General features: G+C 40.1%; 1 protein-coding gene across 2 annotated transcripts; it reads left to right on the forward strand.

Annotated features, from left to right (window-relative positions):
- Positions 1–12,207: 12,207 nt before the first annotated feature.
- On the forward strand, positions 12,208–45,410 carry QPCT (glutaminyl-peptide cyclotransferase; the record flags this gene model as incomplete). 2 transcript variants are annotated; one of them, XM_080711067.1, is made up of 7 exons in its annotated part: positions 12,208–12,427; positions 22,610–22,756; positions 27,018–27,296; positions 37,490–37,666; positions 39,990–40,089; positions 42,474–42,590; positions 45,265–45,410. In XM_080711067.1, the coding sequence occupies 7 exons, from the start codon at positions 12,311–12,313 to the stop codon at positions 45,408–45,410; spliced, it is 1,083 nt and encodes a 360-aa protein (XP_080567193.1). The 2 variants fall into 2 exon arrangements, with proteins under 2 accessions (XP_080567193.1, XP_080567192.1); XM_080711066.1 differs by lacking the exon at positions 22,610–22,756 and having other exon boundaries at positions 12,311–12,427.
- Between the last annotated feature and the right edge of the window lie 26,679 nt (positions 45,411–72,089).

The raw sequence follows: 72,089 nt of genomic DNA on the forward strand, positions 1-72,089 counted from the left end.
ACAGATTAATTGCCCTATGCCTTAATTTTCTTGTTATTAACAGTAAAGATAATAATATTAATATCAATAATATACTAATTTATAGAATTAGAGGATCTTTAAAAACATATTATTGACACATTTAATATCCATGATCATATTTTAAACTTACACATAAAAACTTAGCTAGTAACTCTATGAATGGAAAGTTCTTGATCTAGAAGCTTTGATGTCTTTTAGATGCTGTCATCACATATCACAGGAATTGATGCTTTATCATCTTATTTAAAGATGAAAAGAAATTTAGCATAGATGGAATTCTTTGACCAAAAAGTCAATGTGTATGCATCTATAAATTTACATATGCACACAATAGGTATGGCTACTTCCCATGACAGCCAGTCAATTGTAACTTCCCATTGTAGTCAATTTTGATATGTGTAGCTCAGAGCTGTCTATTCTTTCATCTGTAAAGAGTAAATTTCTCTGATTCTTCATCTTTTATTTTCTCTGCTCTCATCTCTTTGAAGAGCTTAGGAATTCCTTAACTAAAGATTCTTTTCTTTGGATCTTGAATTTTTTTTTTTTTTTTTTTTTTTTTTTTTTTTTTTTTTGCTTTCAGAACCCTCAGAGAAAAATTGATTTTAAAAATGACAAGCCAGGTGTGCTGGCGCATGCTTGCAATCCCAGCATTTGGGAGGCAGAGACTGGAGGATCGCAGTTCGTGGACAGCCGCAGCTACTTAGTGAGGCCCTCTGCAACTTAATGAGACCATGTTTCAAAGTAAAGAATAAAAAATAAGGCAGGGGATGTAGTTCAGAGGTTGAATGTCCCTGGGTTCCATCCCAGACCCATAAAAAAGTGACAAAATTAGTAAAGGGGTGAAATAAATTTTCCTAGAGACACAAGATTAGTGTTGATGAAAGGAGCTAGGGTTTCAAGGAACTGTTTCCCTTTCTTTGAGAGGAGAGTGAATGTGATTCTAAAGGGCTGAAAAGGGCCAGAAAACCAGAGGAGACAAGGCGGCTTTTTACAAAAGTTTTATTGTCACCTTCACTTGACCTCTGATCCTGTGAAAGGAGTTGGGAAGATTTATAGGAAATCTGGATTCCTGAGATAATTCTAAGGAACAGCAAAAGTATGACTCTGTACTGCAGAAGCAAATATTTAAAATTTCACTCAACATTGTTAGCAATCAGGGAGATGCAAATCAAAACTACACTGAAATTCCATCTAACCCCAATCAGAGTGGCAAGCATAAAGAAGTCAAATAACAACTAATGCTGGCAAGGATGTGGGGAAAGAGCAACTCTTCTACACTGTCGATGGGAGTGTAAACTAGTTTAGCTGCTATGAAGATCAGGGTGGAGATTTCTTAGAAAACTGGGACTGGATCCACCATATGATCCGGCTATACCACTCCTGGCCATCTTTCCAAAGGGGTTGAAATCAGAGAACTACAGTAACATATGCATACTCATGTTCATAGCAGCACAATTCGCAATAGCCAAACTATTAAACCAACCTAGGTGTCCATCAACAGATGAATAAATTACAAAATTATGGGAAATATACACAATACAATTCTACTCAGCAATAAAGTACAAAATTTTCTGTCATTTGTAAGAAGATGGAAAGACCGGGAGAATGTTGAGATTAGCCAAGCACAGAAAGAGAAGGGTCATATGCTTCCACTAATATATTCAAGCTAGAAAGTATTTAGGATACCAGAGGTTCTCCAGATAATGGAGGAGAAACCTCATTGAAGCTGAGGAGGAAGAAGGCTGAAGTTCATTCATGGAAATGCTACATGCAACTATGTGTATAGGTGTGACTATAACATTGTCAGCCTGGACACTCAGTACTGGAAGGGAGGGAAATGGGAAATGGGGAGAGGGGGTCAGCAAGTACTGTTTGAATTTATGCCACTGTCAACATGATCTACATTATGATGTGAGACTATAGTGCACCAATAAAAATATAAAAAATAAAATTTCACTCTATTATTAAAAGCTGTGGGGGACAGATTTGGGCATGGATATAATCCTTTAATTCTCTATGTCTCCTAAAGGAGCAAAGGGAAAGTAGGTGTTTCAGTTTAAGGCTTGTGCAGGGGCAAAATGCGGAGGAGCAAGAAGGGGCAACTAGGGAGTTTTTTATATAAGCTGCTACTTCTTTTTTTTTTTTTTTTTTGGTGGTACTGGGGTTCCTGGAAGCCCTTCTACCTTCGGGCTACACTCCCAGACCTATTTTTGCATTTCTATTTGGAAACAGGGTCTCCTAAGCCAGCGCGCGGGGCTAGCTTCGAACCTGAGCGATCCTCCTGTCTCTGCCTCCCAAGCGCGGGGATTACAAGCGTGCGCCACCACGCCCGGCTTAAGCTGCTACTTCTTAAGTTATCTAGTGCTGGCCCTTTCCCAATCTTTTTGCTTTTACTCTTAAGGCCTTGTAAAATAACTACTATGCAACATGTTACTAATGTTTTCATTAATCTGATTTATGATTTTTGCTAATGTGTTTCTTAAAATGGTGTGGCTAATGCAGTGATTCTCAATCCTGTCTGTACATTAGAATCACTTGGGGAGCTTTTAAACAATCCGATACTGAGACCACACAGCAGACATCGCCATTTAAAAAAAAAAAAAAAAAACCTCTCTAGATAATTCTAACATGTAGCTATCACTAGAACCATTGGCTTAATGCATACTTTCTCCTATGTAAAATAGCTTTAACAAAGTGGTTCTCTAGTGTTTAGTTTTAGGACTTCTTATATTAATAGCAGTTGTTGAGGACTATGAGTACTTTTTATTTATGTGGATGTCTGTCAATATCTTTTTAATTTAAAACAGGAATTTTATAAGTATTTTGTCAAGGATTTATTTTTGAACACTAAAAGCATTACATGCTAATTGACACATTTTTATGAAAAATTATATTTTTGTGGTACTGGGGATCGAACCCAGGTGTGTTCTACCTCTGAGTTATACCCCATCCCTCTTTTATTTTTTAATTTTGAAACAGGTTCTCACTAAGTTGCAGAAAGCCTAAGTTGATGAAGCTGTCTGCAAACCTGTGATCCTTCTGTCTCAGCCTTCTAAGTACTGGGATTACATGTTTGCACTATCATTCCTGGCTAAATTACATTATCTAAAACAAAAAGAATTCTTAAAAACATTGACATTGTTGAGTATTAAAAATCTAAAGTGTCGGCTGGGCGTGGGGGCGCACACTTGTAATCCCTGTGCTTGGGAAGCTGAGATAGGAGGATCACACAGGTTCAAAGCCAGCCTCAGCTACTTAGTGAGGCTTTCAGCAACTTAGTGAGACCCTGTTTCCAGATAAAATATAAAAAAGGTCTGGGAGTATAGCCCAGAGGTAGAAAGCCTCTGGGTTCCACCCCCAGTACCACACACACACACACACACACACACACACACACACAAAATCTAAAGTGTCTAACTTCTTAGAAAACAAATGGATTATCATATTTGATTATCCATTCAACCTTTTGTGGTATATTATTTTGGCTGAAATATATGAAGAAATTAGACCTCACTTGTAACACAAAAAGGGAGCCTTTTTTTTTTTTTTTTTTTTTTTTTTGATGGTACTAGGGGTGGAACCCAGGGGCTTTCTACCTCCAGGCTATACTCCCAGACCTGTTTTCCTGTTTTATACTTTATTTGGAAACAGGCGCTCGCTTTCTCTCTCTCTCTCTCTCTCTCTCTCTCTCTCTCTCTCTCTCTCTCTCTCTCTCTCTCTCTCTCTCTCTCTCTCTCTCTCTCTCTCTCTCGGTACTGGGGTTTCTTGAAGCCCTTCTACCTCTGGGCTACACTCCCAGACACACACACACACACACACACACACACACACACACACACACATATATATATATATATTTTTTTTTTTAAATTTGGAAACAGGGTCTCTTAAGCCAGCGCTGCTGGCTTTGAACCTGTACAATCCTCCTGTCTCCGCCTCCCAAGCACAGGGATTACAAGTGTGTGCCACCACGCCCTAGCAAACAGGGTCTCTTAAGCCAGCTGAGGCTGGCTTTGAACCTGTGAGATCCTTCTGTCTCAACCTCCCAAGTGCAGGGATTACAAATGTGCACCACCACACCCGGCAGTATCTTTGTTATTAAATCAAAACATAACAAATTGTAGTACCATAAAAGTTAGTTGCTATTTAGAATCTAAAGATATCTATCTATATATATATAGATATATATAGATAGATATAGATATAGATATATGTGTGTGTATCATATTATATATACATATAATTGTACAGAATCTTTTCTTTGTAATTTTTTAACATGGTGAATTTGGAATTTAGAAAATATTGATTCATTGAGTTATTACAGATATTCCAAATGTTGAATATTTCATTGTATATTATAATCATTTGTTAAAGTCACTGATTTCACACAAAAAATTGTGATGTATCAGGGAACTATTAAGCTTATGGTAGCAGATGCAAGTTTTCCAAATCCAATTTTCTCTTGGAAGATTCGATTTTTTTATTTATTGGCAACAAATACTGTCAGTATTTTCCTTGAGGGGATAGGCATAATTTATTCATTTCTGAACAAAGGTCTGTCAAATATTCATGTCTGAATAATCATAATTTATCAGTTATTGTTATTACAATTAGAAGTGAAATTCAGCTGGGAGTGATGATACACACTTGTAATCTCAGCATTCAGGAGGCAGAGACCAAAGGATCACAGTTTGCGGACAGCCTCAGCTACTCAGCAAGGCCCTTTGCAACTCAATGAGAACCTGTTTCAAAAAAATAAAAAAAACTAAAAAATAGGGCTGGGGGTGTAGCTCCGAGGTAGAATACCCCTGGGTTCTACCCCTAGTACTGCAAAATAAACACATAAATAAATAAATAAATAAATAAATAAATAAATAAATAAAAGTGAAATTCATGGAAAAAGAGAAGTTCACTATGCTTCTCAAACAATGGTACAAGTGTTTCTCCTTGAGAAGATAGTTGTCTTGCAGTATGAGACAGATGGACTTTATTCATACCCCCCTGCTTTGTTTTGCAGAATACAAAAAGAAACATGCTTTTAACTTATGCTTCCAGTTAAGATGGACTGGATATATCATCCCACTTTGAAAATATATGTGTGGAAAATGATGTTCCAATATTGGAAAACAGGAATCAACACAAAAGTGATGAAAAAAGGCAAAGAAATGGGATGAGCCTGATGCTTTCCTTGGCTTACAGCCATGAGAGAATTTCCAGGAGGCAGTGTAAGTGGGGGTGGTGGTGATGAGGGCCCATACAGAGCCAGGTGGTCTACATCAGATGAAAAGACAGAGTTGAGAATATGGAAGGGTCACGTGGTCAGATTTTGCCGAAGAACATCTGGAAGAAGAGAAACTTTCATGGGAAAAGAGCTTTAGAGATCACCAAAGATTTCTCCATAAGTCTTTACCTGAGTAGGAGGACACTACTCAAGTTGGAAGAAAGAACTGCCAAAAGGAAACAGGAATAACAAGCCCTCAAACACAGACAGGGTCAGGAATATTTTGCTTTTTCCCAAAGTGGAAAAACCTCACAATACAAGGGAGGAATAGTATAATACTCAGGAAAGTATTGTCTCAGAAGTGATCAAATTAGTCCTAGATTATAGACTGCTCTGCTATAGCCTACCAAAAATTAAAAGCCACTCTTCAAAGGATATAAGTGTTTCCAACTTAACTGTGTCCCGGAACAAAGATCAAGGATATTTAAATGAACACACACACACACACACACACACACACACACACACACACCACAAAATGCCCAGCAGCCCACCCAGCCCCCTCCACTTATAAAAAGTAAAATTTAAAGTGCCTGGTATCTGTCAAAAAAAACCTTCCAGGTATAAAAGAAAAAACAAACAAACCAGGAATGTGTGATCCATAAATGAAGGTTAAAATCAATCAGTAGAAAAAGACAGAAGTGATACAGATGATAAATGATCAGAGAAGACAATCCGCTGTTATAACTAGAGTCCCTATACTTAAGAAGGGAGAGGTAAAGATGGGCATGCAGAGAGAGACGTGATGGCATGAAAAAGCCTAAAGCAAACATGTAGCGATGGGGGAAAGCAATGCCAGAGATGAAAAGAACATCTATTGGGACTAACAGCAATTAAGTGCTGCAAAATAAAAGATTAGTGAACTTGGAGACAAATGAAAGAGATAAAAAATAATCAGAGATCTATGAGAAAACTTTAAATAATAGGTGTCTAACTGGAGTTCCTTGAGGAGTGTGTGTATGAGGTGGGTGGAGACTGGGGAGAGAATAATGGTATTTAAAGAAATAATGGCAGGTCTGGAGATGTGGCTCATTGATAAGGCATTTGCTTTGCATGTGTGAACCCATACTGTTAAAAAAGAAAGGAAATGAAAAATATTGGCTAATTTTTTCAAATTTGATGAAAATTTAAAACCCACTCATCCAAGAAACTCAGTAAAACTCAAACAAAACCTATCAACTGAGAATTCTATTCAGGGAAAACAACTTTCAAAAATGAAGGGGAAATAAAGATTATTATTTTTAGAATGCAGAGAGAAATAATTAATCACTGCTATACCCACACTTACAAAAATGTTAAATAATATATCTTTTAGGCCAAGTATTGTTTTGCACACCTATATTTTATGGAAAGAAAATACCAGATGGACGTATATGTATTCATGCAAAGGAAGAAAGAGTATCAGAAATAGCAACTCTGTAGGAAAAATGAAAAGACTTAAAGGGTTCATTTTAACAATCTATTTGAAAGATAATTGTTTAATGCAAAGAAAATAATATACTGTGGTGTATATAACCTATTTGGAAGTAAAATATAGGACTAAAACAGCACACAAGATCAGGAGAGGAGAAGCAGAAGTATCCAATTTAAGGTGTCAGTGTGGTGTGTGTATGTGTGTGTGTTTGTGTTGGTACTGGGGATTGAACACAGGTTTGTTTTTTTGTTTGTTTTTTGTTTTTTACCACTGAACTACATCTCCAGCTTTTATTTTTTTATTTTGAGACGGGTTCTTGCTAAGTTGCCCAGGCTGGCCTTGAACCTGCAATCCTCCTGCCTCAGCCTCCCAAGTAGCTGGGATTACAAGTTTGTGCCACTACACTGGCTGTAAGGTTCTTATGCTATACAGTAAGTGATCTTTCAAGATAGACAGCAATACAAGAAAATGTATAAGTCAAATCCTAAAGCAAACACTAAAAAAGAAAAAAAAAAGAATTAACAAACAAACAAACAAACAAACAAAAACTGAAGTATAGTCAAAAGCTAGCAAAGGAGATAAAGTGGAAAACTAAAAATAAATAAATAAATCAAGATAATCAGAAAAAGTAGTAAAAATCAAAGAACAGATGTAACATACAGAAGACAAATGGCAAAGTGGTATATTTAATTTTGATCATATCAACCACATTAAAAACATTTAAAAACTAGATGTTCAATTGGATTAAAAAAGCAAAATTTACCTGTATGTTGGCTCTAATATGCCTATTTTAAATGCAAATAAGAAGAGAGTTTAAAAGTAAGAGAATGGGAACATACTATTCAAAGGAAAAGTTGCAGTGATTATATTAACAGAAAAAGGCAGATTTTATAGCAGAGAATATTACCATAAATGCAAAGAAAGTTATTGGATGATAAATGAGTACATTTCACCAGGCGTGGTGGCGCACGCTTGTAATCCCCGCGCTTGGGAGGCTGAGACAGGAGGATCGCACAGGTTCAAAGCCAGCCTCAGCTACTTAGTGAGGCTCTCAGAAACTTAATGAGACCCTGTTTCCAAATAAGGGGTGTGTGTGTGTCTGTGTGTGTGTGTGTGTGTGTGTGTGTGTGTGTGTGTGTGTGTCTGGGAGTACATAGCCCAGAGGTAGAAAAGCCCCTGGGTTCCACCCCTAGTAACACACACACACACACACACACACACACACACACACACAATTTTTTATACACTTACTAGGAAAACTTAGAAATACATAAAGATTGATAGAAATGAAAGGAGAAATAAGCAAATTCCCAATTGCAGTGAGAGATCCCAACACAACTTTTTCAGTAAAGTGCTTATTTTTTATCAATAGAATAAGTAGATAGAAGATCAGTTATTATATGGAAGATTTGGGCAACATTTTTAATCACCTTGACCTAATTGAATTTATAGAACATCCTATCAATAACAATAGGAAACAGATTCTTTTCACATGCATGAGGAACATTTACCAAGATGGATTATGTCCTAAGATATAAAATAATTCTCAAAAATGTTAAAAAAAACAAACAAACAAAAAGCCCGGCGTGGTGGCACACGCTTGTAATCCCAGAATTTGGAGGGTGAGACTGGAGGATCGTGGTTTGCGGACAGCCTCAGCTACTTAGTGAGGCCCTCTGCATCTCAGTGAGACCCTGTTTCAAAATAAAGAATAATAATTTAAAAAATTAGGGCAGGGGGTGTAGCTCGGAGATTGAATGACCCTGAGTTCCATCTCCACACCCACAAAAACAGTTTAAAAATCATCTAGACAAAGCCTATTCTTTGACCATGATAAAATTAAATTTGTGATCAATACCAATCAGGGAAATCCTCAATTATTTGGAAACTAAATAATACAATTTAAATAATAGTGCATAAATAAAGAAATCAAAGGGAAACTAGAAAGTATTTCGAACTGAATAAAACAAAAAGTACACTATAGTTTGTGGAACATGGCTGAAGTAGCACTTATGGAGAATTGTAGTGACTAAAGGCTTCTTATTAGAAAAATGAAATGTTAGGGGGGCATAGTGGCACATCCTTGTAATCCCAGTACTTGTGAGGCTGAGATAGGAGGATCAAAAAGTTCATGGCCAGCCTCAGCAATTTATTGAGGCCGTCTGCAACGTAGTAAGACCTTGTTTCGAAATAAAAGAATAAAATAGGACTGGAGATGTATCTTGGAAGTAGAATGCCACTGGATTTCATCCGCAGCACAAACAAACAAAACAAAGGCAAACAAAACCCTGAAATATTGCAAATTGGTGTTTCACGTTTTGAAAATTAAATAGAATGTGTGTGTCAAAGTAAGCATAAGAAAGGAAATAATAAAGATCAGAACAGAAATTCATGGAATAGAAAATAGAGCAGAAATCAATAGAGAACACCAATAGAGAACTGAAGAATGAGTGGAGAAAAGTGGGAGAATATTTAGTGCATAGGACACAAGAAATGCAAATAAGGAAGGTAGGGGCACATTTAGTTGTGTTTGTAGATTTGTGAAAGATTGTCAGAAAAGCTTGCATGTGGAAAAATGATTTGTTAGAACCAGCTTCACTTATGTTTTAGGTTTGTGTGAAATCCATGGCACAGATGCATTTGTGGTGGATACAGAGATGTGTTTCTGGGATCTGCCTTCAGGAAAGGACTGCTCCAGCTGTTGGCGTATGGCTGGCTCCAGTTCTCTGGGCAGCAGAGTCACTTGCAGGAAATCCCTCCACCGGGGTGGGGAGCTAAACCGCAGCCATTTTGTCCCATCACAGGAAAGCTTTGACAGACTTTTCAGCTCCAGGGCTTTCTGGGATTGAGTGAGCCTGTGGAGCCTACTTTCTATGAACTTGTCTCTCTGCCTGGTCCTGTTCCTCCTTCCTCCCACAGGTGTTTATGCCAAGGGCACTCCCAGTACACATTCTGCTTGATAAACTGTCTCAGCATCTGCTTCCTGTACATTCCGAATGCAATAGCGTCTTACTTATGGATGAGATACAAATTAGTGAACTCTAGGGAACAGAAGTTCATTGTCAAGTTATGTGTTAACAGTTTAGTTCAAGTGTTCCTATATTTCTTATTTATTTATTTATTTATTTATTTATTTATTTATTTATTTTGGTGGTACTGGGGCTCCTGGAAGCCCTTCTACCTCCGGGCTACATTCCCAGACCTATTTTTTTATACTTTTTAAAAAAAATTTGGAAACAGGGTCTCTGAAGCCAGCGCGGCTGGCTTTGAACCTGCACGATCCTCCTGTCTCCGTCTCCCAAACTCGGGGATTACAAGTGCGCCACCACGCCCGGCCTATATTTCTTGTTTTGAATTGCTTATACTTGACATGATGTTAAGGTTTATATTTTGCTTCATATGTGTTTGACATGTCCACTTTTTCATTCTTAAAGGAATAATATTGTGAAAATGTAAAAAAGTTTAATCAGGTGATTCACGCCTGTAATCCCAATACTTGAGAGGCGGAGACAGGAGGATTGCAGGTTCAAGACCAGACTTAGCAAGTTAGTGAGACTCTCAGCAACCTAGTGAGACTGTGTCAAAACAAGAAAAATAAAAAGGGCTGGGGTAGTTCCTCAGAAGTGCAATGCCCCTGGGTTCAATCTCCAGTACAAAAAAAAAAAAAAGTAGGAATCTTTATATTACCCAGTACTCGGGAAATGCCCTCTTTCAAGGTTAGCTTAGACAAAAAGAGAGGAAATCCATTAGGATATGTAATTGTGGTTTTGTTCTGAATATTGAACCAATAGAAAGTGTTATGATGATTGGAACTGTTCCTGGATATAATAAACTACTTAATATTACTTAAGCCTAATTTTTTTTCTCTCTAACAAGAATAGTTTACAAATCTGAACATCAGAAACGGAGACGCTTCCATTCTGTTTTCCATTTTAGCTCCTGACAAGGGCAGCGGGGAGACAATGTCCTCTCAGGCCGCCTCCATCTCTCTTTAATAACTGACCCTGAAGCCAAGCCTAGTAGAGAGGGTGGGTTTTATGGCAGGCTTCATTACCTTCAACCTTGATTTGATCATTAGGAAATAGTTCTGTTTCAATGTCCTTGTTCTGATCTTTCTGGGAACTCTGTGATCATTTTTCTTTTTTTTTTCTTACTGTAGGAGAAAAATAAAAAGAAGATGGTGAAGTAAATGGCCTGACAATTTAGATCAGCAACTGATATACAAATTCAGTCTTTCCTTTCTTCCTTCCTTTCTTCCTCCCTGAAGATTAAACTCAGGGCCTTGCATGCACTACTAAGCACTTTACCCCTGAGCTATATTCGCAGTATCCTCATCCCTGTTTTTAATAGTATTATCTGAATAATAGTGATCTTTGATATTATAAAGTAGTCATCCCTCAGTAGGGGGAATTGGTTCCAGGACCACCCTCCCCATACCAACATCCATGGATGTTCTACTCCTTTATATAAAATGGCAGTCTTTACATATAATTTATGCACATTCTTCTGTATACTTTGCATCTGTAAATAACTTATAGTACCTAATATAGTTTTAAATGCTATGTAAACATTATAGTGTTTGACTATAATTGCAAGAAAAAAGTCCTTGTATGTTCACAATAGAGAATACAGATGCAATTTGTTTTCCAAATATTTTCAGTCTAGGGTCATACCACCTTGAATACATGATCTCATCTAAGCAGGGCTGCACCTGGTTGATACTGGGATGGGAATCCAAATATTTTCGATTTGTGGTTGGTGGAATCCAAGGATGCAGAAACCGTGGAAACAGAGGGCTAACTGTAAGTGACATTGGCTTTGGCTTTTCCTTTTGTAGGCATGAGTTAGAGAAGATTATCTTCAGAGCCACTGCCATAATCTAGATCTCATTTATTTCAGATAATTACTTGAATCATACATTTCAGTTTGGGGATATGATGTTCTTGTCTCCTAACGCAAGGTAGCCGTTTGTAAGAAAAGGTAAAGATGTTCTCTTATAGAGGAAATAACTTTCCTTGAAGGTTCCAGTGTAGACATTCTGGGGTGGGGGGAGAAGGTGTCTCAGTTTCCTCTTCTGTCAAATGGGATTTATAGATGAAATAAGGGATCATGGAAAAAAGTACCTGAACAGCGCCGGGCATGGAATATGCAGATTGACTCCCAAAGAGTTGTAGAAAACGCAGATGCCCCACAATCTGCTGAGCCTTCCTGCCCCTCAATGGCACTGGAGATCGTAAAAAGGCTCTTTCCTGTCCCTCCCTCCCTCCCTCCCTCCCTCCCTCCCTCCCTCCCTCCTTTCCTTCCTTCCTTCCTTCCTTCCTTCCTTCCTTCCTTCCTTCCTCTCCAAGACAAAGACGTGGCCTTCTTTGTTCCCTGGGATTCAGAGGGTTGTGTCCCCCAGGGCGGCCCAGCCCCGGGTTTGCCAAGGTCTGGGAGGAGGGCTGAGGCTGGGCCTGCGGCGCAGCTGGAAGCCACTGGAGGCTTTGGGAGGCGGGCGCCGTAGACCCAAGGGTGGAGAAGCCCCGGCGCGGACGCGCGCTCCGGGCCGTGACCGCCCGCAGCCGGGGAAGCGGCGCCCACACAGCCGCGCAGAGATGGCAGGCGGCGGGGACTGGCGCGTCGTGGGCACCCTCCACCTGCTGCTGGTGGCCGCCTTGCCCCTGACAGCCGGGGGGACGAGTGGGGGTGCCGCTGCCTGGACCGAGGAGAAGGTGAGGGGCTGCTTCTCGTGCTACCTGAGCGGCTCTCGGGGGTGCCGGGACTCGGGGGCGGCAGCCCCACCGAGGCAGAGCGGGAGGCGGGGCAGGGCTGCGGCCCCCAGCCCGGGGCAGGCGGGAGCGGGGCTCTGCGCCCTCCAGGGGGCTTCGGAGTCCCTGGGAGCCGGTGATGTCACCGGCTCCCCTGGGCGGTCTGGAGGGCGTGCTGGGAGGCACAGGGAGTGTGAGCCGCCCGCCCTGGTGAGCGGGGTGGCCAGGGCGCGGCGCGGCTGCCCACTCGGGACCCCCAAGGCCGGCAGTCCTCGCGCCCTGGGGTGCCCGCGGCTCCCCCACCGGGGCGTCCGAGGATGCTCTGGGTTGTCCCAAGACGGACCTGCCTTGTCTTAGATATTTAGGCGAAACAACTCAGAACAGAGGACCTTAACCTGAGTCGAAATCTTTTTTTCCCCTGTCTTCAAAAGAGGGTACCTGCTGTTTGCAGAGAAGTACGTCTAGTTGTAGAGGAAGTCTCATTTAAGGAACTTTGGGTAAAAGGGATCTGCAAGTTCCTCTCTGTGAAGTAAATAGATTCACGGTTACTTCCTTTTCTTGGGAAACAGTTTTGAAGTCATGAAAAATGTTATTGAGCGGCTCCTCTGAACACACCCTGTCCGCCTGAGTCTACTCCAGAGTTTAAAATGTGGGGTGCACTGGTGACGCTATCTCCACTCAGCCACATGCGTGTGTATGTGAATAGCTTATTTCAGTTCTCTGGGGCGGCTTGATCAGCTTCAGTATGCGGGCCCACATCACACAGGAGAGCTGGGGCGGGTGAGGGAAGGCAGCTCCAGTCACTTTTTTTTTTTTTTTTTAAATAAGAATAACAGCTTCCCAGGGTTGTTCACGAAGAACACTGAGTTATTGAGTTATGTGTATATGCTTGCCCTTCTTCACCCTTCTGAGAATACCTTCCTGGTCAGATACTGGAAAGGGGATATTAAAACCAGAATGAGACTCACCTGCGGTGTCATCAATATACTAAACAGATGGGAATAAATGATATAGAAACTGAGAGGCCTAGTGCTGAAGGGATCCCCTGTAAGCATGTATAGGCAGGAGCTATTGGGGGTGGAAGAAGGTGCCGTAGTTCTTAAAATGTTTTAAATTTATGATGATTTAACTTTTGAGAGATGTCTTTGAAACACAAATCCCTGTCACCTTTGCATTCAGAAACCTCTAGCCACCGTTCCGTTGGGAAAATGAATAGTTTCAAATGAAGTAAAGAGCTGAAGTAAATGACAGTCAGATATGACAGCAGCCAATTTCTAACCCTTGTCCTGGAGGCCCTCATGAAGTCGGCCAGGCAACCAGCTACAGCTTGCAACCTGGGAGATGAATCAGTCCACGCCAAGATAGATACATGCCTTCCTGCTTTTTATGACAGGATATTTTAATCCTATGAGCTGTGCCCTTGGTACACTGGTCTGCCAACAGGGGAGGTGTGCTAAAGAAAGCATCGATTTTGAAATCCATTTCCTTTGTTTTGAAATAAAGGTGTGTCTGTCTCTTTCGATGACATAATCGTGCAAAAGCAGGTCAAACCCAGTGTACGGTTATGTTTATTTTATTTATTTACTTATTTTTTATTTTGAAAAATGGTCTCACTGAGTCACAGAGGGCCTCACTAAGTAGCTGGGGCTGTCTGCAAACCACGATCCTCCCGTCTCAGCCTCCCCAATGCTGGGATTACAAGCGTGCGCCACCAGGCCTGGCTATGGTCCTGTTTAGAAGACCATGATTTGGGTTATTTGAAACCTGGAAATAATTTTTCCATAGAAGCAGTATCATAAAGTTTTAGACTCCCAGATGGGCTCAAGTATGCACATTTAGGGGCATTGACATCTGGTCACCTGCTGTCATATATAAAACCATCTCACTTGAACTTCTCAGCACTCCACGAGGAGGGTACGTTCACCTCCAGTTTATAGATGAGGAAACTGGACCACTCTGATAGCAGAGGGTCGAATAGGGTTTGGTTTGTGCCATGGTATTCCCTTTCCTCTTCTACTCTCTTCTCTAAGGCAGGGGAGTCCTGGTTGTTGAACAAGGGGCAGTGCCCAGGTAGTGCTGGAATTTGGGGCTGGTGTGCAGGTGGGGAAGTGGCTAGAGGAAGAGCTTCCTTTCCTTCTGTGGGTTACAGCAGACCCAAGAGGTTTGTTTTGGTCTCTCTCTTCTCTTACCCCCTTTTTATCTTTTTCTTTGAACTTCCTCAGGCAGGTCATCATTATTCTGAGGATCAAGATCCATATACCCAAATTACTTCTGAATCCTTCCCTTCCCCCAGCCCCAGCCTTATTCCTTTAGTATAGGTGCGTTCTTTTAGTACATTACCCACTAGCTGTTACAAGAAATGTCATTAAATCAATCCTCCCTTTGGTGTGAAGGACTGCAGGTATTGAAAGGGCTTCCTGTGTTTCTAAAAGGACATTAGCTAAAAACTGGGCTTCTCTTGAATAGTCCTAATTAAAAAGTTAACATAGAAAACTCGGAAAATATGGAAGTGATACTGAAAACAAAATTGCTACCTGTAATACGCTTCTTTAAGGATAATTGCTGTTAATGTTTTTGGTGTTTTTATTGCTAATCTCTCCACCCCATATTGTGTATATATGAATGTATGTATACATTTCTAAAGATGGATGATAATTATGCCCATTTCAGTTTTTTTTTTTTTTTTGCCATACTGGGAATGGAACCCAGGACGTTTTTCCTTTTTACCTTCGAGCTGCACCCCCAGCCCTATTTTTTAGTCTTTTTATTTTTTGAAACAGGGTCTCACTGATTCACAAAGGGCCTTGCTAAGTAGCTGAGGCTGTCCGCAAACCTCGATTCTTTGGTCTCCACGTCCCTAATGCTGGGATTACGAGCATGTGCCATCATGCCTGGCCCATCTCAGGTTTTTATGAGGAATAAATGAACTCATTCATGTAAAAGCAGCACAGTGGCAAGCTTATGGTAAAAGAAAATTTAAGTTATTTTAAAATATAAATTTTAATTTAAAATATACATGAATATTTCATCTTGGAGAATGTACTGCATATAGTTTATATCTTGATATGTTTGCTTAACAGCATATCATAGATATTATCTTAAGCCAATAAAATTAAATGTGTCATTTGTTGATTGCAAAATCATAATAATTAAAGTTGTTTGCAAATCTCTATTATAAAGTTGGTACCCATTGTATTTTAGTTGATAGACTTTTCCTTCATTATAACTAATCTGAGATGGAAAAATCAAGTCATATTGGGGGTTGAGGAGCAGGTTTTTTGAAGGGAGGAACCATATACAGGAGAGATGGCTTCCTCTAGGAGACCTTCTCCAGGTCTGGCTCTGGCAAACTGTTAATGCGAGCTCCAGAATTTCACCTCCTTCTGCTTCTGGAATCACGTTTTCTAAAGGTCCTTAGGGTTTCCCTCCTTCCTGATTCTAAGTCCTTAGCCATCCACTTCTTCATCTGCATGATTCTTCTGGAAGCAGCAATGGGGATTCCAAGGCAGGAGCAGGGAGGTCAGTGGTAGGCTGGGGTGGGAGGAGGGAGAAAGAACTCATCATTCTGAAATTTCTGCTATCTGGTAGTTAAGTACTATGACATCCATTTTACACACCAGGAGCTTTTTCTTAGACTCAGCTAGTAAATGAAGGAGCTGGGATTTGGCCCTAACTTGTTGCATTTAAAACCTCTCTGCTCTAATTTTAAGACAGGCTGCATGCATTTAAAAAAGACAGATGTTATCTTATTCATTTCCCAACTCTTTCCCAGCTGCCTTCGTAATGTCAGTGGCATCTGACACACAGAAGGAGTTCAGTAAATGCTGGCTGAGTTGAATTTGCAGGCAGATAGAAGTGTTAATCTGAGTGTTGTCTGGAATGCTTATATAGAATGGAAACTTGAATTGGCTGCACTTCTGCAATGAGCTTCAATGAATTCAGTGGTTTGGGACTTCAGCTCCCTCTATGAGCTAGGCCAGCTCTAAAAATTATGTAACCAAATCTCTCTCTGGCCTGACACCATGAGATTAGAGAGGGGAGGTGATTCAGGATAACTGGTTCACTTTTTTTTATTGAGCTGCAAGATTCTTGTCACCCAAAGAACACCCATTGTTCTTTCTGCCTGGATGAAAAGACAAGGCCAGGGCTGTAACAGAGTCTCATTCCTCTGAGAATGCCTGCACCAATAGAAATTGTCTAAATGCCTTTAATCTGAAACAAACCCAGAATAACTTGGGATTTGCATTCACCATTGGGCCCAACACTGTTTTCGCCTCAGTTACCGCCCTCCTGCTGAATCCACCCTTTTTTCCCAAGGTTTCTCCTTTAATTTCCCTCATCTCCACTTAGGGGTGTGTGTGTGTGTGTGTGTGTGTGTGTGTGTGTGTGTGTGTGTGTATTTCTCAGAGTAAGTTTCCTTAATAATTGAATGCATAATATTTAGACAGGAAAGTCAAATGCTTTTCAATCCAGGGCTTGAATAGAAGGGTTTAAGTAATTAACTGAGTGTAGCTGTTTCCTTCATCTCCTCTATTCTTCACTGACTGAGAAGTTTGTATCTCTGTGAGTGCACAGGGACAGAGAGGCGGCGGGGGGGGGGGATAGCTTTTTACCAAAGTATATTCAAAAAATGGTCAAACCTGGAGGCTAAGAAGCTCACACATAAATATCTGTATTCATGACCATATCTGGGTCTGTCTGATGGACTTATTATCCAATAAGAAATTTTGGTGCTATTTGTCAAATATTTCATCCATAGTATCTCTTACAGATAGAGATGTTGGAAGGGTATTTGTTTTGCTTTTTTGTCAATCTCTTAAGAACTTTTTCCAGTCTCTATAAATTACTCATTTAAACATGAGTTTGGTTTTCTTTCACTGTGGCTATATGGTGAATGAAGGATCCTGTCAGCAATGACAGGATGAAGTGAGGGACAGTAAATAGAAAAAGACCACTGGTCAAGAGTTTCCATCTAGTTCTTCACTTTCACTCTGACTGCCCTGGACCAGCCCAGCTCAATACTGGCAGAAGCACTGACTATCAAAAATCCAAAAAGGCTGGATGTGGTAGCACCCACTAGTAATCCCAGTACTTGGGAGGCTGAGACAGGAGATCACAGGCTTGCGGCCAGCCTCAGCTACTTAGTGAGGCCTCTGCAACTTAGTGAGACTGTTTCAAAATAAGAAATAAAATAGGGCTGGAAGTATAGCTTGAAGGTATAATGTCCCTGGATTCCATCCCTAATACCTTACACACACACACACACACACACACACACACACACACTCACACACTCAAAAAGAACAAAGATCAGTAACACTGAACAGGGGCATCTCCTGGTTCCTTGCAGCACGTAGTCACCTGAGACAGTCTCCTCTGCCTTTATTCTTGCTTGTGTATTTAATTTGTTTGGTCCATAATGATGACAATTATGCATTTTTTCTTTTTTAATATGCACACACTATCTTAGCAAAGGTAGTTTTAGAAAGATATCTCATTTGTTGATTCCCCATTTGATGAATTTGCCAAATACTTATCAAATGCTCAATATAAACCAGCCCCTCTATGGTTCTGGGGGGAGAGAGATAAACGAGAGAGTTCCAGCCCTCATGAGCTGACAGCTTGTATGAACTAAAGATATCAAATAAGTAACACACAAGAATGGCTTCCATGCTGCAATCCAAGGTGTGCAGGAGTTAGCAGGGCAAAGAGGAAGGGAAACAGCCTGTAAGGCAGAAGGCACTGCTGATGCCAAGACCTAAGTGGGCAGAGCCTCAACACGCTTTGGGGCCTGGACAGATGCCAGGGTGATCAAAGCCTGGTGAGCAGGGGCCGGCAGCACTGTGAGGCACAGTAGAGAAAGACAGGCACCTTTTGGGCAGTTAAATAATTAACCATGGAAGCCTTCTGACCTCTTGCTTTCTTCTTCTTTTCCCATCTCATATCATTATTGTTCTGTCTCTTATCTTTAGCTTTCTTCTTCAAGTGCTGTTTCAAACCTAAAGTGAGGGCTCAGAGCCTGAAGGCACCAAGGATTTTTTTTTTCCGGTACCGGGATGTAACTCAGGGGCATTGTACCTCTGAGCTACATCTCCTAGCCCAAATTTTAGTCTTTTTAAAATTTTTGAAACATGGTCTCACTGAATTGCAAAAAGCCTCACTAAATAGCTGAGGCTGTTCAGACTCAGCCTCCTGAATGCTGGGATGACAAGCATGCACCACCATGCCTGGCTAGCACCAAGGAATTTAAAGGCTGAATTGACAATTCTATTGATGTAATATACTTAAAAATGTATTACCAGTAAGAAAACAGGAACATTAAGATATTCAGGCACAGCCTCAATGTTCAGGAATAAACTGCAAGTGCATAGATGAGGCAGAGCAGAACCATCTTGGGGCTGGAAACCATAGACTGGGAATCTTTGCATGGGCTTACTTACCTGTAACTCACCTACAGCTTTGGGAAACCAGCTGGTTTCTATGAACCTCAGTCCCCACTGGTATACGGCAAGGAGGTTGGACTAGGTCATCTCTAAGTGGCTTTCCCAGCTCTAACTTTCTATTTTTCTTCAGTGTTTGATGGAAGGGAAAAGAGAACTAAGGCACTGAATATTTATTATGACAGGTTACATTACAACAAACTTAATCCAAATTAGCCTAGGATGTAGGTGTTAGCATCTCCATTTTACAGATGAGGAAATGGAACCTTAATGAGGTTAAGCAATTTTCCAGAGTTGCATCTTGAGGAGGGTGCTGAGTTGAAGGCTGAGTTGAGAGGGAAAGTCTAGCCCAACAGCCGACAACCTTTGCATGACAGATACTAGAGACTAACACTGGACCATCTCAAAATGCAGAGAAAACAGAGAAAGATAAGTAATTAGGCAACACGTGTAAGTTGGATAGAGTGTTTCATATAAAGTGAACATGTCTTATTAGCGCTACTCCTGGAAGGAACTGTAAAATAGACAAGGCTCCCTCAATTTCTATTTTGCATTCCAAAAAATTTAATATCCTTATGTCATCCTCATCGTTCCCTTTAGGGAAGAAGTCATCTGATAAACCATTCATTTCCCTTTGAGAAGGAATAATACATTCCATTATTGAGTAATAAACACATAAAAATGAATGATCCATCATTTCTAGTATTGCAAGAAAAAATAGTATGTGTAAAGTCATATCAAGATACAAATTTGAATGTTATGTTTATTTACTTTTTAAGTTTCATGCTAATATAAAGTGAGCATTAATAGAATATTATAATATTTTTTGTGGTGCTGGGATTAAATTCAAGAGTATCTACCTCTTTTATTTTATTTTTTAAATAAATATAGGTTTCACTAAGTTGGGGAGGGCCTCACTAATTGCTAAAGCTCAATGAGAAACCTGAGATTATCCTCCTGTCTCTGCCTCCCAAGTACTGGGATTACAAGCGTGTGCCACCACACCTGGCTGAATATTAAAAAAATTTAGCTGAAATTTTGTAAGAGTTCACTGTTTAGCAGATCAGGTTGAGAGGAAAACAACAATCATCTGAATCGATGCCGTTCAATAGAAACAGATAATGAGATGCACATAAGTGATTTTAAATTTTCTAATAGCTACATAAGTAAAAACAATATGTAAAATTAATCATATATTTTATCTTACCTAGCATATCAAAAATTATTTCAACATTTAGCCACTATAAAATTATATACAATATAATTTACTTTCTTCATATTGCCCTCCAGATCCAGAGTTTATATTATACTTAAAGCCCATCTCAATTTGACTAGCTACATACTAAGCCCTAAGTCACATATAGCTGGTGGCTGTCATATTGGATGATGATGGAGCTCTAGATCAGATTCTTTTATTAGTTTTTCTGGGAGAATGAGAAGAGACCTACCCAAAGACCTGCAACCAACAAATGGCAGTTAGAAGCCTTGAATACAGCTTCTCTAACTATGATAATGCTTATTAAGTAACACTATATTACCTTTAATAAAAATTATGCTACCAAAGTATATTTTTGTTTGCTGGGAGTTAAAAAATACTGGGTTTTCTTAAGATAAGGGACACTATATATATATATATATATATATACATATATATATATACATATATATAATATATATAATACATATATATATTTATAAATATATATTTATATATGTTATATACATTCATATATATATGTTATATATGTTATATATGTGTTTATAAATATATATTTATATGTGCTATATATATTCATATATATAACATATGTATGTTTTATATATATGTTTATAAATATATATATATTTTTTTCATGGCACTGGGAACTGAACCCAGGGGGCATTCTACCTCCAAGCTACACTTCAGCCCTATTTTATTTTTATTTTGAAACAGGGTCTCACTAGGTTGATGAGTCTCACTACTTGCTGAGGTTGTCCTTGAACCTGCGATCCTCCTGTCTCAGCCTGCTAAGTACTGGGATTACAAGAGTGAGCCACCACACCTGGCCAAAATTGATAATTTTTTTTTTTTTTTTGTGGTACTGGGGGTAGAAACCAGAGGCTTTCTATCTCCGGGCTATACTCCTAGACCTTTTTTATATATTATTTGGAAACAGGGTCTCACTAAGTTGCTGAAAGCCTCACTAAGTAGCTGAGGCTGGCTTCAAACCTGTGCGATCCTCCTGTCTCAGCCTCCCAAGCGTGGGGATTAGAAGCATGCGCCACCACACCCGGCTTCAAAATTGATCATTTAAACCTTAGTTTTACAAAGCAATTGTTCAAAAAATTGTTAAAAGTTACACAAGTAATAAATGTGAAATATTTATTCTCAAGTTGAAAGCATTCTTTTAATTTTGTTTTTAAAATAAGAAAAACAGCCAGGCATGGTGGCGCACATTTGTAATCCCTGCGCTTGGGAGGCGGAGACAGGAAGATTGAGCAGGTTCGAAGCCAGCTGTGCTGGCTTCAGAGACCCTGTTTCCAAATCAAAAGTATAAAATAGGTCTGGGAGTAAAAGGGCTTCCAGGAACCCTAGTACCACCAAAAAAGAAAAAAAAAAAAAAAAAAAAACCACCACCAACAACAAAAATATAATAAGGAAAACAGCCGGGTGTGGTGGCGCACACTTGTAATCCCAGTACTTAGGAGGCTGAGACAGGAGGATCGTGCAGGTTCAAAGCCAGCCTTAGCTACTTAGTGAGGCTTCTAGCAACTTAGTGAGACCCTGTTTCCAAATAAAATACAAAATAGATCAGGGAGTGTAGCCCAAAGGTAGAAAGCCTCTGAGTTCCATCCCCAGCATCAATAAAATAAAATAAAATAAAATAAAATATATAATATAATATAATATAATAAGAAAAACAAAAATATGTCATTTGCAGGAAAGTGGATGGAACTAAAAGAATATTATGCTGAGATGCACCAGTCTTAGGAAGTGAAGGGTTGCATGTTTTTTTCTCATATGCTGAAGTTAGAGAGACACTGGCAAACAAAAGAGGCTTTAGGTAAATGAGGAGAGACTCCAGTAAAATAGTGGAAGGGGATTAAGGGAGGGAGGACAAGAACATTTGATGAAAGAAACAGTTGAAATGATGCTTTGTACATACACAAAATTATCAACTCTAATCTCAATAACATATATGGGGGGAGGGCAGAATCTGGAAGGAAAGGCACCAAGTGCTGTGTGTATCTGTGTTTCATTCACTCTGAACCTAATTATGATATACAATTACAGGGCAGTAATAAAAATATACTAAAAACAAGCTGTCAAAACTTTAAAATTTTTCTAGATGGAAGGGGCCAGTTTTACAGCTGAGTAATTTATGTCATATGACATAAAATTGCCTCTTTTTTGTTTTTTTTTGTTTTTTTTTTTGGTGGTACTGGGGTTCCTGGAAGCCCTTCTACCTCCGGGCTACACTCCCAGACCTATTTTCATATTTTTATTTGGAAACAGGGTCTCCTAAGCCAGCGTGCGCAGCTGGCTTTGAACCTGCGTGATCCTCCTGTCTCTGCCTCCCAAGCGCAGGGATTACAAGCGTGCGCCACCACGCCCGGCCTTGCCTCTTTATTTTGATGGTTAAGCAACTATTTGCAAATGTGTCAGAATAAGTCTTGAATATATTATAAAATGATAACCAGTTAAGCAATTTTATTTAATCCTCAGAATCATCACCAACCATCCATTTTGAATTCATCAGCTCTTCAGCAAATTGCAGAAGGCACCAGTATTTCTGAAATGTGGCAAAATGACCTACGACCTTTGCTGATAGAGCGATACCCAGGATCCTCTGGAAGCTATACTGCTCGTCAGGTGAGAATACGGCAGACAGACCTGAATATTGAATACTTTTCTTTCCTATGAGGGATACTGTTAGGGAAGAAGTTTGAGTTATTTAATATTTATATCTGTCATCTCATTCATCATCATAAGCAACCAGGACAATCAAGTGACTTCCGAGTTAAGGATGTACGTTAATATAAACAGATTTATATGTGAAATCTTTGTCTGGGTACACATTGGGCAGGGGACCAAAACCCCAACTCTTGACCATATTAGTAACACACCTGAGGCTTTTCATCAAGTTTTTTTTGGACTCAAAACCCAACACAATAACTTTTGACAGTTCTTTCATGATGACTCTGGGTAAAGAGTGAGTCATTATACTGTCAGCCTTCATTCCCCGTAGGAAAATGCTTTCTCCTCTGAGGCCAGTGGTGAGCTACTTTCCCTAGAGTAGTGTTTCTCAAACTGCTGACTTTGGCTCACAGTAAACATGTATTTTACATTTTATACACACAAACATACCAATATATATAAGTGAAACAAATGTTTTATGAAAAATACTCATTAAAATGTGTCCAAAATTTCACTTACAGATTCAATTTTATAATTTTTCCTTTTTTTCCCTTGGTGCTGAGGATTGAATTTCAGGGCATTCTACCTCCAAATGACATGCCCAGACCTTATTTTTTATTTTGAAACAGGATCTTGCTGAGTTGCGAAGGGTCTTGCTAAGTTGCTGAGGCTGGCCTTGGGCCTGTGATCCTCCTGTCTCTGCCTCCCAAGCGTGGGGATTACAAGCGTGCGCCACCACGCCCGGCTACAAACCTGGTCTTACACTGTCACTGTTCCTCATAATCTGGAAAGAAGAATTTAAGTTTAATTAAAGTAGACTCAGAATCATTCATTAATGTTGAACTAGAATCACCCCCTCCCAAACACACCTAGAAGTAGTATGTCATAAAATAGTCTCCCCCCATCGCCCCGCTTCCCCAGTCAGGCCTAGAAAGCCAAGGCTTCAGTCCCTTGGAGTCAGGGAAGCACAGCTGCTTTAGACCTTAGGGGTATTCTAATGCTAGTATCCATGGTTTGAGGAGCCTTCACTAGAGACTTTTAGTGGGAAATTGCAGGCCAAGGCTGAAAAACAAAAGTATAACCACCAGGGATATTGGTGACCTAATTAGGTTTTGCAGCCAATTTGATTGTTTATTAAAATTATTTATTTTAGTTGCTAAGACAAATAAAAACTACTTATATTGAATGCAAAAGGTCCTTTCAGTGAGCACTCTTTGGGGAGCATTTGTTTTTTTGTGGATTTTAGTGTACACGTAGACATTAGAAATTATAGCCTAGCCAAGACCTGGTTAGTAGTTGAGAAGAGAATTTGTATGTGCAGCTTGAGAGTAATGATAACATATTTACCTTTAAAAACCCCAGTTCATTCTTCAGACTACTCTTGGTGTTGAAGAAGCCACTTTAAGGAGCAGTTCATCATCTGGATACCAGATGTTCTGGAGTATATTCTCTCTCTTTTTTTAGATTATGCTTTGATGGAAAAATTTTTTTAACAAAGTCTAGGGATAACTCATTTTTATATTCTTTGGAAAATCTTATATTAGTTGCACAGTGATTTCTCTGTATCTTATCTGAATATTCTGTATCTTATAATTTTATACATTTCCATAACATCAACCCATATTTATGATAGCTTTCTGTGAGCAAAGCATGGTACTAATATTTGTGGAGAACAACAGTAAGTGAAATATAAATACTGATAACAAAAAGGTTATAAACACCTCTTTTGATGATGTAAAAAGGTAGCATGTCAGCTTGTAATAGAAATAGCAAGCCAGAGCGGGGCATGGTGGTGGTGCACGTTTGTAATCCCAATACTTGGGAGACTGAGACAGGAGGATTCCAGGTTCTAGGGCAGCCTCAGCTACTTAGTGAGACCCTCTGCAACTTAGTGAGACCCTGTTTCAAAATAAAGAATAAAAAATGGGCTGGGGGTGTAGTTCTGAGGTAGAATGCACCTGGATTCAGTCCCCAGCACAACACACACACACACACACACACACACACACACACACACACACACACACATGCAAGCCAGGCATGGTGGTGCACTGCACACCTATCATCCCTAATCGGGAGGCTGAAAGAGAAGGATTACAAGTTTCAGATCAGCCTCAGCAACTTAGGGAAGTCCTCAGAAACTTATGAGACTCTGTTTAAGAAAAAAAATTAAAAAATGGCTAGAGGTTCAGCTCAGAAGTAGAATGATCCTGGATTCAATTCCCAGTACCAAAAAATAGAAATAAAACAAAAGAAAGAAAAGAAAGAGAGAAAGAAAGGAAAGGAAGAAAGAAAGAAAAAGAAAGAAAAGAAAAGGCAAACTATGATACAGACAATGTTATTTAGACCAAAGTCTAACCACTAGAAAAACTAGGCCAGAATGAGTAGGTGGGATCATGTATTTCTTCAGCCTTTTCATGATGGACTGTAGAATCAGGGTCCTCCTCCTGATTAAGTTCTCTTCTTTCTGGGAGCTTCCTGCTATAGTTTTTCTAAGGCCTTTGCCTACGTGTCATGTCACATTACCAAGCTGCAGGCCAAACAAGACTTGGCTAAGACAGAAGAATCCTATATTTCCTTGGGGGATAAAAACCTCCCATTTGTTTCCAATTATTGTAGATTATTTGTTCTTCCTCTCAAGGTTCATCCCTACTGGATGTTATGTGTGACAAATTGTCAGTTATTTTGAAGGCTAGTTTGTTTTCATTTGGGTTTAAAAAATAATTTAAGGCATTTTACAAAAATATATGTAATGCTTGGGGGAAAGAAAATAAAAAAATAGAGTGAAAAAATGAGCCAGGGGAAGATAAGGATTGGAAAGGGCCTATGAAATAGCAGTATACTCACCCGTACCTTCTCACACTACAGATTTTAGGTCCTTAAGGAAGACACTTCCAGTCCCGGGAGTGGTGGTTCTTTCTCTACCTGCCGCTTCCTCCCACCCGTCATTCTGTCAAGACCCGATGGACAGGAGAGAGCGGAAAGATTCCTTTTCATTTTCCCCAACATTAGTAGTTGGTTTGGATCTGTCATGGATGTCAAAGGAAAACTTATTTTTCCCCCAGTACTGAAGGTGGAACCCAGGGGTATTCTACCTTCGAGCTACAGCCCCAGCCCTATATTTTAGTCTTTTTATTTTTTGAAACAGTCTCACTGAGCTGCAAAGGGCCTCACTAAGTACCTGAGGCTGTCCGAGAACCGAGATCCTCCAGTCTCCTCCTCCCAAATGTTGGGATTACAAGCGTGCGCCACCATGCCAGGCCTTGCAGAAAGAAAGTTTGATATATAATGTGGATCAGAATTGACTATTGATTCCTATAGTAGGCTTAAACAACATTCTTTCTGTTGTTATGGGGTCTTTCCCCATTATCCTTGGCAGGTGGGTGCCAGTATCTCTGTTACTATTCATTACAAATGAAGCCTTTGCTGGATTTGGGGCACATGCTATATGTATTTGAGGCTACTATTTGCAATCTTTATAGTTTAAAGTGCTTAGTGACCTGCAGGACCCTGGTGTATCTGATTACTCAAACATGCCTTTTAGCCTTTTAGAAATATGTCTATTTTCCAACTTGTGGATATTTCCATAATATATTATTAACGGAGAAAAGTAAGGAATAGAAAAATTCGTAAAGTAGGATCCTTTTCTGTAAAATCACAACTCCTCTGCCAATTATGTGTTTGTATGCTAATATAGGTGTGTATAAACAAGGAGAAGATGTGTGGAAAGACCTACATCAAAATATTAACATTGAAAGCCAGGCGTGGTGGAACACCCTTGTAATTCCAGCATTCGGGAGGCTGAAACAGGAGGCTCAAAGTTCGCGGACAGCCTTAGCTACTTAGTGAGGACCTTTGCAACTCAGTGAGACCCTGTTTCAACATAAAGAATAAAATATAGGGCTGGGGGTGTGGATCGGAGGTACAACGCCCCTGGGTACCATCCCCAGTACCGCAAAAATAAAATAAATAAATAACATTGGTTACTATCAGCAGTTGGCTGGAACTGATTGGTAGGAGAAAGGTTAGAGGAGAGGGAGAAGATGAGGGTTTTTTTCAAATGGAAAAATTGTTATTAATTATACTAGCAATTAATCTCAATATTGTTATTGTTAATAAATGCAGCAAGGATGTACAACAATTTTAAGAAAACCTTAAAAAAAAAACCTAGCTACCAAATGAAAACTGTTTCAATTTTGGCTTTTGTTTTGATCAGCACATCATGCAGCGAATTCAGAGACTTCAGGCGGACTGGGTCTTGGAAGTAGACACCTTCTTGAGTAAGACACCTTATGGGTACAGGTCTTTCTCAAATATTATCAGCACTCTCAACCCCACTGCTAAACGGCACCTGGTCCTTGCCTGCCACTACGACTCCAAGTACTTTCCCCGTTGGGACCACAGAGTGTTTGTGGGAGCCACAGATTCAGCGGTGCCCTGTGCAATGATGTTGGAACTTGCTCGTGCCTTAGACAAGAAACTCCTTTCTTTGAAGGTATCTGTTTTCCTTTGGTTGACTTCTAGAACAAAATACACTAGCAATAACTGAGTGAATTCTAGACTCTCTGGGGGAGTAAGAAAGCCATTTGGAAATGGAAGCCTTTGGGTACATATGATTATGTTGTTGAAGAAATATTAATTAGAAGATTCCATGATTTGAAATGTCAAATCATGAGCAATAAACCTACACTATATGACAGTGTATTCATTAATTGGCACCTGATTCCTCAGCCTTCAATATATATTAAATTAAATGCAACATTTCTTTGCAAGTAGTGAAGAAGGAAGGTTGGTATAAGCCTAAGTATGAGAATTATGTTTTTATGATCAACTATGCTTTTTTCTTTTTGTTCATACAGACAGGAGACATCACAGCCTTCTGATCTGAGAGATGGTCGCTCTTAAGTTGGGGGAGGGAATTGCAGGAAAGTGGTTCCAAAGTAGAGAGTGGGTAATTCAGACATCAAGATGAAAAACACAGAGCAGAAATGTATCATTGTTATTATCTCTGAATCTAGGCTCAATTTTATGTAGCATAGCAGAGCTTTTGTTATGCTCTCAGCTCAAAATACTTTGGGGACTCTCAGATGTTATTTCAGTCTCTGTGTTCTTAGGGGCATATTGGAAAAAAGTGCTAAACCAGACCAAGACATTTTTGCGCTGATAGAGCAAACACAACAAAGCAAAACCAGAAAATTTTGTTCTCAAGCAACAAATGTCTTTCTTTCTCCAGAGCTTTATGAAGGGTCTAGCCTTTGATACAATGGGTGTAAACAAGTAAAAGGTTTATCTTGTAATGGAAGTAATAGAGATATTCTGTTTCTGTTTTGCTCAATGTCCTGAACTTGAAGAAAGCATGAATTGTTTATGCCCTCTCAGTATCCTTTTCCCCGTTTTTTTAAATTTTTTTTTGTTTTCCGAACCTTCTATAATGTTTTTGTCCCATGCCTTACCCTGCTTTTAACTTGCACCCTTTGAAAACTGATAAGCTTAATTTTTCATATTTGTATTTCTAGCATAAGAACATGAAATAAAATGAAGTATGAGTTAGAGGCAGACCTTTGTGTAGCAGGTGTGTTTTCTCTGATGAGCTGCTTTACCTTCTTCCATATTGCTCAAACCTGGTTCTGTAGACCAGAAATAGAAAGGGCCAAATAAATCATTAGGTTGGGATCTTTTTAAGTCAACATACACCTTTTTTTTTTTTTTTTTTGGTGGCACTGGGGTTCCTAGAAACCCTTCTACCTCCGGGTTACACTCCCAGACCTATTCTTATACTTTTTTATTTTGGAAACAGGGTCTCTTAAGCCAGCATGGCTGGCTTCGAACCTACATGATCCTCCTGTCTCCGCCTCCTGAGGGTGGGGATTTAAAGCATGCCCCACCACGCTTGGCAGCATACATCTTCTTTTAAATACCTAAGAGTGGCCGGGCGTGGTGATGCACGCTTGTAATCCCCGCGCTTGGGAGGCAGAGACAGGAGGATCCCGCGGGTTCCAAGCCAGCCGCGTGCGCTGGCTTAGGAGACCCTGTTTCCAAATAAAAATGTAAAAATAGGTCTGGGAGTGTAGCCCGGAGGTAGAAGGGCTTCCAGGAACTCCAGCACCACCAAAATAAATAAATAAATAAATAAATAAATAAATACCTAAGAGTAATTTGGAGAATATTTTTAAAGGCTGTTTTTTTTTGGGAGGATATACACTTGGAGAGTATCAGATTTACTCTTCCATATCTATATTTCTTTTCATTTATACAACCATATATCCATAATATATATGTATATAGTTAAATATATATGGTAGTATAACCTTATACATACTTATATATTATATAAGATAAATATATTACTTATGTCATATGTAATTATATAATTTGTGGTACTAGAGATTGAACCTAGAGGTGTTCTACCACCGAGCTATAGCCCCAACTCTTTTTTATTTTTATTTTTTAATAAAAAATAAAATGAGATAGGGTCTCATTAAGTTTCCCAGGGTGGACTCAAACTTGTGATCTTTCGGCTTCAGCCTCCCAAGTACTGGGATTATGTCTTTCAGTTTATTTCAACTACATTTGTATGAAGGACTCTTTTTAAGTTCTTCATCCATCATGGCTTGGGCCGGTGGTAGCAGGAAGTAACCTGGGAGATGTCAGGATCATAGACCAGATTACTATTCCAACTCCTTGCAGCCCTTCCCCTCTCCAGTAACAGGGTTGTAATTGTATATCCACATCTTTTTTGCCTTGTAACTTTGCTGGGTCTTCCCATTGCCTTTGTAGCCAGTGGTACTTCCTCATCCTTGATTCTGGACCTGGTTATTTGACTTACCTTAGCCAATGCAATGTTAACGGTTGTGACGTGAGGCTGGGATTGTGCTTGTTGTTCTTGTGTCTTTGCGCTCTCCATGGGAAAGGCATGCCCTGGCCAGCCTGCCAGTCCCAGCAGGAGGATAAGAGACATGAGGAGCAGGGCCAACCCCACTGACTTCAGGGAAAAGTAGAGTTGTTTCCGCCAAATCTAGCTTAGACCTATTGTTTCCCAGCTGACTCAGAGATTATATATCCCAGAAACATGTGTAATTATTGTTTTGAGTCACTCATTGAGTTTGGGGTGGTTTGTTACACTTTGTTACTATGGCATTTTCTATCCGTGGCATTTGCTGTCCTACGCAGCCATGGGTCAGATAGTTCATTTACCAGATGAACCCTAATAACTAGGCATTTAGAACATAGTATACCAAGAAGACCTTCACAAATCAGGTCCCCCAGACTCTTCTGACTCCAAGGTTCAAGCCTGAGTTACTAGAAATTGGAGGCCATGATTGTTTTCCGCCAATCCTGAAAAGAAAAAAAAGAGGTTGCCTCATGGGACTCAAGATCAGTGTCCATGAGGGTTTACTGTCTAAATGAATGGGTGCTGAGAGAACAGAATTAAGGTAAATCATTGCAGTGATTGTGGGAATCACTGGAGGTTAAAATGTTAGTGTGGCACCCAAACCTTCAAGCCTGTGGGAGATGGAAATTATCTCCCCTAGGTCCTCAGCAGTCTCATTTTACCCTTTTGTTCTGTGATTATGCTGTTTGATATGGAGCTAGAATCTGAGAAGCATAAAGGTTTTTAAAGCAACTGGAAGCTTAAGATGTCTCCATGGAAGTATGCACCTTGCACATTTGCCTGAGACAAAATCTGATTAACCAAACCACTTAGTACTTATTAAACCCTGAATGCATGTACATTGCATAGATACGTTCTCTGCTTAATGCTATCAGGAGTTATGGAGCATAAAATGAGCTGTCTTTTTCCAATTTAGGAACAATAATAAGACAACTGAAATGCTCGACAAACAAAAATAACTTCGTTTTCAGATGATAAAGATTGTTTTGTCTTATTTACAAGATCACCTTAAAACAATCAGGAAAATTCCATTTATGAAGAAACTAGGACATGTTTATTAACAGGAACCACAATATGAGACAAAAGTGGACAGAAATATAGCAGATGACATAATCAGAGTAAAGTCAAATTCCTTGGCAAAGGGTGAGAATTGGAAGAAGCCAGCTGGGCTCTGATAAAATCCTGGAAAGACACAGGGTTTGTAGGTATGATATATTTAGGAAGACAGAGTTAAGACAGGAAGCTGGTGAAAACAGTGTTTCTAAGTCTGTATAAAGAACAGTTGGATATTAGATTTCTAATCCATCCCAGGTAGGTAGATGCATGCTCCAACTCATCCACCTATGCAAATGATGGAAGAATATTTTTTCTAGAGAAATGGAAGCAAGGAGATTCTGTGCTTGGGGACACCAGATATACAGAAAGGCAGTATATCGAGGTGCCCCAGGCAAATCAAGGATTGGTGAAAGTTTATACACTGAACAGTGAGATCTTCAGTTTCCCCCCATTTTCAGCACTGGAAATTCAGTAGCCGGCTTATGGATGGAAGATAAGAAACTAGAAGACTGGAGGAGATGAACCACTTCACAGAAAAAAAATTGCAGAGAGAGACATTGGGATCTTCACAAAGCCAACCAATGTGTGTCCCCCAACTAGCATTTTAGTATCTTATTCTTTAATATGAATGAATACAAAGGATTGTCGGATATTTGAGAACAGTCATCATTTTGAAAGCAAGCAAGCAAGCAAAACAAATAATACAAATAGGAAACTGAAGTTGGAAGAAATATAATATTACAAGGAGAATATAACTTGACACTATTTTCAATATCCCTGGAGAGATAAGAGATGTTATATCTATGAAACAAACAAACAAAAAAAAGAATGTTCAGTAACAGAACAATTACAGAATTAAGAAAGCTATTGGAAATAAAAGAATACTGTTTAAAAAGCCAGTAAGACATTGCATTCTAAAGTAAAAAGAAATACCTTTTCCAGTAAGAGAACAAGAGAAAATATGGTGTTAATTTCTGGGGGGGTCATTTCAGAAATTCTAATAGTCATATAAAAGTAGTAAAAATGAGAAAGGCATTGAAATTCTTCATGGAAAACTTGGGAGCTAGAAAACAATTAAATAGTTTCTCTTTTTTTTTCAGTACTAGGGATTGAACTCAGAGGTATTCTACCTCCAGGTTATACACCCAGTCCACTTTTATTTCTTAATTTTTATTTATTTATTTTTTTGCAGCACTGGGGATGGAATCCAGGGGCATAGTATCTCTGAGCTACACCCCCAGCCCTACTTTTTAGTCCTCTTTATTTTTGAAACAGGGTCTCACTGAGTTGTGAAGTGCCTCGCTAAGTGTCTGAGATTGTCTGCGAACCACAATCCTCCAGTCTCTGCCTCCCAAATGCTGGAGTTGCAAGTGTTCGCCGCCACACCCAGCCTTTATCTCTTATTTTGAAACAGGGTCTCACTAAGTTGTGGAGGGCCTTACTAAGTAGCTGAGGCTGGTTTTGAACCTACAATCCTCCTGTCTCAGCCTCCCAAGTACTGAGATCTACAAGCATGTGCTACAATGCCCAGAAAATTGATTCTCAATTAATTAATTAATTAATTAATTAATTTGTTGGTAACTAAGGATTAAACCCAGGGACATTTTACCTCTAAGCTATACTTCCACCTCTTTTTATTTTGAAACAGGGTCTTACTGAGTTGTTGAGGCTGGAATTGAACCTGTGATTCTTCTGTCTCAGCCTCCTTAGTACTGTGATTGCAGGCATTACATTTGCATGCCTTCAATATTTTATTTTATTTATTATTAGCATTTTATTTATTTATTATATTATTGTGGTATTGGTAGTTGAATCCAGGGGTGTTCTATCTCTGAACTACACCCTCGGCCCCATTTTATTTTTTAATGTGAAATAGGATCTCACTAAATTGCTGAGGGCCTTGCTAAGTTTCTGTGGCTTGAGGGATATAGCCAAATGAAAAAAGGAGGGAGTGTTCAACTATGTCAAATGCTACCAGTGAGCCAAGAAAGATGAAGACTGACAGTTGACTTTTGGACTTAGTACTGTAGAGGTCATAGTGTCCTTAATGAGAGCAGTAGGAGTAGCTGGAGAAGATAAAGCTTAATTAGGATAGGTTTAAGAATAGGAATTGGAGACTGTGCAAATAAGCAACTCTCTCAAGGAGTTTTTCTATAAGTGGTATAAAAATGGGACAGTACTTGGTGGCAAAAGTGGATCAAACATTCGAAGATGAGAGAAGCAATAACTTCCGGGAAGATGGCGACCGAGAAAAGCAGCATTTACGAGTCCTGCTAACACTCGATCTCTATCGCCACAAAATCAGCGCTTTTCATAGCCAGATAGTGTTATCAGCAGAGAAATAAAAAATGTAAACACAAGGGACAGAGAAAAAGAAGACTAGAAGAACAACTAGAGACCAGAAAAGAAACCAGCCCACATTGTGGAGCCGCACCGGCACCATCATGCCTCACAGCACCAGGCTCCAGAGAGGAAAGGTAAACAAGGAGCTAAAGTGAGCAGCTGTGGATCATTCAGGTGTAATTCAGCAGTTCTTTCAGCGCAAAGAACGTCTAAAACTCCCAGTGGCCAAGCTCATCATGCCTTCCAGGGACTCAGAACAGAGCTCAAAACCAGAAAAGAGATATGCCAGCCTCATGGCTGAGGGCATGGCAGCAGCACCATATTGCCAGCAGTGGCGGCGAATTCACCAGGCCCACGACAGCTCCAGATCAAACACACAATAACTGTAAGTGAAATTGTGCCCTTTCAGGAAAAATCCCAGCACTGCACCCCCAGGGACTTGCGCAGCTTTGATAATCTCCCTGGGCCTGAGATTTTGCAGTCCAACCCAGTGAAGGAGTAGTGGTGGCAAAAATGCCACACCCTAGTCGCAGCTCCCCGTGGGAAAATGCCCAGTTCGGCACCCCCACGGTCTCATGCAACCTTGACTAACTCCTGGGTGTGAGACTTTATGATACAGCCCAGTAAAGGAGTAGTGGTGACTGAGATTACCACAGACTGAGATCCAGAGTTCTCTAAGTGAAGTTGTGGTGACCCAGTGAAGAACCCAGAGAAGGCACAAACTTCTGAAATCATGGGAAAGAGGAACAACAATAGAGCAATGAACACCACAACCCCATAATATCAGAACCTGATAACACAGAAATTCAGAGATCTCCAGAAGATCAAATCAGGAATATAACTGTAGAAATAATACAGGACTTTTGGAAAGAATTTAGAGAGAGTCTAAAAGAAATAAAGGATGCAATCATTGAAGTAAAGGCCTCAATTCAAACTATAAACAATCAATTAGACCACATGGAGAATAGAATCACGCTCCTAGAAGATGATCACTCCAAAAACGAATGCATAATTTATAACTGAGAAAAAAAATCAGACAGCAGGAATCTGACATTGAAGAAATATGGGCCCATTTTAAGAGAGCTAACCTAAGAATAATCGGAATAGAGGAGGGAAAAGAAGGTGAAACCAAAGGGATCAATAATCTCTTCAAAGAAATAATAGCAGAAAATGTTCCAAACATAGAGCAAGAGGTCGATATACAGGTCCAGGAAACTTATAGAACTCCCTTTAGACAGGATCAGAGAAGAGGATCCCCACGCCACATAATTGTCAAAATGACCAATGTAGAAGGCAAGCAGAGTATCTTAAAGGCAACAAAAACAAAATTCCAAGTGACATTCAGAGGCAAACCAATTAGAATCACTCCAGACTTCCCAAACCAAGTCGTGAAAGCCAGAAGGGCTTGGAGTAACATATTCCAAACTCTGAAAGAAAACAACTTCCAGCCAAAAATTTCCTACCCAGCAAAACTATCTTATCAAATTAGATGGGGAAATAAGAAGCTTCCATGACAAACAGAAACTCAGGGAATTTATGTCTTTAAAACCAGCGCTAGAGAAAATACTCAAAGAGATTAACTACAAAAAGGAAGTAGTTAATACACACCGGAACCAGAGAAACAAGATTTTCCATCCAGCAGACAACTAAGCAAATAAAAATAAACAGTATTTCAAACAGAAATAAAATCTTAACATGTTAGGAATTAAAAATTATCTCTCAAAAATCACACTGAATGTAAATGGCTTCAATCCCCCAATAAAAAGACATAAAGTGGCAAAATGGATTAAAAACCAGAATCCATCCAACTGCTGCTTACAAGAAACACACTTTACAAGTAAAGATAGTAAAAAATCAAGGTAAAGGGCTGGAACAAGGTAATTCATGTTAATTAGCCATCCTAACAAATGTGTAGTATTTCACTATTGTTTTTATTTTTATTTCCTTATGACTAGTTATATTATGATAATGATCTGTGATATTCATGTGTTTATTGGTCATATAAAAATCTTTGAAGATTCATTATCTATTTTAGTCTTTTACCTATTTCTAAATTATATTGTCTGCTTTTATTGTTGCTAATATTTAGGATTTATATTTGAAATATGAATATACCTTCAGATATAGCATTTGGAAATATTTTATCCCATTCTATCAGTAACTTTTAATTCTGTTTACATTGTCTTTGGATGTACAATATTTTTCTATTTTTTATGAAGTTTGTTCTTTTGTTGCCTGTGCCTTTGAAATCATATCCAAGAAATCTCTGCCAATTTTAATGTTGTGAAGTTTTATGACACTTTCTTTTTTCTAAAAGTTTATAGTCTTAAGATTTACATTTAGATCTTTTATCTATTTTGAGTTAATATTTGTATATGGTGTTAGGTAAGGGCCCAATTTTATTCTTTTTCATGTAGTTATTATTTTTCAACAAATATTTAGTGAAAAGATTATTATTTCCTTCACCAAATGTTCTTGGAAACCTTGTAAAAAATAACTTGACCAAATATGGAAGAAGAAAACCCAAACATATCAAAGTTAATCAGGAAACCAAGCATGGGAAGGAGGGAGGGGGAGGGGAGGAAAGGGTTAGGGATTGGGTAGGGGCTGATTGGGTGATGTGTGCATGTATATCTCTACAAGTTTTTTATCCCATTAAGATGTATGACTACAATGCACCAATAAAAATTTATTTAAAAAAAAACTAAAAAAAGAGAGATGCAATAGTGTGTTTGTAGACTGATGGGAATTGTGCAGTAGAGACTGAAACACTGATGATGTAGGAGTGAAGTGGTATTGCTAGAGCGATGCCCTTGAGCAGAGGAGAGGAGATAGATGCAGTGCTGCATTGAGACTGACATGGCAGGAGGAAATGAAGATCATTGGTTGGGAGTGAGCACGGGTGAGGTGCTGCAGGTTAGGGAGAGAAGGGATGTGAAATACTACAAGAGCGTGAGGGTGAATGAACCAAGAAAATACCGCACGACTGCCAGTTAGCACCAGAGGCCAACTTGAGGTCTGTGGCTGCAAATTTTAAGCAAGACCAAACAGTGTGGTTGTGTGTTTTTCTCTAGCCAGGTTCAGCTTCATGATTGCAAGCAGAAAGTGGCAGAGAATTAGACTTAATGTTAGGTTTTTGCCAAGAGAGTTGGGCAGGCAGAGAGAGGCAAGGGAGCAAGGGTGTATGGAGGGAGCAGTTAGGATGATGGAATGGAATATAAACTGAGCACGGAGTGACGTGAGGACAGCCCGGGGAAGGACTGTGAAAGGCTGGCACTTTTTATCTCTTCCGACCCAACTAAAGTGTGGGGGTCTTTCAAGGGAAAGGCCAAAAATATGTTTTGTGTTCCTGTAGTTTTCCTAAAATAGATTTTGTTTGTTTGTTATTTTGTGGCACTGGGGATTGAGCCTAGGGGTGTTCTACTTCTGAGCTACATTCCCAGCCCTTTTGTTTTGAGACAGGTTCTCACTAGGTTGGCTGAGAGTTTCATTATTGCTGAGGCTGTGGTCGAAACTGCAATCCTCCTGTCTCAGCTTCCCAACTACTGGGATTATAGGCGTGTATCACCATGCCTGGCTCTAGGGAAGATTCTTGAACCTAGATTCAATTAAAGAAGATTGCAGGGTTACATAAGGTGAGAGGCAGAAAAGATATGCAGTGGTTTCAAGCTGGATTTTCCAGGAAGCACAATGGGATGTGTAGTATAGCATTTGGGTCATTTGGGCGGGAGTAGCCAGGGATTAACTCTGGCTGGGAAAAGAAAGGGGATTAAGGCAGTGGGAGAAGCTGAGCTGCAATACAGGTGCAGCAGCAGCGGCGGCGGTGGCAGCCAATCTCTCGGGAGCTTTGGGGTGCAATGATCCTTTAGAGAATGTAGGACACTCCCAGGAGAGGCAACCGAGGCAGTCCTGGAAATGGCTGACAGCTCCCCCACAGCTGGGGCAACATGTCCTCCTAAGGGAACCTGGGTGGCCTAGCACAGTGTTCAGCACAGCACTTTCATAATGTCAACACATTCTGGGGAGTAAGAACAAATATATATGACTTATGTATTCAAAGCGACTGGGAGAAGGTGAGGTTCATATAGGCAAAGACGGTGGGAGGTGTGGTGGTTTTCAGAGAGGAAGAGGTTCAAGATGGATTTTTAAAGGGGTTCTTTTTTTATTTTTGGAAATGGGGATCGAACCCAGAACTCTGTACCTGCAAAGCAGGTGCTTTGCCACTGAGCTACATCCCGGCCCCTCAAGATGGATTTTGGCTAGTCTCACTTGCTTCTTTGTCTTCCTTTCTTCATGGTTCTTATCTCTTTGCCCAGTTAATAAGAAAGAGTGCTGCTTTGTTAATCATCACAGCAAATTTGCTCTTTTTAAATTTTTTTTGTCTGTTTGTTTGGCAGCATCCCTCAGGCTCCAGGCCAGATCTCTCACTCCAGCTAATTTTCTTTGATGGGGAAGAGGCTTTCCTTCACTGGTCTCCTCAAGATTCTCTGTACGGCTCACGGCACCTAGCTCTGAAGATGGCATCGACTCCACACCCACCTGGAGCCAGGGGTACCAACCAGCTGCATGGCATGGTTAGTCTGGGCGATTTCCCTGGCCCTGCAGCTCAGGGCTGCCTCCAAAGAAAGGCCACCAAAGCTGAGTGGGAGCCTCAGGGTGCCTTGAAATTCTGGGAGCGCAGTGTTTATAATAGAACATTCCTTGGCAGGCGCTGGGTTTTTGAGGAATCCCAGAGCTACAAAGAATGATTCTGGGTTAGAAGCCATGTTTGGCTGAGATTAATTAAAATGATGTAAAATATCAGATTAAGGAGCCATCAGATTCTGTTTGGTTCAAAGGGAGCACATTCCCAAGGAGTATAAGGGGTGAAGAGAGCAAATCTCTTCTTTGAAGACTTTATAAAGGCAGCAGAGGCTGGGATCCGGGAAAGTGGAGTAAGGGTGGGGATGGGAGTGAGGAATTTCCTCAGTGTCTTCAAAACACTGTAATAACTAGTGTTAATATACTTTGAAGTGTTGGTGTGAGGTGGCATTTTTGTCATCAGGGGTGAGGACATTTCAGTGCTGCCTTAAAACTTTGCTGCTATTATATTATTCAATAGTGGTTGCAATGCACAGCCTCATTTCTTTCTGAACCCATACTACATCCCTAATGCCTCACTGTATCCTTGAATCCTCTCTTGACTCTGACTCTCTTCCCATATTTGGTGTTTATTTAGTCCCTAAGTCCTCACTAACTCCATCTTGGAAACTCATGTTGCCCTTGAGATGTTGTTCTTCAGGGTCCTTTCTCCATCCCTGATCCTCACCCCATCTGTAACATGAGAACCTATTTCTGACCTCTCCACTCAACCCTGTCCTTTCATCTGAGTCCAAATGACCACACTTAATGTCTTCTATTACTTTATCTAACACACCGTAAATTGGCATCGCCCCACCTCTGTCCAATGGCAGCTCATAATGGATTAGCTTAAGTAACTAAAAGAGGTGATAGAAGGGAAAGAGATCTTGGCAGTAGAAGGAACAAAATTATTTATTAGTCCAAATACCTGAATCCATAGTGATGGCAAAGAGCATTTTTTCCTACCAGAAACGAACTCCTAAACCAGGTGTGGTGGCGCACGCTTGTAATCCCAGCATTCGGGAGGCTGAGACCTGGAGGTTCGCGGTTCACGGACAGCCTCAGCTACTTAGTGAGGTCCTCTGCAACTCAGTGAGATCCGGTTTCAAAATAAAGAATAAAATAAAATATAGGGCAGGGGCTGTAGCTAGGAGGTAGAATGCCCCTGGGTTCCATCCCCAGACTTGCAAAAAAAAAAAAAAAATCTTCTAGCAGTATATCCAACTTTGTGAATATGTTTCTATTTCACACTAGCCTATTTTTTAGTGTGTGTGTGTGTGTGTGTGTGTGTGTGTGTGTGTGTGTGTGTGTGTTGCTGGGAATTGAACCTAGGGGTGCTCTATCAGTGAGCTATTACCCCAGGGGTATTTTATTTTGAAGCAGGGTCTTGCTAAGATGCTGAGGATGTCCTTAAACCTGTGATCCTTCTGTCTCAGCTTCCCAGGTACTAGGATTATAGGTATGTGCCACTACGCCTGGCTCAAACAAATCTACTTTTTTTTTTTACATTGCATACATTTAATTCCTATTCATGAGTTGATACATACTGCATCTTCACAACCACAAACTCTGAAGATATTTATGCACTATGTGTCACTGTCTATGCTAGAACTTACTCACATATCCTTTCAATTATATAAATCAGGAGGTGTTGATCTAGGGGGTAATCTCGAGGGAGGCCTCGTGCCTGCTGATGTTTTATGGCCCAAACAAGTCGAAGAAAATGGGCTTAATTATAGAAGCTTATAACCAGTGAGGTCCTTTAAAGATTAGCTAACTTGAGCTCCTTGTTTGAGTCATAAGACAATGGAGAGCAAGAGACACAGTATCATACAGTGCCTTTATGAAGACTTTACATGCTATTTGATCGACAGTTACTATCTAATAGGCAGTTGCATCATTACAGATTAAGAAGGAAATGGCCAATTAGAATGGAATAGATACTCAGGCAGGTGTGGGCTCCCATCTGAAAGTAAATGTTTTCTCTTAGTCCATAAAATATGTATCCAAATATTCCATTCCTAGTTTATCCTAGTGATATATCTTCAGAGTACCCACACAGAGTCGACACTTTGCTATTTTTTCACATTGCATAAGCAAGATTGTGAAAGTTCCTCCAAACAATTAGCATACAATGTTAGCAAGCTTTTATTCTTTTAAACAACTCCCTATATTATTCTCACTTACTAAAATGAAGTTAGTCTTAACTTTTTCTGTACTGATGAATGTGAAACATATTTTGGTGAATGTAATTAAATAACTATTTTTCTCCCTTAGGACTTGATGGTTTTATTGGATCTAATTGGAGCTCCAAACCCAACATTTCCCAATTTTTTCCCACAATCTGCCAGATGGTTTGATCGACTTCAAGTCATTGGTAAGCACCATTGTCTAAATAGTAAAGAATGACTTTTTATTACTGGCAAATGTTTTTTTTTATTTTTTATTTTTTATTTTTATAGTACTGGGTGTTGAACACCAGCCTGATTTTACATCTTATTTGGAAACAAGTTCCCCCTAGGTTGCTGAGAGCTTCACTTAGTTGCCCGGACTGGCTTTGAACCCATGATCCTCCTACTTCAACCTCCAAAGTGCTGGGAGTACAGGCATATGACACCATGCCCAGCTAAATAATACATTTTAAATGTTAAACTTTATGATTTAAGTGTATTACTCAAATATGTACTATACCAATTTTTTCTCTCGCCTTTCTGATTAGCTTATTATTCATGTCACCTCTTTGTAGGCCCAATTTATTTTCCCCACATACAATTACTTTGAAGTGGAAACATTAAATACTGCGTCTTGTGTTTGTATATTCTTAGAAATGGTCTGAAAATATTTTCTCTGTCTGGTCTGAAATATATCAAAGGCATTTCTAGGAAAATTTTTACTCAACAAAGCATGTAGACTAATAAAAATATTATGTTCTAAAATTATGCCAAAAATACTTTTTAATTTTTCATTTTTTTCATCTCTGCCTTTATCATCTTATACTTTCTACCTCATCCAGGCATTGTTTTCTTTCTAATCTAATCTGATCTCTGCTATTTTTTTTTCAAAGAATTAAGTGATAAGAATGCAAGAGAAGAGATCTATCAAGAGCTATTTAAAAGCAGATTTTGAGTCAAACATATGGGAGTGGACTAGGCCAGACCAGGCTGGGTCAGACCAAGAAATAGAGATATCTGTGGCTCAAGAGAGAGGCCTGGGGCTGGGAGGAGAAAAAGGACAATGACTTCTTCTTTTCATATTTCCATCATTGAAAAACAAACCAAACCAAACCCCAAGGCTTCAAGGGAAGGTGAAAATGAGATGGATTGTTATTACAGAATCCGGGCTGGGAGGCTGCTTTTGAGGACAAGAGCTTCATGTTAGTAATGACTTAAAAGACACAAAGACTTCTTAGAGCAAGATAGAACTGTATTATTTCTAAGCAGTGGGGAAAGCACTAAGATGGCAATCTTAGCTCCAATCTGTGCTACAACCTAAGAATTTGCCAGTATGCAGATCTAGAATTTGTATGAGGGAAACTTGAACTTTCAGATGCTCATCTTTGGCAAACTTAAACTCCTCATTTGCAAGAATTATTATTATGGTATTATTAACATCAGCTCCTTGTAACATGTTTTCTTCCTTTTGATGGCAGCCTCTAGAAACTGAGTTTGCCTTCTTTCAAGGATTTTGTTCACTTTTCTTATTTCTTGTACCAAAATGAATCCCTATCAGTAATTTGTGCCTTAATGCAATTTTATTCCCTAGTACAATTTTGCACTGCTCTGCCTCACAGCATTTTTACTTCAAATGGTATCTTGAAATGTATAAGAAAAATTGTGTCCTATGGTAAAAGAATTATAGATATCAGTAAACAGAATAATTGTTTTTGGTGGTGGTTACAGATTCCCACTGTTCTTAAAATCCTATTACATATGCTTGTTTACTAGCTGGTCTAGTTTTGCCCTTTAAATATAGCAATTAAGCCTTGATGCATGGCTGTAAATCCCAGTATTTGGGAGGCTGAAACAGGAGGATCACAGGTTCAAGGCCAGCCTTGGCAACCTAGCAAGACTTCTTTCAAAATAAAATATAAAATAGGGTTGGAGAGGGTATTTCTCAGAGGTAGAATGCCCCTGGGTTCAATCCCCAGTACCACAAAAATAAATGAATTTAGTAATTAAAACTAAAAAGCTATCCTAGGATGTTTTATTAAGTTGCTTTATAATCTTGTGATGTCTTGTAACACTCAACACATGGCTTATGGGTAACATAAGGGTTCTGTGTTTCAAGATGACAAGAGTAATGGAAGCCATCCAGAGGTTCTCAAACTTTTGCACACTTTAGAATCTCTTAGTGGGCTTGTTACAACACAGTGTGTGGGCCCCACCCCACAATTTCTGATTCAGTCATTCTGAGGGGAGACCAGATAATTTTCATTGTTCCCAAGTGATGTTGATGCTGCTGACCATGAACCATGCTTTGAGAACCACTGATGTAAGTCTCAGTAAGTATCCCTTTCCCACACACTGGTCACTTGATATACCTCATCCCTAGTCTGTCTGAGTGTTTCACTTTTAAGCCTCACATTCTATTCCAAAATGTATACACCCCAGTTCAGGCCAGATGTTTAAGGTCATGATATGTTGCTGCATAGTGTTTTAAAAATTATGGCACATGAGTTAGTACTTATTCCTCCTTAACTAAGGATGCTCTGAGTCTTGATCAGATAAAAATACTCATTTACTACCTAATTGTCATCTGCAGAACATGAACTCCATGAACTAGGTTTGCTCAAGGATCACTCCTTGGAGAGAAGGTATTTCCAGAATTTTGGTAATGGAGGTATTATTGAGGATGACCATATTCCATTTTTAAGAAAAGGTAATGTGTGTGTGTGTGTGTGTGTGTGTGTGTGTGTGTGTGTGTGTTCCTATACAGTGCATTTTTTGCCTATTGTATTTATTATATTTTGTGTGTATTTTTAAATTTTAATTTTACTTATTACTTACCCTCTTATGCATAGACCAAGATCAGTGTTTTTAATTATGGTGAATTCTAAAACCTTATTTAGTTTACTGATTTCATCAGATAGCTTTATATAGCAGTGAAACAGTCAGGGTTTCTAACTTCTGCAAACATGAGAGAAGCAAATAAAACATGAGTAATAATTGGTGTGTTTTTAATCACTAAGACCATCCTTCAAGATTGACTGCATTAAATTTATATACTACATATTTGAACCAATCTAAAAGTATTTATTTATTTATTTAGTGGTACTGGGGATGGAACCCAGGGGCATCCTACCTCTGAACTATTCTTTATTTTGAAACAGGGTCTTACTTATTTGCAAAAGGCCTCAGTAAATAGCTGAGGCTGTCCTTGAACCTCGATCCTCCTGTCTCAGCCTCCCAAATGCTGGGATAGCAAGCATGTACCTGTAAAAAATAAAGCTTGGCTTTATTTTTGTTTTGGAAAAAAGTTTCACTAGGTGATGAGAGTCTCATTACTTGCTGAGGCTGTCCTTGAACCTGCTGTCTTCTTGTCTCAACTTCCAAGTACTTGAATTACAGGCATGCACTACCACACCTGGCTTTTATTTTATTTTATGGCTGGAGATCAAAGCCAAGGCCTTAAGCATACTAGGAATGTGTTCTACCACTGAAGTACACTCCTAGCCCTAACGGTATTTTAAAGATCTAAAAATATAAAAATTAATCTGAATGAAAACCAATCTTTATAAAAAGAATTATGCTATAAATAAACTTTGATCAATATATGTCTTTTGATTATGTAGCTATAAGACAGAAATTAAAGGCTTACTTATATAAAATTAAGTGAAAAGTAATCTAGTCCTAATCTTTAATGATACCAGGTCTGATTCAGATGCAACATGGAATACTTTAATGTTCCCCTACTAGACCGCTCTCTCTTCTGGTTAACAAATGAAATGATAGAACCCACCATTATTCATTGATATGGAGGAATGACTAGCTTAAAAGTAAATTATCCTTTCTGACTCTTGCCCTTCTCAGTAAACAGTCTGATTTATCCGGCTGTGAAGGTCAGGCTTCTGGGAATTGCCCTTAGTTTGGCCTTTTCCTTGTGATCCACGTCCTTATCTATCTCGCACACAATCATTCGTAGGTTGTCAAGGTGACTTCTGAGCTTAATACTGATATTTATTGTAGCAGTGGACCTTAGTAATAATTACGAATTCCCCTGAATTTCAACAAACTAGAAATGTGAAGAACCACTAAACTTCGGGAGGCTAAGACAGGAGGATCACAGTTCACGAACAGCCACAGCTACTTAGTGAGGCTCTTTGCAAATTAGAGAGACCCTGTTTCAAAAATAAAGAATAAAAAATAGGGCTGCAGCTCGAAGGTAGAATGCCCCTGGGATCCATCCCCAGTACAACACACACACACACACACACACACACACACACACACACACATACACACACACCCCCATCAACCCTTAATTAATTACTGAAACCATCTATCATATTATCTTATGACTTTTCTTTTCCTATTAAAGTCATTCCAAATCCTTGAGAATACCTTTATTTTTCCTAACACATAGGATATTTATGAAAGTCTGTATCCCACTGACAGTCTCCTTCCCTTTTACAGGGTTAGATTGTATTCTGTCCCTTCATGTAACTGATATTGTCTGATCAACAAGGAAGCAATATTCTTGGGTCAAGGTGGTTTCAATCACCCCAAGGACTCTTACAGTAGCTTCCTAATTGATATCCAGATTTTGCTCTTGCTTCTCTATTCTTTGCATGGGAGCTAGAATTATCTTTTAAAAATGTGAATAACATTATACTTACTGTTTTAAAGCTCTAGCGGCATGCCATCTTTCGGAATAAGACCAAGAGTCTTTACTATGGCCCACAAAAGACTCAGCTTTCTTGCTCTGCTCTCCTTCCTCAACGTCATTTCCTATCTCCTTTTCCACCTGTTGCTCTGCCCCAGCTGCACTGGCTGGCACACTCCTGCCTCAGGACGTTGGCATCCTCTAATAGGGCTGCCTGCAGTGCTCATGTCCAGACCTCGCCCTGCTTGCTTCCCTATGCTGTGGGTCTCTGTTGAGAGGTTAGCTTCTCAAGGATGCCTCCCTGACTTAACCCCCCTCTCTTAGTCTTGATGCCTGCCCCTCATCCTTTATTTCCTTACCTTGTTTTATTATTCTTAATAAGCCTTATCTCTTCCGAAATTTTTACTTTCTATGTGTTTACTTGTTTCTTTCTCCACTGAAGTGTAAGCTCCACTTGGGCATAACTTTGTCTTTTCATTAATGAAACTTTAACTCCTAGAACCAGAACTGGTAGGGGGTAGGCGCGTTTTTACTTATTTCTTTAATTAATTAATATTTACTGAGTGAATGGTTTTGGAGCATAGAAGTATGGTATAAAGAAGTGCATAGGAAATGATGAATTATCAGGTGTCTTTATCTGGTACAGAGTTCCCTCTGCTTGCAGAATGACACTTTCTAGTTTACTCCTTGGAAACATGCACTAAGTTACAAGCTGATTCTTTCTTATTAGGTGTTCCAGTTCTGCATCTGATACCATCTCCTTTCCCTGAAGTCTGGCACACCATGGATGACAATGAAGAAAATTTGGACGAATCAACCATTGACAATCTAAACAAAATCATACAAGTTTTTGTGTTGGAATATCTTCATTTGTAGTGGTCTGATTTAGTTCACGGTAATGGCTTCACCAAATTCAGAAGTCAAGGCACCATTTAAAATAATTTGATTCCAGATAAATGCTGTGTGGAAACTTCTATAGATGCATTCTGTAGGTGTCTTTGAATATTGATCAGTGAATTATAGAATTATATTATGTCCTCAATTGCTCATTAGTTTTTATCTAGAGGTAAAATGTAAAAATCCAGAAGATAAATATCATTGGAAAACTTTAGATAAAAACTATGGAATGAAATCAGATTCACTTATTTAATATCATAGATTTTAAAACAGTACCTAAATATGATGGTGGTGTGCAATATGTAGCCTTACTTTTATGATTTTTTAATACTTGGGAATCTGTCATATATATAAAACAGTTGTACTTTGAAAGCTCTCAGATTTCTTTGAGAAATTTTTGTAGGGTTAATTTCATGAAAATTAAAATCAGAATTAAGTGCCATGTTGTGAATCTCTTTGTTATATATACACGTAAATGAAAGAAGAGTATAAAACCTAACACATAGTCCAATTTTAGAGTTTTATATCTTTATTATAATTTTATTATAAAATATCATAGTCAACAGCAAAAACATTGGAAGATGAATATAAAAGAAAAGTGTAATCCCATTGTATTAACAGAATCACCGTTGCCTTTTTATTTTTTCTCATATTGTTTCTCAATGCAGATTTTTCTTACATAGTTAAAATCAAACTACTATAATTTTTTTACTTCATTTTTGTTAGACTATGTTATTAATTATTAGACATATTTTTTGTGGTCTTGGGTTGAGCTATAGATAGAAATGGAGCATTAAGTGTGACTTCTAGAATCTATATTAAGGTAAAATAGTAGTAGCACACTGGTTATGATTTTTTTGTATAAGAAAACTATGTGGTATTCAAATTTGGCTTATTACTTATAGCATATATTTTTTCCGGATACACACAGGCATCATGGATTGCCTTTAGCAATAGGAAAGAATGAACTAGAAACGTAACCGCGATCAATTGACCCGAACAATCAGGAAATTAATCCTGCCACATAGAAGTTAGTTGGTGCCACTGTTCTCTGTGTGTTCCCTGTTCAGAGCAAATGTTGAGGAAATACTCACTGAATTATTCTGCTGAGGCTAGGTAGAGTGTGAAACAGACCAGCTGAGTGGTAAAGCAATGTCCGCTTTAAATTCAGTAATAGTGGAAGTCGGTAAAGTAGTTTATTTGCTAAAATCTACTTTCCAGGTAAGAAAAGAGTAAGTATGAATATAACTTTCTGTCTTTGTAAAATTATATAGGATACTGTAGCTAGAATTATATATTAGTTATGTGTTATATGTAGTTATATATAGTTATATATGTGTTATATATGGATATATAAACATACAAAGTATATATAACATATAACACATATACACAGAAAACATACATATGTAGCACATAACACATATACATAGAAAGGTAGATATATAACACCATCAGTAGTTTCATGTTGGTATATTTTATAATTAGCTTTTTCTAGGATTTATTTTACAAAGTTGTTATAAAGGGATACTGTGCCTTTGTGAGTTAATAATATGATGAGCTAATATAGCTGGACATGGTGGTGTATGCTTGTAATCCCAGTATTTGGGTTGCAGGTTAAAGACCAGCCTCAACAATTTAGAGAGACTCTCAACAACCTAGTGAGATATGTTTAAACAAACAAACAAACAAACAAACAAACAAACAAACAAACAGGGCTGGGAGTGTATCTCAGAAAAAGAGTGACCCTGGGTTCAATCTTTAGTACCATCAAAACAAAAACCAAGCTGGGCGTGGTGGCGCACGCTTGTAATCCCAGTATTCAGAAGGCTAAGACTGGAGGATCGCGGTTCGCAGACAGCCTCAGCTGCTTAGTGAGGCCCTTTGCAATTTAGTAAGACCCTGTCTCAAAATAAAGAATAAAAAGTAGGGCAGGGGATGTAGCTTGGAGGTCAAACGCCTCTGGGTTCCATCCCCAGACCTGCGAAACAACAACAACAACAACAACAACAACACCCCTAAAACAAACAAAAACGCTAATGCTTGTGGAGAACTAACTTTATGCCAGACAATGCCAGAAGTGTTTTCTGTGTTTTTAGCAACTTAATCTTCTTTCCAGTGCTGTGAGGTAGGGGGATTACCAACCTCATATTAGGATGCTCAGAGCGCTTATGTGCATTTCTCATGATCATGTAAAGCTAGTAAGTAGCAACAATGGGATCTAAATTCAAGCAATCCAGCGCTAAAGCTCATGCTCTGAGCCACTAGAAAGTATTGTCTCTATACATAAAAAGAACTTTGCAGAATGTTCTTAATGCCAAATGTAGAGTGACAGTGTGCCTTAAAATCTTTATGGGTCATTTCATCTAGGGAAACATTCTTAAGTCTTGTTGCCATGAGTCAACTGACAGTATCTGGCATCAAAGGCACATCATCTCTGTGCAGAATTATTTCTCTACCATAGCAAAGACTGTTTTTGCATTAGCATGAGTATAACAGAAAGCAACCCTAGTGGTTCCGGGGCTGAAGAATCTAAGCCACAAAGCAGGATTAAAGAGAACTGAGTTTTTGAGATTAATTTTTTGGATGAGAAAAAACATTTGAAAGGAGTTCAGGGAAAATACATTTATTTAACACCAGGAAAGAAATGTTTTAACTGATAAATAGCTTAACGGATGATAAAGAGCATGAAAATAACTTTTAATAAGGACTCTAAACATTAGTTGACAGTACTGCATGTATAATTATAAGCTGAAATGATAAGCTCCTTTGGAGGCAGAATGAAATTAACAGGAGATCTACTCTAATCTGTTGAGTTGGCATTTGCTAAATTATTTTTAGAGGAGGTTGGAAGATAATGTTGAAATGGGATGAAGGGAAAAGTAAAACCATAAGCAGCTTAATCCAGTGAAGGTTTCCTTGCTGTGAAATGGCACATCCTAAAATTTTCTTCACCAAGAGTCTGCAGTAATATGAGAAAAACAATGATGATGTCATAAAGGGAGACATTTTAAGGTATTAAGTTTGATATTAATCTCTGAAATATGTTCTGTGTAATCCATGCCAGTCAGAAATATTACTTTTTGAAAATTATAGCCATGAAGGCAGTGCTTCATAAACATTATGGTGCTTTTGGTATTTTTCTATGTGCATTGTAGAGTGTTTTACTGCCCCTCAGAGAACAATTTGTATGTTTTTCCCATTACTGTCAACCCATAGGGCTATTTTTCTTCTCCAGGAGAAGTGAATTCAAAGGAAAATATTCATAAAAGAGCATTCATAACCCTGGCATCTAAAAAAAAAAATCATGATCCTGTTATTGTAGCTTGAGGGCTGTGGCTGGGAGAGAAAAGACAGACCCTTCAAAATGCAGAAATGTTTCAGATAGTGAGCAGTTGTCATAAGAACAAAGCAGTCCTTGCTTCCAGCTCCAAGTCTAAATCCTTAAACAGTTTATTTCACGAAGCTTCTTTCTTCCATCAAAGAAACACATTCACAATGGTGCTGTAGCAAAATCATGTGAACACTGAACATTCGCTCCACCAACTTGGCCCAGCTGGAGCTGATTACTCTGCGTAAAGGAGGGACAGACAAAGCTCTAGAAACTTCCATTTCTCTCATGTACAGACAGTTCCACATGGGGCTTGGTCCCAGTCTTTGCTGCTGAACATCACATCTCAGTTTCCTTCGAGGCCCAAATCTGAAGAACGAAGATGTTGAGATAAAGAAATTAAAGAGAAATTGAGGGAAACAACTTAGATTGTAATTTAAATCAAAACTGATGTAGGAAATTGGAGGGAATTACTTAAGTTTATTGTTCACAGAAGCACGAGCAGTGCTTTGATGACCAGCCTTTTTGTCAACTTCTGGCTTCAAAGATAAATGTAGGAAAGATTGCGGTTTCCTTCTCAGTTTCAGGACCACTTTCTACGCAGACTGAAATTCTAAAAATTGTTTTGAAGTGGTTTTACTTCCTCCTTGTACTTCCCCGCTCTGTCTCACTTCTCTGATGTCTACAGTACATTGTTTTCAGCTTTCCAATAGCAAAGCGGCTGCTTTGTTGCCAGGGGCAGATGCCCCTGTGCAAAGACACTGTCATACCTCATGGAAGGGCCGAGGTGGAGAAAGAGGTATCTATCTAGCTGTGCCAGTAGGCTTGGGATAGCACACCCCACAAATCTTCCTGAGCATGAAAATTGTCCGCAGATTCCTGGCAACACATCCAGCAGGAATAATTTGTGAGGGTTTTGAAGAGAGCTGGGATAAAAGATGATCTGTGTCGTGGCTGTATCCCTCAGCCTGAATTTGGTTGGCATGCTCACGCGATGTGAAGTCATCTTACTGTGCTCATATTTCAAAGGCAATGCATGGAACGTAGCCCACTCTCCTGACATATCCAAGTTCGCTAGCGGAGAGCTTAGACCACTTGTTTGAGAATTAATATTAAGGGCACACAATTGCCAAGAAGAAACAATAACATGGCTCAAAGCATAAAATACCCCAGTTCATGAAGATTGCAAAGGTAACATAAAAACATATTTAAAAACTGGTGAATTATAAATAGCACTGGAAATTTTATTCTCTTACACTTACTAGGCACTATGTGGTACAGAAGGCCCTTGGCACTCACGAATTTAATATTTGTGGTTTTGGCTAACAAAGAATGACATGTAGTAAATTATGCGTCCTGAGAAATCAGCATGGAGAAGTGAATGAGCCATGAATCCCGGGCCATGAATTTCACTGTTGTTCTCTAGTCAGTCTTCCAGGAACTCTGGGGTCCATTTCCTTGTAAAATGATCCCCCCCCACACTTCTCTAAACCAACTGCTCTTGCTGGAGATGATCACATGAGAGTAGCTGCATAAGTGATTTTAATTCTTTATCAATAGAAGAACTAAGGGTATGAAAAGATTGCTTTAAATTTTTAGTTATCTTTTTCTAATTTTTTTAATGGGGTAAATTATATCCAGTAATAGTGTTCAAAAGCCTTTAGGATATTTCCCTTGGTAAATGTAAGGACCCACTTCAGGTTATGCTAGAATTATTTCACATCAAGTAATTAATTGTGATAATCCTTTGACATATTTGTCTATATTTCTTTCAGTTGATGCTAATAGTATACTCTGGGGAATTTATGTTCTGATATACAACGTGGCTAATTCAAGTTGGTTATTAGGAGGTCTTAGAGATTTTCTAGCTTATTGGTTTTTAGCTGGACCACCCCATTAGGGGGAATTTGGAAATGTGTGTGTGTGTGTGTGTGTGTGTGTGTGTGTGTGTGTGTGTGTGCCTGTGCCTATGTGGTGGATTGTCATAAGGTTGCTTCTTGTATTTAGTTGAAAAGGTCAAAAGCAAATGCTCAGGACAGTTTGCATAGTGAAGACTTGTTGCATCCTAATGCTACCGATGCCCTCACTGAGGGACATTGACTAGTTTTCACCATCCTTACTTTAGAGGTGATAGGTCGGGTTCTTCCCTTCCCCCACAGGACCCAGCAGTGGGGACAGGAGGCAGAACTCTGGAAGCCAGAAGTAGAGATGTCGCGAGACTCCAGATGTCATAGACTCCAGATGTCATGAGAGGACTGGCTAGCCCCACCCCAAGACCCGCTACATAAATACCCTCACTTCCTCTCTGCCGTGTGACTCTGCTGACTGCATGACTCTCTTGTGACTCTGCTGCTCAGTTGTCGGTCCCTTCCTCCACAGTTGGGAGATCTCTCCCAAAGGTGCCAGTTTGATTAAAGAGGCCTTTAATGACTTGGCTGGTTCTTGTTTCCTTTGTGACCCCCAACTCAATTTCACCATTACATCTGGTGCCAAAACCCTCCGAACCTGAGAGGATTTTTTTCTCTCTCTCTTTCTTTTTTTCTTTTTTTTTCTTTTTTAACCCTTCCCTGAGCCTCTGTGTCTCCACTTGGGAACCCTCCTTTTTACTCCCAGGAACCTGGACTTTCCGACTATTAATTGGACCAACAGCTTCCACTTTAAGACAGGGTAAGTTCCTTCCCTTCCTCTGGTTAGTGGGTTCTGGCTTCTTGCCTTCTAGCTTCTCTGTATCTAAATGTGTGGCCACATCAGAGTTGGCTTCAGATGACCAGGTCATCCTCCGGCCTTGAGAAGGGAGTAGAGATGTCTCTCCCACCCTCTTGGACCCCATTCCCAGACGTTGACCAGGATCATTGGGAATGCCTGTGTCCTGGTCTTCATTCTTGCCTGTACACCAGACATGGGGAAGCCAAATTCCAAAATAATGGGTCACGGTGGCCCGAAAATAGAACTCTTTTGTTAGCAACTTTTGTAAGTGGTCTGGTAAAAGTTTGGAAGTCCTTTATGCATAGGCCTTCTTTTTCTTGTACTCCTGTCCCTCTGACCACTCTTTCCTATCAACAGCCATTTTCTTGTCAGTCGCCATTTTGTGATGGTGCATAGTCATGACCTGGTGATGTCACAAGGCTGCCATCTTGGTTGCCCTATTGTGGTGATGTGTGGTCACCAGCTTGTGACCTTGCTGGGTTGCAGGTACCACTTTCTGAGGACCCTGATCCCCAGGATCTCTCCTCACCACCCTGGCAGCCAACCTACCCTAGGATGACCTCTCAGTCTAACCCCCCCCCCACCATCCTCCTTTAAGGAACCAACCCTTACCTCCCCCTCACCTTCCCCTGTAAGTTACCTACCGTACCTGTTCCAAGGACCCACCTTCTCTCTTGGCCTTGCTCTGCGAGGTGGCTGGTACAGAAGGCATAGTACACATCTATATCCCTTTCTCGCTCTCAGACCTTGCTCAAATGAAAAGAAAACTGGGTTCTTTTTCTGCCAATCCATCCAGTTTTATTTAAAAATTCTAATACATTGTGCAAGCGTATGATCTCACATGGCAGGATCTTCATGTTATTTTAACCTCTGCCTTAACTCCAGATGAACGGGATCATATTGTAAAGGCCGCCGGAGAACGGGCCAACCAGGCTTATTTAACTACCTATAGGAGTGGCTGCAGTACCTTCTGAAGATCCCCACTGGGAGTATCAGCCAACCCCAGATGGTAACCAAAAACAACAACAACAAAAAACTTACCTAAGCAGAGAAGAAAATTTATTTCATGTCTGTGGTTTCAGACATGGCTGAATCCATAACTCTATCTCTTTGGATCCTCTGCTTTGCCCTCCTATGAGGTGACTCTGAACTTGAGTAAGCACTTTCTCTGGGTCAAGATGGATGATGCTAGTAACCCCAGGTTCCCTATAGCTTCAGTTTTAGTGAGGATATTAATCCCTTATGTAACAGTTCTACAAAGTCCTGTGCCTGATTGCCATTGGCCCAAGTGAGTTCTAGGAGCTCTGGTAACCCATTCTCTGGGATGGGAGGTGGAATGCACTGATTGGCTTTGGCTCATGGCTCACCTCCATCCTTGTAGTCGGGGGGAGTGTGTTGGAGGGGGTGAGGCCCACCTAACCACAGGGATAAAGATGGGGCAGGAAGGTCTAGAGAAAGGATGCTGTACAAACAAGGGCATCAAGTGTCTACCACAGTATGCGAGTGAGGTAGGTGACTTAAGGAGGTCCTAAGACATGTGTTATAGTTTGAAACATGATGCTCTAGAATCAGCCATGCTTGGAGATGCATCCCTGGGGTATGACCTCTGAATACAAGGCATGGCTGGAGGTGGGTCTTTGGGGTTGTGGCTCATCCCTTCCCCTCTCTGCCTCCCACCACCATGTTCTGAGGATCTATAGCCTTGCTTGGCAGCCAGTGTAAATGGACTATGTATATCGACTGGAATCTCTAGACCCATAAGCAAATAATGTGTCAAGTGTCGTGCATCCGGTGTTTAGATGACAGCAGTGAGAATGCTGACTGATACCGCATGGTGCCACACTGCCTTTCTCTTATCTTATAAACCATGTGGCCATATAATGGCCTCCAAATGGAGGCATAAGTTATTCTTCACCGAAGCTTGTAAAATACAGGGTCATAGTCTTGGAAGACGACCACGGAGTTACAAAGTGCTCTGCCTGAGGCTTTAAAAATCTGGATCAGACTCCTGGGCCTGGTGGCACATGCTTGTAATCCCAAGCGCTTGGGAGGCTGAGACAGGAGGATCACACAGGTTCAAAGCCAGCCTCAGGTACTTAGGCTCTCAGCAACTTAGTGAGACCCTGTTTCTAAATAAAGTATAAAATAGGTCCAGAGGTAGAAAAGCCACTGAGTTCTACCCCCAGTACCACACACACAAATCTGGACAGAGCTGGGTGTGGTGGCACACACTTGTAATCCCAGCATTTGGGAGGCTAAGACAGGAGGATTATAGTTCAAGGACAGCCTCAGCTACTTAGGCCCTCTGCAATTTAGTGAGACCCTGTTTCAAAATAAAGACTAAAAAATAGGGCTGGGGGTATAGTTCGGAGGTAGAATGCCCCTGGGTTCCATCTTCATCACTGAAAAAAAAAAATCTGGATCAGAGAGTCCTAAATTTAGCCACTCGCTCTTCATTTCTTACAGCAAAATGAGAGTTTGTAGAAGGTAAACAGAAGTTTAGAGTTTGCTTCCATGAAGTTTAGAGTTTCTCAAGATCATCGTATTTCTTCCCCAGACCTATATGCAAATTTGAGATTTTAGAAAGTTTTGTCCAAGGTTAGACTTATTAGCATGTCATCTTGACAAAAGGCAGGTGTATTTTAGTATGCCAAAATAAAACAAAACAAAAAAAAGAGAAATATTTAGAGCCTTGAGGGATTGACCAGGAAAGGCAGAGTTTTCTGCTACGGGAGGCTGGACCTTGTTCAAGCACTGCCTGAGGCCATTTAGGCTGTGAGGCCAAGGAGGACCACGGCCATCGGAGGAGGGGAGGGTTTGCTGACTCATTGTGAATGTGTCAGTCCAGCATTCCTTCTCAAGATCAGAGTTCAAGGCAGCACTCCATAAAGAACCAGAAATGTTATAAGGACAATGTAGTAGGGATAGCCAGGTCTGCATGAAGGTCTTTTATCAGACTAACTCACGGGTGGTCTGAACTGAGATGGTTGTTCAGGGACTGGGACTGAGAGTAGAATCCGAGTGTTTTAGAGCTGAAACAGGTTTAGAAAACATCTACTATACAGTTTTCACCCTGGCATTAGGCTTTCCCTGGGGGCAGTGCTGCACACAGGGTCTGTCTTTATATTCGTGCCTCTTTCCCAGTGGTAGAATGCACTCTAATAGTTTTCAAGGGTTTGTGCTTTAAGCAGTAAAACTTATTTTCCCCCAAATAAATCTCACACGAAAATCCCATAGATAAAAATAGAACAAGGATTTGCACCATCTGAAACCAGGTTCTCCGCAACTTAGTAAGACCCTATTTCAAAATAAAATAACAAAATAGGAGTTGTAACTTGGTGGTAGAATACACCTGGGTTCCACCCTCAGTAACACACACACACACACACACACACACACACACACACACACACACACACCAGGGGAGGCAACCTTGTTGGTCAAACCTTATCCAAATCCCCAGCACTTGGCGCAGGGACTCCTCAGCACCTCCATGAAGCCCCCAACTTTGCGACTATGCAGAACACAGCTTAGAACACACATCAGGTTTGCTTTTCTTCCTTCCCAGCCTCACCTCTGGCTTGCCTTCCCTTTTACTTCCCCAAGGTTGCACTCTCTGCAATACAGCTTTAGCCATAAACTTTTGCTTCAGGCTCTCATTTCTAGGGGACACAGTCCTAATGGTTCATTCTCTCTCTTTCTCTCTCTCTCTCTCTCTCTCTCTCTCTCTCTCTCTCTCTCTCTCTCTCTTAAAATAGCACTTATAACTTATCTACTTATTTGTGTGTTATGTTCTTCTCTCTTGAATGTAAGTGAAAAAGAACAGGAACAGGACTTTGTTTCATTTACTTCCAAAGGCTCAGTGATCAGCCCAGTACTTGGCATGTAACAGACACATATTAAACACTTGTTGAATGGATTTCAGAGATGAGGAAACTTGTTCTACCTACTCCTGGATCTTCACCAGAATGATCCATTTATAAGTTACGTACTCGATGCAAAAGAGGCTCTGGTCTCATTTGTGGTAATCATCTTGATACTATTTGCTTTTTTACTTTTTTTTTTTTTGGTGGTACTGGGGTTCCTGGAAACCCTTCTACCTCTGGGCTACACTCCCAGACCTATTTTATATTTTTATTTGGAAATAGGGTCTCTTAAGCTAGCGTGGCTGGCTTTGAACCTGCGTGATCCTCCTGTCTCCACCTCCCAAGTGCAGGGATTACAAGCATGCGCCACCACGCCCAAAACTTTTTAACTTTTTAATATTATTTTTGTGATGCTGGGGACATCCGGGGACATTTTATCTCTAAGCTATACCCTCTAGATCTGTTTTTTATTTGGAAACAGGGTCTTGCTAAGTCGCTGAAAGCCTCTGGCTTGAATCTATCATTGGCTTGCACAGGCTGTTTCTTCTGCCTAGAGTAACTGTCCCCAAGATGTCTTCATAACTAATGTCTTTATCACCTTCCAATCCTCGTTAAAATGTAATTTTGCAACGAAATCTTCCTAGAGTCCTCTATTTAACATTTAAATCATGATCTCTCTGTGGTCTGCGATTTCAATCATTTTCCTCAAACATATTGTGCAAATTAATGTTTTTACTTTTTACTTACCTGCCTTTCCCTTCAAAAGGCAAGCAACCACAAAGGTAGGGCTCTTGGATTCATCTAAACACTGACTGGCATATGTTGGATTTGCTAAATGAATGGCAATGAAATCAGGGACCGTCTTACAAGAGATCCAAATGAAAGGTGGGCAGTCCATGGAGCTCAAGAGTTGAATGTGGTCACTTATGGTGGAAGACCAGAGAGATCCTATGTTGTGACCTGAGCAGATACTGTGGGCCATGATTGTCAGTTCAGTAGTCCTTTGGGATCTGTTACCTCATCACTGACAACAAGGTAATCTTGTTAAAAGAAAAATCAGTTGTACTACAAGTGAGATAGCAAGAATAGGTATGATTTCTCAATTGTTTTTTTCCCCTTGCCTTAGTTATTGGGAGGTAACATCAAATTTCATGATACAAAGAGAAATGATACTTGATTATGTTTTTTTCTCTATCATTCAAACATATAAAGTAGAAGGCAGAATGAAGAAATTTAGCCGGGCGTGGTGGCGCACGCTTGTAATCCCTGCGCTTGGGAGGCTGAGACAGGACGATCGCACGGGTTCAAAGCCAGCCTCAGCAACTTAGTGAGACCCTGTTTCCAAATAAAATATAAAAAAGGTCTGGGAGTATAGCCCGGAGGTAGAAAGCCTCTAGGTTCCACCCCCAGTACCACCAAAAAAAAAAAAAAAAGAAGAATTTTAGGGAGAAATGCTTTAGTCGTAGCATTGGAGCTGGAGTGAGCCAAATGGGGAGTATTTTCTGGTGAATTCTGCACCCAGATATCCTTGGCATGTAAACTGACTTTTAAATTCCTTATGCTCTTTGCATATCCTACAGTCACTTACATCTCTGCGTATGGCACGGCACCAGTGAGGTGGCATTTAGGACTTGATGAAGAGAAAATTGTCTGACTGCTTCAATACTGCACCTGCAGGGATGCTGAAACCTGTCTTCATTTTCTGCTTCTGGTTTCAAACCCTTCGACCTAAGTTCTGGTAACTCTGTACCTCTTTGGCTTTTCCAACTTGATGTTTCTGACAGTAGCTTCACCCTATGGACACGGTGACTGAATAGTGGGGAGCACCCCTTTCCTTCCCTAGAGCCCTAATTAAGATGATCACTTTTGGGGAGCATGCTGTACCCTACTAGGGTTCAACTTGTCTGGTGCTCTTGGACCTCTCCTTCCTGTGATCCCTCTTCCTCCCACCTCTCCTCTGCCTCCCACTGGTGTTGTTGGTGGTGAACACTGATTGTGCGGGAGTAACTTTCTCTAGAAGTTCAAAGGTTCAGCCAGACCAGTTTGGAATATGTAATTTGGCCATCGAATAACAGGGTGGACTCAAAGTTATTGGTTACCAGCAATAGGGAAGTGGTGCTAAATGGGAACAGAAACCCCAGCCCACTCCCTGGGAACTGGGAAACACATTGTCTGGAAGATTGCGCAGTGGATCTTCACATTCTATGAAGTGAGGTTGTGGTCTTTCTTGTTAGCTGTGTGGGTAAATCATGTCCTCTGTGGACCTTGATGTCCTTATCTAACCAAACCTCATGGGTGGTTCAATTTAATAATCTATGGGGTCTCTTTGAGCTCCAAGATGATATAGGATATTGTTTAAGAGCTTTATCTTTGGAGATAGAACTGAATTCAAAACCTGCATTGCAAAATGTCTAATTTATCTGCCCTTTGCAGATAAATTATTGTAATATGTCTTGTGTGTGTGTGTGTGTGTGTGTGTGTGTGTGTGTGTGTTTCTGGGGATTGAACTCAAGGGTGCTCTGTCACTGAGCTACCTACCCAGCCCTTTTTATTTTGGAACAAGGTCTTGCTAAGCTGTCTAGGCTCGCCTTAAACCTGTGATCTTCACAAGTATTAGGATCACAGGCATGTGCCACCGTGCCCAGCAAGTGTTCGATTTGGCACAGGCTATACTTAGTTTTCTCACGTGTAAAGTAGAGATTATACTCATTCATAAGCTTTTTACGATGATTAAATAAAACACCATCTAAAAAACTCTTATGAAGTATCTGTCACCTAATCACTCATGAAGGACACTGGCTACTGTGATTTTTCATGTGATTTGCACGGAATTCCTCTCCAAACACATTACCTCATGCAACGCTGGCAGCTGTGGGACATCACTTGGGTGGCTGTTGTCATTTTTACCAACCAGTGGAGTGAAGCTTGGAGAAGTCAAGTGATTTCCCTTTGGCCATGGAGTTGGTGTGATAGTGCCAGGCTCTTTTTTCAGACAGTCATTGAAGAGGCAGAGTTGACCCATCTAGCCAGTGGAGGAGGTCTTTCACTCAGTCATTTTTGTAAGGAAACCATCTGGAGATAATACAAAAGGAGAGGCAGCTGTAATATCTGGTGGTTAGGCTGGGGAAGTGAGACTTTTCTGCTTCTTAGAAATGATAGAATCTTGTTCTTTGTTGTTCCCTCTGTCCTGTAATGTGGGATCTGATCTGATGCTGCAAATGCCAGATTCTAGGTCAAGGACCAGACTCTGATTCTCATCAGCCTCTCTGATTGATCATGGTTCCTAAGGTCTGAGTCTTAACTGTCTGCTTCTGATCCTTACTGCTAGTTTATCACTATTTTTTGGCTTCTGTTTTTTTTTTTTTTTTGTGTGTGTGTGTGTGATATTGGAGACAGAACCCAGGAACCATCTACTTCTGAGCTACCTGTCTTCCTTAGCCCTACTTTATTTTTTATTTTGAAACAGGGTCTTACTAAGTTGCCCAGGTTGGCCTCAAACCCACAATCCTCCTGTCTCAGGCTCCTAACTACTGGATTACAGGCATGTCCCACTGTCTGTGGCTCCTATTATTTATTTATTTATTTATTTACTTATTTATTTATTTATTGGTGGTACTGGGGTTTCTGGAAACCCTTCTTCCTCCAGGCTACACTCCCAGACCCATTTATATATATAATTTTTAAATTTGGAAACAGGGTCTCTTAAGGTAGCAAGGCTGGCTTTGAACCTGCATGATCCTCCTGTCTCCCCCTCCCAAGCCGGGGATTACGAGCGTACGCCACCATGCCCAGCTTCCATTATCTTTTAAAGTGTTATTGAACTTTTTTCTTTTTGCAAATTTAATATATATATTCCTCTACCTTCTATTCTATAAATACATTTCTTTGCTAATATGTGCTTCCTGCAGAAAAGTTGGAAACTCTAGAAACATATAAATAAGAAAACACTAATCTTAGAGATGACCACTATCACCATTTTTTTTTTTTTTTTGTGGTACTGAGGATGAACCCAGGAGCATTCTACCTCTGAGCTACACCCGTAGGCCCGCTCTTTCTTTCTTCCTTCCTTCCTTCCTTTCTTTCTTTCTTTCTTTCTTTCTTTCTTTCTTTCTTTCTTTCTTTCTTTCTTTCTTTCTTTTTGATGGTACTGGGGTTCCTGGTAGCCCTTCTACCTCCGGGCTACACTCCCAGACCTATTTTTACATTTTTATTTGGAAACAGGGTCTCCTAAACCAGCGCGCGCGGCTGGCTTCGAACCTGCGCGATCCTCCTGTCTCTGCCTCTCAAGTGCGGGGATTACAAGCGTGCGCCACCACGCCCGTCTTATTCTTTATTTTGAAACAGGGTCTTGCTGGGTTGCAAAGGGCCTCGCTAAGTAGCTGAGGCTGTCCGTGAACCACGATCCGCTGGTCTGAGCCTCCCGATTGCTAGGATTACAAGCATGTGCCACAACACCCGGATCTATCAACATTTTCTACATTTCATTTTTTAATTTTTATATGAGCATGAATATATATCAGTTTTACTTAACCATCTTGTTCATGTTTTGTCATATAAGCTGCGGTCTATATTTATTTTGGTTACCTTTGTCAGGTTAATAAAATGATTTGATTCTAGGTATAGTGGTGCATGCGTGTAATCCCAGTACATGGAAAGCTGAGACATGAGAATCTTAGGTTCTTAGCCACTCTCAGCAATTTAGTGAGGCCCTTTGCAACTTAGTGATACCCTGTTTCAAAATAAAAAGTAAAAAGGGGCTGGGGTTTAGCTCAGAGGTAGAATGCCTCTGTGTTCAATCCCGATAACACACACACACACACACACACACACACACACACACACTGATTTGAAAAGCACTTTAATGGTTGCTTTCATAGTCCATTGCACGAAGGCGCCAAAATTTATTTAATTCATTTCCCACTATTGAAAACGAAGTCTTTCCAGTACTTGACTTTTTAATAAATATTACTTGATGAAAAAGATTGCATATCAACCTTTGTCTACCCTTGGATTGTTACCTTGGCAACAGCATTTTGATTGTAAAAAGGCAATTGGGTGATTTTCCAAGGATTACTCCAGGAGGCGGCAGCTCAGCCAAGGGAATGGCTCCTGCAGGGACCTGTGTGGCCAGTAGGTGGCGCCTGTGTCTCAGGGTTTCTCCTCTTGGTTTCTTGCCTATTTTCAGCGTCATTTCTGACAGCCAGATATGGAATCCATTTGTGACTCAATCAGTTCAGTACCAAATACTAAAGTCTCTTACGAGGGACACAAGTCAGCAGTGCCCGGGGCCTGATTGTTCTGTTTTCTCTGACAGGTTGATTTCACCCAACTCTATTTGCTGTTGACCCATTCTGAGAAAAAGCATCAGTCTGGTATACTGGCAAGACTCCACCCTCTCACACTGTCTATGAAACACACACAAGCATGAAGAAAAGTTCCTGCTTACTGAGTGCTCTTAAAAAATATCTAGTAATTAAGGCTGAGACAGGAGGATCGCGCAGGTTCGAAGCCAGCCTCAGCTACTTAGTGAGGCTCTCAGCAACTTTGTGAGACCCTATTTCCAAATAAAAATATAAAATAGGTCTGGGAGTATAGCCCAGAGGTAGAAAGGCCCTGGGTTCCGCCCCCAGTACCACCAAAAAAAAAATCTAGTAATTAAAATTCATAACAATTTCAAGAGAGAGTTATTATTGATGTCTTTTTCTAGATAAGGGGACTGAGGCTCAGAGATGCTAACTTCACAATTGGTTAATGGCCAAAGGTGGTATTCAGAGCCAGCGTTTATTTTCCAAGCCTGTGATTTTAACATTTTTTTTTCATGTTTCTTAAGACTAGATTCTGAGCAACTGTCCAGGCCTAGTGGACGTCTGTGGATGGGGATCTAGAATCTGTATGTACAGGATCATTGTGGGAGATGTTGAATCAGAAGTCTTAAGAGCAGACACTATTGTGCTTTTCTTAATATTAGGGCAATATTAAATAATATTGCCCAGTCTTTCACTATTAAGTATATTAATCTGTGTTTTTTTCACAGATGCCTTTTACCAGATTGAGAAAGTTTGTTTCTAGTTCTAGTTTATTGAGCATCTAAAAAATAATCTATATCTTTTATTTTACACAAATAGTATCACATAGAGCCGGGCATGGTGGTGCACGCTTATAATCCCAGCATTTGGGAAGCTGAGACAGGAGGATCCAGGTTCCTGGACAGCCTCAGCTACTTAGTGAAGCCCTCTGCAACTCAGTGAGACCTTGTTTCAAAAAAAATAAATAAATAAAAAAAGAAAGAAAGAAAAGACCCAGGACTTCCGGGAAGATGGCGACGGAGAAAAGTGGGGCTTACAAGCCCCGCTAACAACCAATCTCTATTACCACAAAATCAGTGCCTTTCATAGTCAGAAAACACCATCAGAAGAGAAAAAAAATGTAATTACAAGGGACAGAGAAAAAGAGGGCTGGAAAAACGAGACACCAGAAAGAAACCAGATCGCAGTGCTGCGGCCGGAGCCATGGCGCGGAGCGGTGGGTGCCATCTTTCCTTGCAGCACTAGGCTCCAGAGAGGAGGGGAACTCAGAACGGAGCTCAGAGTCACAGAGGAGATATGCTGGCCTCACGGCCGAGGACACGGCAGCAGCGAGTTCGCTGGACGGCACCAGACCAAAGAACTCAATAGCCCACCAGGCTCCAGAGAGGAGCTGCGGACAGCGAGTCAAGGTGAGCCGCTGCGGATCAGCAGGAAGGGATTTGGCAGATTTTTCGGCACAGGGAGCATTTAAAGCTCCCAGGGGCTGGGCTCAGCACACCCTGCAGGGACTCAGAGGGGAGCGCAAAACCAGAGAAGTAATACGCCAGCCTAGGGCATGACAGCGGCGCCATATTGCCACCAGTGGCAGCAGCAGCGAATTCACCGAGTCCACTACAGTTCCATCGGCGCACTCAACAACAGTGAGTCAAACTGCGGCCCCTAGAGAAGAAATCCTAGTATTGCACTCCAATGGACTTGCTTGACCCAGTGGGGGAGTGGAGGTGGCAGAGATATCACACAATAGGAGAACGCGCAACCTGGCACCCCCCATGGTCTAAAGCAGCCTCAATTGACTCCCTGAGTCTGAGACTCTGTGATACAACCCAGTAAAGGAGTAGTGGGAACTGAGATACTACAGACTCGAAATCCAGAGCACCTTAAGTGAAGTTGTAGTGACCCAAGGGAAGAACCCAGAGAAGGCACAAACTTCCGAAATCATGGGAAAGAGGAACAATGGAGCAATGAATGCTCACAACCCCACAACATCAGAACCCAATAAAACAGAAATTCAGAGATTTCTAGACGATCAAATCAGGAAAATAGCTGTAGAAATAATAGAGGTGTTTCAAAAAGAATTCAGAGAGAGCCAAAAAGAGATAAAGGATGCAATTAATGAAGTAAAGGCCTCAATTCAAAGTACAAACAACTGATTAGACCACATGGAGAATAGAATCTCAGTCTTAGAAGATGATCACTCCAAAAATGAACGCATAGTTTCTAATTTAGAAAAAAAATCCGACAGCAGGAATCTGACATTGAAGAAATATGGGCCCATTTTAAGAGAGCTAACCTAAGAATAATTGGAATAGAGGAGGGAAAAGAAGGTGAAACCAAAGGGATCAACAATCTTTTCAAGGAAATAATAGCAGAAAATTTTCCAAACATAGAGCAAGAGGTTGATACACAGGTCCAGGAAACTTATCGATCCCTCTTTAGACAGGATTGGAGAAGAGGATCCCCATGCCACATAATTGTCAAAATGATCAATGTGGAAGCCAAGCAGAGAATCTTAAAGGCAACAAAAACAAAGGGCCAAGTGACATTCAGAGGCAAACCAATTAGAATCACTCCAGACTTCCCAAACCAAGTCATGAGAGCCAGAAGGGCTTGGAGTAACATATTCCCAACTCTGAAAGAAAACAACTTCCAGCCAAAAATTTCCTACCCAGCAAAACTTTCTATCAAATTAGATGGAGAAATAAGAAGCTTCCATGACAAACAGAAACTGAAGAAATTTATGTCTTCAAAACCAGCACTAGAGAAAATACTCAAGAGATTAACTACAAAGAAGAAATAGGTAACACACACCAGAACCAGAGAAACAAGAGTTTCCATCCAACAGACAACTAAGATTGGTTATCTGTGTAGATTCATTATTTATGTTAGTCTTTTACATATCTCTAAATTATATTGTTTGCCTTTATTGTTGCTAATTTTTAAGATTTCTAGTTGGAATATTAATATACCTTCAGATATAGCATTTGGAAATATTTTATCCCATTCTATCAGTAACTTTTAACTCTGTTTACATTGTCTTTGGATATACAATGTTTTTTTATTTTTAGGGAGTTTATTTACCCTTTTGTTGCCTGTGCCATTGAAATCATATCCAAGAAATTACTGCCAATTTCAATGTTGTGAGGTTTAAAGACCCAGATTTTCTTCTAAAAGTTTATAGTATTAAGATTTATATTTAGGTCTTTTATCTCTTTTGAGTTAATATTTGTATATGTGTTAGGTATGGGTCCAATTTTATTCTTTTCCATGTAATTATTATTTTTCAACAATATTTAGTTAAAAGATTAGTATTTCCTCCACCAAATGTATGTGGAAACCTTGTCAAAAATAACTTGACAATATATGGAAGAATTCATCTCTAGGCTTTCATTTAACTCCAATGGTTTATATATCTGCCTTTAAAACAGTACTACACTGTTTCAATTATTGTAGCTTTATATGGTTTGAAATCAGAAAATATACATCTTCTAGCTTTGTTCTTCTTCAAGATTGTTTTGGGTATCTAGAGTCCATATTCCATATCAGGATAGATTTTTTTCTGAAAAATAAATAAATAAATGTATGATAGTTTCACCTAAAAAAAAGAAAAGAAAAAAATATTCTCTGGCAAGAAAGAAAGCAAAAAGAAATATTGAAATGTTATCTTTAAGTCATCAAAAGCTTGGTAGCAGACAAATGAAACTGTTATGTGAGATTATCATTGCTAATATTGGATAAATTGCTATAAAACTAGATGTCAACCACTACGCCAAGCATGGGAAGGAGGAATGGGGAGGGAACGGGGTGGGGATCGGGTAGGGGCTAACTGGGTGATGTGTGCATGTATGTCTACAAAAGTATTTTCTTTATATCATTATGATGTATGAATACATTGCACCAATAAAAAATAAATTAAAAAAAATAAACGTTTGCAAATCTATTTCAACTTCTATTTCTTTCTTTCTTTCTTTTTTTTTAGTTCTGGGGTTTCTGGAAGCCCTTCTATGTCCAGGCTACACTCCCAGACCTATTTTTATATTTTTATTTGGAAACAGGGTCTCTTAAGCCAACGTGGCTGGCTCCGAACCAGCACGATCCTCCTGTCTCCGCCTCCCAAGCATGGGGATTACAAGCGTGCGCCACCATGCCTGGCTCAACTTCTATTTCTAAATAGTCTGTTATGGTTAAATAGAGACTGTCCCCTGAAGAGCTCATGTATTAATGGTAGAGTTGATATAATTAGGCCAGGAGGGCTGTAATCTCATCAGTGGATGAACCTGTTGTAATGGGTTTACTGAGTGGTAAGTTGGGTGTGTAGGATGTGGCTGGAGGAGGTGGGTCCCTGGGGGTGTGGCCTTGGGGATTATTTTTTTTTTGGTGGTACTGGGGGTTGAACCCAGGGGTTCAACTACTTCTGAGCCACACCCCCAGCCCTATTTTCTTTATTCTTTATTTTGAAACAGAGTCTCACTAAGTTGTGGAGGGCCTCACTAAGTAGCTGAGGCTGGCAATGAACCTGTGATCCTTCTGTCTCAGCCTCCTAAGTACTGGAATTATAAGTGTGCACCATAACACCGGGCCTGCCTTGGGGATTTTATTTTTTTATTTTTTTATTTTTTTATTTTATTTTTATTTATTTATTTATTTATTAATTTATTTTTTAAATTGGTGCATTATAGTCATATATCAATCACATTGGAGTACAAGACTTGAGAGGATATACAAGCACACATTATTCAATTAGCCCTCCTCCAGCCCCCATCCCATTCCCTCCCCCTCCCTCCATCCCACGCTTCTTTGGTGATTTACTTTGATACATTTGTTTGTGTACCTCCTGCCTTTTAAAGAGGCTCCCTCCTCCAGTATTACATACCCTCTGATTGGTCACATTAGTTGCTTCACTATAGGGCCCTTTCTATAGCTCAACCTCTTCCTGTTTCCCTTTTCCTCCTAGTTATTGCTGATTAAGAGAAGTGTCTGATTTATATTTTCTGCGATATTTCTCTGTGCATGCTGCGTTGCAAGTACCGATCCCACTCTTGATTGTCCCAGTAGTGGCCTGGCTACTCAGTGGACTGATCCAGACCTCGCTGGCTCAAGCAGCGGCCTTGCCTCATGGGAGGCCCCAGTTCTGGTCTCGCTGTCTCCTGCACCGGTCTAACCCCTAAGCTGGCTTTGGTCCTTGATTTGGAGGCCGCAGGAGCGAACTTGCCTCATGTCAGGCTCCGATGCTGGCCATTGGCCCCTGCACCGGCCTAACCCCTTGGCAGGATTCCAATCCCGGCCTCGGAGGCCCCAGCACCGGCCTAGCCTCACGGCAGGCTCCAATGCCGGCCTCGTTGGCCCCAGCACTGGCCTAACCCCTTGGCAGGTTCCGTTCCCGGCCTAGGAGGCTCCAGCACTGGCCATGTCTCACGGCAGGCTCCGATGCTGGCCTCGCCTCATGGCAGACTTCGATGCCGGCCTTGCTGGCCCTGGCACTGGCCTAACCCCTCAGCAGGCTCCGATCCTGGCCTCGGAGGCCCCAGCACCAGCCATACCTCACGGCAGGCTCCGATGCCAGCCTCGCTGGCCCCAGCACCGGCCTAACCCCTCGGCAGGCTCTTATCCTGGCCTCGGAGGCCCCAGTACCGGCCTTGCCTTATGGCAGTCTCCGATGCCGGCCTTGCTGGCCCCAGCACCGGCCTAACACCTCGGCAGGCTCTTATCCCGGCCTCGGAGGCCCCAGTACCGGCCTTGCCTCACGGCAGGCTCCGATGCCAGCCTTGCTGGCTCCAGCACCGGCCTAACCCCTCAGCAGGCTCTTATCCTGGCCTCGGAGGCCCCAGTATCGGCCTTGCCTCACGGCAGGCTCCGATGCCAGCCTTGCTGGCCCCAGCACTGGCCTAACTGCCTTGGGGATTTTAAATGGTTCCTCCCCTGCTTGCTTGCTCTCTCTTCTTCCAGCCTCTGTGATGTGAGAGCAGAACCCTTGCTCTCTTTGTCTCTCTGATTCTTGCTGCTATACTCTGGCTCTGAGTTCTGCAAACCTGGACTAACATGGACTGAACCCCCAAATCTCTCAAAACTGTGGGCAAATAAATCTTGCTTCTTCTAAGTTCTGTGATCAGTTGTTTTGGATCATGGCAGTGAGAATATTGACCAAGACACTATTTTGCAGGCTATTATATAGAGAAATTATTTATAATGTCTGTCAACTGAATCAGTGGATCTAGTGTGTATATCCCTCATCCACTACAAGTTCAACAATCTGAAAAATGTCTCCTGCACTTCAAGTACCTTATAAAATAAATAAGTCTCTGCTATAATGTGGTATATATATATATATATATATATATATATATATATATATATTCCTGAAAAACATGTACACTATACAGCCTGATAACTAAAATAACAAAAGCTTATGGGAAAAACAGGATTGTGGCATAGCCCTTAACACTTAGGCAATTTTCTAATCATCACATTCACAAACACAAAAACAGGTACCAAGGGAGATAATCTGGTCTGTCCAGGCAGTCTGCCATAGAAGACATAAAAATATATGATAAAAGGTTAGAAATATTGGCAACCCTTAAATTAAAGTAGTATTGGCTTTAGATGTAAGTAGAGCTTGGGTCAGTGGGGCTGAGGCTGCAGCAATGGTGAGGCTTGGGTGCAGAGTAACCTTCCACAAACCAAGAATCCCAAAAACTTGGGGGTATACTTCTTAGCAGAGGGGACCCTCAAAAAAGGAGTTTTATTGGAAATGTCTTAAAATACAGCGCTGCCAATACCACAGCAGAGCTGAGGGGTTTTTCTTTTTTACTGAAGGTTATAATTTTACTCCTATTTTCATGAGTCTCCTTGCCTAGAAGAAATCCCACATAAACCAACAAGACTAACACATGTGAAGAAAAAATATCTGAAACTTAGAAGTAAGGCAAAGGGGGGGGTATATTCTTTTGATATCATATTGGAGCATTGGGCAGGGATTATTTAACTATCTAGAGGAATTCACTTTAATTTAACTTGCTATTTTTTTTTTTTGGCACTTGAGATTGAACACAGGGGCATTCTACCTTTGAGCTACACACACTCTCAGCCTGTTTTATATTTTATTTTGAAATAGAGTCTCACTAAATTCCTGACGGTCTCACTAAATTGCTGAGGCTCACGGTCTCAAAAATTGTTATCCTCCTGTCTCAACCTACCAAGTACTGGGATTACAGGACTGTACCACCATACCTGGCTCTCCTCTCTTTTTGTTTTGTTTTGTTTGTTTATGGTGCTGGATATTGAACCCAGGGGATTTTATCTATGAGCTACACCCCCAGCCCCATTTTAACTTTTATTTTTGAAATAGCATCCCACCAATTTGCATAGGGCTTCACTATGTTGGTGAGGCTAGCTACAAACCTGTGATTTCTTGTCTCAGGTTCCCATGTGTCATCACACCTGGCTCCTCTATATCTCTTAACCTAATAACCTTTTATATTTTACATCTTTGTCTTTCTATGTTTTGTTAAGGATAAAATCCTCATATCTTCTAGTACATGACTGTTCACTTTATGTAATCTCATGGGTTTATGTAAATCATGAGTCCCTAATTTAAATTATGTTTTTAGTTTATTTTGGTTCTAGAGCTTGAATATAGGGGAATTTTTACCTCCTAGCTACACCCCCAGCCCTTTTTATATTTTATTTCAAAACAGGTTCTGCCTAATTGTTGAGGTTGGCCTCAAATCTACTATTTTTTTTTGTTTCAGCCTTCCAAGTACTAGGATTACAGATGTGTGTCACCGATCCCATATTGTTTTTAATTTTTAAAAATTGAATCTTTGCTGGGTATGGTGGCACATGCTTGTAATCTCAGCGTTTGGGAGGTTGAGATAGGAGGATAGCAGTTTTCAGCCAGCCTCAGCTACTTAGTGAGGACCTTGCAATATAGTAGACCCTGTTTCAAAATAAAGAATAAAAAATAGGGCTGGTGGTATAGCTTGGAGTTAGATTGCCCCTGGGTTCCATCCCCAGTACTGAAAAAAAAAATCTTTGGAGCAAGGCATGGTAGTGCATGCTTATAATCCTAGTATTTAGGAGGCTGAGACAAGAGGATCACAAGTTTGAAGGCAGTGTCAGGAACTTATTATGATCCTCAGCAATCTAGTGAAACCTTGTTTCAAAATAAAAAATTAAATAGGGCTAGGAGCATATATCAGAGGTAGAGGTAGAACACCCTTGAGTTTAGTCCCCATACCAAACAACAACAACAACAACAACAACAACACAATCAACCAAACCCCCAGATACAAACACACAAAAAAATCTTTAATCTTCAAACCTGCCAGCACAATTTGTCATTTTATCATAAATTTAAACTTGTTCATTCCATTAAACATATTTAATATAATGTATGCTTTTATGTGATAATTCCAATATCTATGTTAATTATGGACATGATTACATTTTATTCTTTTCGTAGTACTGAGGATGGAACCCAGGAATATTCTACCTCCGAGCTACACCCCCAGGCCTATTTTTTGGTCTTTATTTTGAAACAGGGTCTCACTGAGTGCAAAGGACCTCACCAAGTAGTAGTTGAGGTTGTCCTTGAACCACGATCCTCCTGTCTCAGCCTCCTGAATGCTAGGATTACAATCGTGCACCACCACGCTTGGCATGATTACATTTTTATAGTTTTTTTTTCTTTTGATCCTCAGCCATATTGTTTTCTTGGTTTCATTTTTATTTTATTTTTTAATGATTTTTAAGTATGAGCTCATGCTTCTAAAATCTTTTATCTGTGGAAATACTTTAAGGAATAGATCATGTCACATTCCTTTGGAGTGAATTTATATTTGATTTTTCTATGTAACTCATGGCACTACTTCAAGCTCAGTTTTCAACTTGGAGGTGTTTTGACCACATGCAGACTAAATTTCAGTCTGGACCTCAATGTTGTTTGTGGACATAAATTCTCAGAGGATATGTTATTTTCTTTTTGATCTATAACTAATAGTTGACTTGGGTTTTTTTTTATATATAGTTTACCTCTGCAGGGCGAGTGTGTTTTCTGTCTCTGAGCATATCTCTTTTGAGGGTATAGGCTTTATCAGGAGTCCATTTGGCATGACAACTTTCTCAGGACATCAGATTTTTTGTGTTTGTGACTTTTTGAAATCCAAATTCTAGGTTGCTAGGGATCAATATATCACTGGGACAGCCATTGGCTTTAAAGTTTAGCTATCTTCCTAGATTTTTTAAAGTAATTTTTACTAACATTTTTTTCCCCCTGGGTGTGGTGGCACTCTCTTGTAATCCCAGCATCCGGGAGGTAGAGACAGGAGGATTGCAGTTCAAGGCACTTCACAACTCAGTGAGACCCTGTTCAAAAAAAAAAAAAAAAAAAAAAAAAAAAAAGACCAAAAAATAAGACTGGGGGTGTAGCTCAGAGGTACAATGCCCCTGGTTTTATTTTATTTTATTCCTGTCAGCTTGGATGCTAAGCATTTAAAAAAATGTGTTTTTTTTAAAGTATTATTAAGTATTCTTTATTAGGAAATATTTTCATGATAATAAAAAAGGTATTTTGCCATCAAGAAGTTTTAAGCCGGGCGCAGTGGTGCACGCTTGTAATCCCAGCATTTGGGAGGCTGAGACTGGAGGATGGCGGTTCGTGGACAGCCTCAGTTACTTTGTGAGGCCCTCCGCAATTTAGTGAAACCCTATTTCAAAATAAAGAATACCAAATAGACGGGGTATAGCTTGGAGGTTGAATGACCCTGGGTTCCATCCCCAGACCTGCATTAAAAAAAATAAAAGAAGTTTTAGAGGATTTCTTTGGATTTTAAAAGTGAATGAATTTTATTTTAGACTTGAATCTCTTTGGAACTTTTTTTCTTTTTCTTTCTTTTTTTTTTTTTTTTGGTACTGGAGATTGGACCCAGGGGCATCCTCCCTCCAAGCTACACCCCCCAGTCATTTTTATTTTTATTATGAAACAGGGTCTTGCTAAATTGGTGAGGGTCTTGCTAAGTTGCTGAGGCTGTCCCCAAGCCCCAGCTTTTCCTATCTGAGTCTCCCAAGTACTGGGATTACATGTGTGTGCCACCATGCTGGGCTTAGAATTCTTCTTTTTGAAGACTTAAATTTATAAAGTGATTTCATTTGAGTTTTAATCTTTCTCTAGAAACTTTATAGTGAGTGTGCTTACTAAAAGTTACTATAACTAAAAATTTACTATTTATAAATTTAAAATAATTTATAAAACTATTTAAAAATTTGACAATTTATACATAGAATGACTAGCATTTTATCATTGGAGGGTTTTTTTTTTTTTTTTTTTTGCGGGTCTGGGGATGGAACCCAGGGGCATTCAACCTCTGAGCTACACCCCCTGCCCTATTTTTTTTTTTTTTTATTATTCTTTAGTTTTGAAACCGGGTCTCACTGAGTTGCAGAGGGCCTCACTAAGTAGCTGAGACTGTCCACGAACCATGATCCTCTGGTCTCATCCTCCCGAATGCTGGGATTACAAGGCTGCGCCACCACACCGGGCACTGGAGTGTTTTTATGATGATGTTTTTGCTCTTTTCAGAGCTATTGCTATTTTAGATAACGTGAATGGACTAATTTGCAGTGGAAAATAGAATAGGTAGTGAATTTTTGATGTTGGATTAAGTGTGGCATTGGAATAAATTTAAATGATGAACTCTCAGGGTCTATTTTACAGGCTCCAGAGGTGAAATTGTCACCTTCATTAGCGTCTTCATTAATAATAAAGATGCTAATGTTCTCTCGATGTGTTTTACTCGTCTCTTTCAATAAAGTCCAAACCCGGGCAGAGGAGCAAGTGTGATATATGGGGTTCTTCAAACCCCAATAATGAACATTGGGGTTTGAAGAACCCCAATATATGGGGTAATTAATTACTTATTGCTTTCCTCCCTTTATCTGATGTGCCAAGTAAGAAAGAAGATTAAATGGATTGTTGAAAAGGCCAACTGGTGTCGTTTTTCTGATCTAGTGGAATGAGATCTTTATTCCTGACTGTACAGGAGTGATGGAGCCCACTGAAGTTCAGCTGCCCTGTACGCGATCAGATCTTAGGCATCTAATTCCTGCATGAGCCTGGATGAATTACTTGATTATAATAACCTTATGTTGGGGGTGGTTATTCTAATTACTATTCATAGATGAGGGGAAAAACCTCATAAATTGGGTACAATAGTATCTGTAAGGCACTAAGCACTCAGTAGATAAAAGCTGCCATAAAGACATAATTCTAGCATGAAAACCATTATCATGTAAGTGCCTATCAAGGGTCTTACTGGCATCTGGAAAAGATTCATCCCAAATCCAGAGAGATGGGCAGAGAGGCATTTCCAATGGGTTTGTGTGGCTTATTCCAAACATATGAGCCAATTCTTTGTATGAGTAGATTAAAAAGTGACTCAAACATACTCTATGCAAA

This window comes from Muscardinus avellanarius, assembly GCF_963383645.1.
Source record: "Muscardinus avellanarius genome assembly, chromosome: 15".
Lineage (NCBI taxonomy): Eukaryota > Metazoa > Chordata > Mammalia > Rodentia > Gliridae > Muscardinus > Muscardinus avellanarius.